This window comes from Pelodiscus sinensis, chromosome 10 (assembly GCF_052426305.1).
Source record: "Pelodiscus sinensis isolate ZL-2025 chromosome 10, ASM5242630v1, whole genome shotgun sequence".
Lineage (NCBI taxonomy): Eukaryota > Metazoa > Chordata > Testudines > Trionychidae > Pelodiscus > Pelodiscus sinensis.
Window position 1 is genome coordinate 7,549,748 of NC_143061.1, and position 67,375 is coordinate 7,617,122.

General features: G+C 60.6%; 1 protein-coding gene and 3 non-coding genes across 17 annotated transcripts; all 4 read left to right on the top strand.

Annotated features, from left to right (window-relative positions):
• Nucleotides 1–6,752: 6,752 nt before the first annotated feature.
• EIF4G1 (eukaryotic translation initiation factor 4 gamma 1) lies at nt 6,753–50,740 on the top strand. Of its 14 annotated transcripts, none has more exons than XM_075938086.2 (35): nt 6,776–6,907; nt 14,451–14,511; nt 17,789–17,897; nt 18,209–18,295; nt 18,818–18,850; nt 20,673–20,693; nt 21,934–22,107; nt 22,659–22,758; nt 26,510–26,622; nt 28,974–29,066; nt 29,787–29,853; nt 34,178–35,059; nt 35,354–35,442; nt 35,771–35,966; nt 36,791–36,945; nt 39,548–39,667; nt 39,930–40,103; nt 40,258–40,455; nt 40,711–40,857; nt 40,960–41,196; nt 41,570–41,674; nt 42,149–42,305; nt 42,668–42,768; nt 43,391–43,493; nt 43,608–43,710; nt 44,215–44,459; nt 45,271–45,386; nt 47,057–47,229; nt 47,425–47,550; nt 47,637–47,718; nt 48,149–48,247; nt 48,406–48,540; nt 48,683–48,764; nt 49,493–49,633; nt 49,856–50,740. In XM_075938086.2, exons 3-35 carry the CDS (start codon nt 17,823–17,825, stop codon nt 50,035–50,037), a joined length of 4,911 nt encoding a protein of 1,636 aa, XP_075794201.2. In that variant the 5' UTR covers nt 6,776–6,907; nt 14,451–14,511; nt 17,789–17,822; the 3' UTR covers nt 50,038–50,740. The 14 variants fall into 14 exon arrangements, with proteins under 14 accessions (XP_075794202.2, XP_075794201.2, XP_075794206.2 ...); XM_075938091.2 differs by having other exon boundaries at nt 36,791–36,924; XM_075938093.2 differs by having other exon boundaries at nt 35,771–35,945; nt 36,791–36,924.
• On the top strand, nt 35,524–35,600 carry LOC112543933 (small nucleolar RNA SNORD66). The gene has a single exon (XR_003087226.1). It is a non-coding gene; the product is annotated as a small nucleolar RNA SNORD66 (small nucleolar RNA).
• Nucleotides 36,015–36,091, top strand: LOC112543939 (small nucleolar RNA SNORD66). Its single transcript, XR_003087232.1, has one exon. It is a non-coding gene; the product is annotated as a small nucleolar RNA SNORD66 (small nucleolar RNA).
• On the top strand, nt 39,708–39,783 carry LOC112543938 (small nucleolar RNA SNORD66). Its single transcript, XR_003087231.2, has one exon. It is a non-coding gene; the product is annotated as a small nucleolar RNA SNORD66 (small nucleolar RNA).
• Nucleotides 50,741–67,375: the final 16,635 nt, after the last annotated feature.

Genomic DNA, 67,375 nt, shown 5'->3' on the forward strand with positions numbered 1-67,375 from the left:
AGAGGCCTGTGATATCTCTAGCTATGCCCAGTGTAAGAGGCAGTGAGCAACAGCTGTTGTGCTTCACGGCCCAGCAGCTGCCCCCTTTCCCATCAAGACAAACTCAGAGGGGAAGGGGGATTACGCCCTGGGCCAGCTCGCTGAGGGGCGTGTGGATTCTCCCCTGCCTGGAGCCTTTGCTGGGAGAGCTGGTCCCTTTCCGCCCTGCTGTGGTGCAGGGGTCAGAGGGACAGAGGAGAGCGCCGGGGCCCCGGGTTAATTCTAGGTCATGCTATGCGCAGGATGATGGACTCCCCCAGTGCACACAGACACCCTCCTCAGAGTCACTTTGAGAGGCGATGGATTGGGAAGGTGAGAGCAAGGTGCTGACCTGGGGGAGAGGTTGAGGGTCAGGCTCTGACTCTCCTGGCCAGCTGCTTGCTGGCCCTGTGGGCTGGGCAGGAATGGGGCGGGGCACTGGGTGCCCATGGGGCTGTTGCTGCCTGACAGTGCTGGAGGGGCGGGGGCCCAGGGCTGGCTTGTGGTTTTCCTTCCCCTTTCCTTTAGGAGCACACAGCTGGGCTGCTCTCAGCTGATCCTAGCAAGATGCACCATGCTTCTGTCTAAAGATGGCCTGAGATGAATGGGGGTGGGCTTGCAGGTGGTGGAAGTGGGGGCTACTCTGCCCCTTGCTGGAGCCCTGGGGCAGAGGGAGGTTCAAGGACCGTGCCTGGGCCATACTTCTCCCTGGCTGCGTTCGCAACACTTCCCCCACACAGGAGCAGTGACTGGAGACCCAGGAGCTCCCTGGTCGGCTTCCCTCAGCTGCACTGGAAGTCAGAGCTCTGCCACCAGCCCAACTTCCAGGCTCCTGCTCAGGGCCCTGGGGGAGATGCTCAGCTCCGGGGGAACATGCTCCTTCCAACTTGGTCTTGTTACTTGGGCAGGTGGCAGCATGATCCCTGCTCAGGCATGGTGGGGGCGCCCCTGCTCCGGGCCCCAGTTTCTGCTGGATCAGCCATGCAGCTGCTGTGCCCTTGGCCAAGCCTCACTGTCCCAGCTGTGACAGCCAGAAACTGCCCCTTATTTTCACAGAGTACCTGGGCAAGGGTGAAGGTCAGCAGAGGCCAGCAGAGTCCTCGCTGCTCCTTTCCTGGGTGGTGGTAGGCTTCAGCCAGAGGTGGGTCTCGTGCTGGCGACTGCCACCCTCCAGAAGTTCTGCCCAGGGCCTGTACCAGCGCTGGTGCCTCTTGCTGGCAGGGTGAAGTGCAAATGGGGTGCAGCTCTTGGCCCCCCAGCAACTTGCCACTGTGCCTCGTGCTGAGCAATTGGCTGGGCCATGCCAACTTACCCTGCCCAGAACTCTGCCTGTGGGTTTCCCTCTTCCTCATGCAGGTTCTGCTCAAGAGCAGCATCATCCTTTGGTTACTCCCCAACCTCGGCACATCAGCCCCTTTCCTCCTCAGCTGCTTGTCTCTGGGTGGGGTCACTACAGCCTTGTACCCTACTTCCTTCCCCTGCAGGATTCCCCTCTGGCCCCACAGCCAGTTACCTTGCCAAGAGGCCGATCCTGATACAGGGTTTTCACATTAGCTTTCCTATGAACTCTGAAACCAGTCTGCTCAGCCCCTTCACTAGCTGTGTGTGCTAGAACACGGGTTGATTGATTCGCCCTCTTCCCCTCCCCTTCCCCGTGGCTGGGCCGCTACCAACACAGCAGGAGTGGTGCCGAGCTCTGTGTTTTATCTCGTTTCCGGAGCAGCAGCCTCCAATCCAGCTCCAGGCACTCTGGCCCTGCTGCCTCACCCCTGCAGGTGGCTCAGTTCCTTGCTCCTGGAACCTGGCTAACTGGCTCAGCCTGTGCCAGGGTGGCTGCTTTGGTACAATTTTGCTCAGTCATGCTGTTTGAGCCGTGTAGCCAGCCAATCTCCTGGCTCTCAGTATCAGCTGCTCTGGACATGGTCACTTGTTGAACTCAGCTGCTGCTCTGATGTGTAATCCCTGCTTGATTTAACTCGGGCAAATCAGTCTCATATCAGCCCTGTCCCCACCCTGTTTGCTATCCTAGCTGAAGGGCTCCTGGACTCCCTGCATTCCTCTGCTCTTTTGTTCCCCAAACCAGTTCAGTGGCATGTTAAAGAAAGGTGAAAATCCAGCTAATTCCAGAAAGCTGGACATCAACTTGCATCCCGAAGCCACAGAACGAGCAATTCTGTAGTTTGTCAGAACCTCCCCCGTCCCTCCCCACTCATTGCTCTGAGCTCAGATTGCGAGTGCCCTGGATATGGGGGTTTGGGTCTTTTGTCTGTACAGCCGCTCCCCGAGTTGCGAACGGTCGAGTTACGACCGTTTGCACCTATGACCAAAGCTTCCATGGAGCGGTCCCCAAGTTACGAACGCGACCTGTGCTTATGAACAGCATGGTCGCGTGTAACTCAATGGGGTCCGAGTTACGAACGGATCGAGTTATGACCAAGTGTTTGGTTCGTAACTCGGAGAGGGGCTGTACTGCAATGCAGCCATTAGTTGCTATGTAGCTAAGATGGGTAAATTGATACAGTTGGCCAATTACACTGGGGCTGTGTCTAGACTGGCCAGTTTTTCCAGAAAATCAGCTGCATTTCCAGAAAAACTTGCCAGCTGTCTACACTGGCCGCTTGAATTTCCGCAAAAGCACTGACTTCCTACTGTAAGAAACCAGTGCTTCTTGCGGAAATACTATGCTACTCCCGTTCAGGCAAAAGTCCCTTTTACGCAAAGCTTTTGTGCAAAAGGGCCAGTGTAGACAGCTCAGATTTGTTTTCTGCAAAAAAGCCCCCGATCGCGAAAATGGCAATAGGGGCTTTTTTGCAGAAAAGCGCGTCTAGATTGGCATGGACGCTTTTCCACAAAAAGTGCTTTTGCAGAAAAGCGTCTCTGCCAATCTAGACGCTCTGTTCCGAAAATGCTTTTAATGGAAAACTTTTCCATTAAAAGCATTTCCAGAAAATCATGCCAATCTAGAAACAGCCTGGGTGCGCACCACTCTCCCTTTCTCCCCCAAGATGTTTCAATTCACAAATCACTGTCCCTCTTGGCACCAAGACCCTCTTTTCAGATGGGCGCATATGCCCCTCACCCATTGTAAACGCCTCTGAGCATGTATCTGCTTTGAATCTTTTTGTTCAGTATTTGTACAGCACCGAGCCCTGGCACCTGACTAGTGGTTTTAGGCACTACAGCAGGGCTACTCAACACACAGCCCATTTGTTTGTGGCCCACAGGGTAGTTTGGATTTACATGGGGCTCAACATGCAGCCCGCAAGTGGGAGCCAAATCAAAAAAGTGGTCAATATAATGGTCTTCTGTTGATATGTGTTTTAGTAGTAAAATTCCTGGACTGTCATTGCTCACTGAAAGGGCTGTCATATGGGTGGAAATCAGGTGAATATTGCATTTTATTAATATCAGCAGCACTGACTTAAAGGAGGCCTGTGTGTTGTGTAGTCTTGCCTTAATCTTTGTATTCATGCCTGTCAGTATGAAAGAAGCTATTTGCATATATTTGGATGTATATGCAACCACACTTAAGTTGCAACCCTCGGCATATGCTGTGAGTATCATTGTGGCCCCCGGGGCTTCCAAAGTTGAGTAGTCCTGCACTATAGTAACCAGAAAGGCCAAATGGACTTCTGGAGTCTGGAGCTTACACTCCTTATCAGCTGCCAGATTCCAGTATGCAATACACTAATGTGACCTGAAGGGGGCCTTTGTATGCTGGGACAAGTTAGTTCCGCATTGCATGCTGGTATTGGTAGTTTCTGTGTCCACCCCTCCATGTTACAGAGGCATGGTGGCTGCCATCTGCTTTATTTTAGGCAGCTTAGGCATTGAACAATTGCCAGGGTAGGGCCCCTCCCCCAACTTAGAAAAGTTCAGACAGGAGCTAAACTGCCCTGTGAAGTGATGTGGCTAGAGCAGAAGACTGGGAGTCAGGACTCTTGTGTTCTATTCAGAGATGACTATGGGAAATTTCCTTCAAGGCTTTCTGGGTTTCCTCCTCTGCTAAAAGGGGCTGGTAACAGCGTCATCAGAAGGTGTGTGAGAGGCTCTGGCAATCTGATTCGAACTAGAATTTGGCTGCATCCTGCTCTCCTTTTCCATCCCTTGCTTGCTCTCTGCCACCCCCTCTCCTATTCTGTCCCGAAGCCTATATTTCAAGCCTTCACATGTTTGCTAAGGAGTAGGCATGAAATGAGTCACTGCCCAATATTAAGGATGCAAATGGGTCAGGCCCCACCCACTCTCCATCATGGCTGTTCTTTCCCTCCTCCTTACCTCACATCAGTGTGATCAGTGGTACTTAAGTGAGAAGGAAGGCTATGGATTGGCTATGGACCAAGGTGGGTCTTGGCTCCTCCCTTCCACATGGTGAATCCTTGTAGGTAGAAGAAGCTGAAGCAGCTACATAAGTAGCTTCCTAATGTTACTTTTCCATATGAGCAACTGTAAATACCATCATGACTTTATGGAATCATGAAGTAAATGGGAGGTGACCAGGACTGGTAAAGAGGTAACTTAGCATGATTGTGAGGAAAGGTGTCCCCCCCCCCCATGACAATGTTTAGCAACCCCTGATCTAATGCACATAAAATCTCTTCCCCCATGTATTGATCTGTGATTACCTTTCCCTAACCTGAGGAAGAGCTCAGCGGAGCTCCAAAGCTTGTGTCTTTCGTCAACAGAAGTTGCTCTAATAAAAGCTACGCCACCCACCTTGGTTTTTGTTCTCAACTTTGCCAGCTGTTTGATGTAGGCACCTGTGAGCATGGCAATAAATACAGCTCTGTGCCCCCTTTGCCCAGTGCCACTGTGCGCATGCAGATGCCTATGTATGTGGAGGGTGTCAGGCTTGGAGAGATGTGTATGTGGGAAGATGAGGGCAGAGGGTACCAGCTTTTGGGCGGGTGGAATGTTTATGTGGTGAAAGGGCACAGTACCAGACATGGATGGATGGAGGTGTGTTTTGGAGCTTGGTGGTAGGCAGCATCAAACTGGGGAATGTGTTTAGGTCAGAGGTGGGAGCAGAATACCATGCTTAGGGTGTGCATGTGTGTGTATGTGGGGGAAGCATCAGACTCCGGAGTAGCAAAGTATTAGGCCATTGGGTGCATGGGAGGCAGGGAGTGCTAAGCTTAGAGAAAGAGGTGTGGGGAGGGGAGTAGGTGTAAGGACTTTGGAAATGCTAAACCTAGAAGGAAGAGTGTGTGTGGGGGGAACAGGTGCTAAGCCAAAGTGGAGGTGTGTGTGGGGGGGACAGGTGCTCAGCCTAGGGGGAAGAGTGTGTGGTGGATGGGTGCTAAGCTGGGGGTGAGGAGTGGGAGGGATAGGCACTAAGCCCAGGGGGAGGTGTGTGGGGGCCGTTGCCGAGCCTGGTGGCAAGCGGATCAGTGATAGGCACTAAACTTGGGGGGAGGAGTGGGAGGGACAGGCACTAACCCTAGGGAGAGATGGGTAAGGGACAGGTGCTAAGCCTAGGAGGAGGTGTGTGTGTGTTGGGGGGCAGGGGCTAAGCTGAGGGAAAGGTGCTAAGCCTAGGAGGAGGTGTGTGTGTGTTGGGGGGCAGGGGCTAAGCTGAGGCAGAGGTGCTAAGCCTAGGAGGAGGTGTGTGTGTGTTGGGGGGCAGGGGCTAAGCTGAGGCAGAGGTGCTAAGCCTAGGAGGAGGTGTGTGTGTGTTGGGGGGCAGGGGCTAAGCTGAGGGAGAGGTGCTAAGCCTAGGAGGAGGGGTGTGTGTGTTGGGGGGCAGGGGCTAAGCTGAGGGAGAGGTGCTAAGCCTAGGAGGAGGCATGGGGGGGGGGCAGGCACTAAGCCCAGGGAGAGGTGTGTGGGGGGACAATCACTAAGCCTAGGGGGAGGTGTGTGTGTGTTGGGGGGCAGGGGCTAAGCTGAGGCAGAGGTGCTAAGCCTAGGAGGAGGTGTGTGTGTGTTGGGGGGCAGGGGCTAAGCTGAGGGAGAGGTGCTAAGCCTAGGAGGAGGTGTGTGTGTGTTGGGGGGCAGGGGCTAAGCTGAGGGAGAGGTGCTAAGCCTAGGAGGAGGGGTGTGTGTGTTGGGGGGCAGGGGCTAAGCTGAGGGAGAGGTGCTAAGCCTAGGAGGAGGCATGGGGGGGGGGCAGGCACTAAGCCCAGGGAGAGGTGTGTGGGGGGACAATCACTAAGCCCAGGGAGGTGTGTGTGTGTTGGGGGGCAGGGGCTAAGCTGAGGCAGAGGTGCTAAGCCTAGGAGGAGGCATGGGGGGGCAGGCACTAAGCCTAGGGGGAGGTGTGTGGGGGCAGTTGCTGAGCCTGGTGGCAAGCGGGTCAGTGACAGGCACTAAAGCCGGGGGGAGGGGCAGGACTAAGTGGGGGGGCAGTTGCTGAGCCTGGGGGTCGGCGGGTGCAGGACCCGGGGACAGAGCCCAGGGGCGGGGGAGGGGGTCTGGGTGGGGGCCCAGGGCGGGGGACGCCGAGCCCCAGCGAGGAGCGTGTGGGGGAGGCGACAAGCCGCGGCAGGCCGCTGGGTGCGGGGAGCCTGGGGCACCCCTGCCTCCCACGCCTGACACGCGCTCGTCACATGTGCGCGCGAAGGTAGGAACCGGAAGTGCGTCGGCTCACGTGAACGCCCCACTAGCCCAAGCGCAGTGGCTGCCGGCAGGCCCCATGACAAAGGTTCTGCTGAGGCCGGGCGTCACATGACTGAAATGCCGGGCTCTCCGGAAGAGGCGGGCTGCAGGTCACATGACACGGGCCCCGCAGCGGGCGGGGAGGGGCGCAGCACGGCCTCAGCCGGCCCCGCCCCCTCCTCCGCCCCGTGACCGGCCTGGCCCCGCCCCTCCCCGCGGAGCGGCTCCGGAAATGGTCGTGCTGGGCTGCGCTGCGGCTGCGTCGGGCCGCTCGGACTGAAGGAGACTGAAGGTAACGGGGGCCGGGGCGGGCCGGCCGGGCGGCGCCGCCTCCCTCCGCCATGCCGGGGCGGGGGGGGCCGAGCAATCCGCCGCCATCCACCCCCGGGGGAGCCCGGCCCCGCCGCCCCGCGACGTCCGCCCCGGCCCCGCGCCCGCCCGGCCCATGTGCGCCGGCCCGGCCACCACGTGGGGAGGGGGCTCGCTGCCCGGCCCGGCCACATGGAGCCCGCGCGCGGCTCGGGGGGCCCGGCCTTGGCCGCCCCCCTCCCCCCAGGGCGGGCCTAGGGCTCGGCCTGGAAGGGCAGAGACCGGGATCTGGCTCCTTCCGCCCCGGCCCCGTGGGGCTGATCCGCCCCCCCCCCCCGCAGCCTGGGGGGCCTGCCCCCCTCGGATCGTCTCTTCCCCGCACCGGTTCCCTGGGGCTCCCCGCACCGCCCACACGCACATGCACAGGCCTGGCTCTCCCTGCCCGCCCCGAATCCCCGCTGTCGGGGGGGGGGGTCCCCCCTCTCCCCGCCCCCAGGTGCCACACGGCCCCTCGGCCGCCTCGCTTCCCCGCCCGCCCGGAACACTTGCCCCTGGGAGAGGCCTCTTGTCTATAGGCCCTCCCCATTATGGTGTCTGTAGGGGCTTATTAGCCCCTCCCCCCAGCGCCAGGGCTGGAGTGCATCCATTTCCTTCCCAAATTCCTGCGGGCTATAGGCCCCGACGGCCCGTATGGCATGCCACGTCTGTCTCCCCTGCGCCCGGTGCGCACAGGCTCCCTCGCGCCGAATGCCTGGCGCCTCTGCGCTATAGGGGCCTGAGCGCCCCCCCTTAAATATCCGGCGTCTATAGGGGCCTGAGTGGGCCTCCCGAGCCCCCTCCCCCGCGGTATGTACGGCTGGCCCCGCCCCTAATGCCTTTATCCTGCTCTTAGCGGCCGCCCCCACGTGCTCTCGGCTCCCCCTCCCGTCCCTAGGCCCAGCCCCGGCCTCTTCCGAGCCGGCGTCTAGGCCCGGCCCCCACGTGTCCCCGCCGCCCGGCTTCCATCGGGCCCGGGCAGGCTGTGCGGCGCCGGCTCCCGCCCGCCCCGGGCTCCCTCCCCGCCGCTCCGTAGCGCGGGGGCGCCGGCTCCCGCCCGGGCCTCTCTCGAGAAGCGATGGCCGCCGCCGGGAGTGACACGTGTCCTTGGCAGAGGCCGCCGCCGGGCCTTGGGAGCGGCGGGCCGACAGGAGCCTTGCCACGGCTCCGTGTGCTGCGGGGGGAGCCGCTGGCCGGCTCCAGCCCGGGCAGGGGACGGCTCCTGGTGGACAGTCCGGGGGGGTGCGCGCTGCCCCCTCCTCAGGAATTTCCTCGCGTGGGGGGTAGGATCCTCAAGTCTGCCTGTTCTATAGGGGCGAGGCAGAGTCTGGGGTCCGTCGGCCCTGGTGGTGACTGGTGAGATGCCCCAGAACTGATATGCCTTTGCTGGGTGCGCTGTGCCCCATGGGCGCTCATGGTCCATGGCAGGACCCTAAAGCCAATGGAGTGTAGCGGGGGGGGGGGGGTGTCTAAAGCTGAGCCCCCGGTGGGGACATTTACCCTTCTCCTATTTGTTTTGTTCCATAAACTGGCTTGTTAGATGTTTTCCTAGGCGCAGGTCTCCCCTGCCTCAAAGCAGCAAGAAAAAACAGGATTTTTTTCTGCCCCTTTTTCCAAATTTTGGGTTCTGCTGGGGTGTGCATGTCCTCCAGGGAACAAAAAATGGTGGGGGGCGGGGGGAGGGGAAGTAATCAGCTGCCTAGCTGGAATTCGTGAGTGGGGCATGTTCTTTGGTCTCCTGCAGCTCTGCATGCAGGATAGTGTGAGCTCATTTATTCTGTGACTCTTGAGAGCTGTTTTGTACCTGTCACCCAGCCCTTGAAAATGGCATTGAGGGCTCCCTATTTATCCTCCTGGTCAAAAGGCAAAGTTGACAAATTGCGTCACTACCCTTCAGTTTCTTGGCCTCTGAAAAGGGGCCAGGATCCTTGGAGGGGACACAGGGTTGGTGTGTCCTGCCCACGGGCTGAGCTCTAGCCCCCGTTAGCACCTGTGCAGCCCTGAACCGCTTACTGGGTTTCAATAACAGTTCCTTTACTGCCAGACTGGAATCTGTTTTCCCCTCCTGCAGCTGGTCTAGCTCTGGGGGACTTCCAGGACACACAAGCACAAGAAGAAAGTTGGCACCTAAAGTGGTCACCTTTGACTCTGCCTACACCCAAGGGGCAGTGCTGTGGAGTGGGGAGGGACCATTGTTCCAGGGGCCTGTTCCTAACTAGCTGAGCATGGCTCAGAGTTGCAGAACAGACAGCAGAGAAGAGCCAGGATGAACTGTGCCCACACCCCCTTCTCTAGAACATCCTCCTCGCTTCCCGTCCCTGTGAAACATCCCTCTAAGGCAGCGAATGCCCTTCCTCCTCCGTTTCTGTGGGCCAATTGGCACAGCAATGGCAGGGATATGCCGCCTGCAGAAGCAGCTCGGGCACCATCCACAGTGCCAGGAACAGAGGCAGGAGCACATGTCGGTTCCTCTTTCCTCCGGTACCAACAGAAGCTCCTGGTTCCTGCTTGGGGAGCAGAGAGAGACACTGAGTTCATGCTAATTTGGCTCTGCTGCTCTAGAGAGCAGAGGCAGGACCAAGGTGCTGCCATCCTCCTCTCTGGAAGTCTTTTTGGGATGCGGGTAGGGTTCCTATGCCAGTTGCTAGTATGGAATAAGCAGAGGAAAGGTTATTTCCAAAAGTTTCCCAGGGGAATTTGTGCTGGGCAGAATGGTTTGCCCAGTGTACAAATCACAACCTCTCTTCAAAAGTGCTATGGGCCTCAGTTATTTCTGCTCAAAGTCAGCAGTCTAAGCACCATGCTAGGATGTTGGGTTCAGCACCCCGGTGCCCCCTCACTCCTGTTCTTCCTTGGTGGTCTCCAGCCAGGCTTCCCTCTGCTTGCTGTGGAATCTGATGCAATCTCAGCCCCTGTTGTCTCAGTTAATACTCTGCCTCTTCTATTATTTCAGACATTGGGGTCATATATTAGCCACTTCAAACAGCTGGGCTGTAAACTGGCAGGCAAGCTGTTTGCCCAGATATAAATTGCATATTGGGCGGTTGTTACAAAGAAGGTGAACGCCTTCCCTCTCATCCAAGCTGCAGCGGAGCTAGTTTCAGGTGAACCGAGCAGACAGTTATAACTACCTAAGGAGCCGGATGTTTTTCTGCTTCCCCTTAGGAAGTGAGCGTCAGGCTAAGCGAGCTCCAGCTATTGATCCCAGGCAGGAGGTTGCTTTCTGAAATGTCTGGCTGAGCTTGCTTGGGTCAGGGGAGGGGATTGGTTTGTGAAGAGCTGCTGGAGGGTTGGCACTGTGTGGAAGGGAGAAATCAGTGAGATGGCGCATGACAGAGCAGGGAGCAAAGGGTGCTGTGCTGCCATCTCAAGATTGGAGCCGGCGGTAGGGTGGGCTTTGAGACTGGATTGGCTTAGCAGGGGAAGCGAATCGCAGTTTGCAGGAAATGAGCCTGGTGAATGCACACAGCAACCGGGAAACTATTGACCGGGTGGTCCAGATTAGGGATGCAATAGTGTAGTCGATTAACAATAACCTATCAGCTTTAGCTTATCAGTTATAGACTACACACTTCTCCCGCCCCGCCCCCCCAATAAATTTTTTAACCAGCAGCCCAGCTCAGTTCTGGCTTGTGATGGGTCCGGGACCTCCCCTGCTGCGGCTCTGTATTTAAAGTGTATTAGGAGCTGGGCAGGCAGGTAGCCTGGCTTAAGTTCTGGCTCACACCAGGTCTGGGAGCTCAGACCCCCTCCCCCAGACGGGGGCTGCTGCCACCCCACATTCTACAGTAAAATTCCAATAGTCTGGCATCCAATAGTCCGGCACTCCTGATAGTCCGGCATCAAAATGGCAAGAGCATAGTGAGTGAGCTTCGGCAAAAAATGAGTCACAAGGTAACAGTGGCAGCAGCTGAACTGAGCAAAAAGGGTAAAAAAGACTTAAAAAACCTAAAACATCACAGTATACTGTATACAATATGTACAATAAAAAGGGTTAAGAACACTTTATATACAGTATATAATGTATACAGTATATATATAACCAACTTATAGTACCTCCTGATAGTCCGGCATATCTGATAATCCGGCACCACCTAAATCCCATAGGTTCCGGATTATCGGAAGTCTGCTGTACCTCTTTATCAGAGGCAGCAGCACAGGGCCACAGGAAGCTGGTCTGCGAGGGGAGCTGGGGTTTTTAACTAGCTCCCCTCACAGACCAGCTCCCGCCTGGCACCCTGCGCTGCTGCCTCTGTTACAGAGGCAGCAGCGCAGAGTGGCAGGGGGGCTCCTTGGGAGTGGGATCAGCACGTTGGTTGCTGGCCCCACCCCCGGGGCTATAGAATAATCAACTCACAGAAGAATTCATGAGGTTATTCGATTATTCAATTAACCGATAGTCAACATCCCTAGTCCAAATGCCTTGAGAGCCCCTGGTCGTGCTAGGCATTCCCCTGGCCAAGACAGGCATGTGGCTGCTGCAGCCTTGCTCCTCTCCCCTCTCCCCAAGCCACTCGAGAGCAGGCACAAGAACACAGCGATGTCCAGGGCTCTGTCTAGACTGCATCCCTTTTCCGTAAAAGGGATGCAAATTACACACACCGCAATTGCAAATGAAGCGGGGATTTAAATCCCCCCCACTTCATTTGCATAAACATGGCTGCCGCTTTTTTCCGGCTTGGAGCTTTGCTGGAAAAAAGCTCCAGTCTAGATGGGGATTTTTTGGAAAATAAAGCCTTTCCCGAAAGATCCCTTATTCCTCTTAAAATAAGGAATAAGGGATCTTTCGGAAAAGGCTTTATTTTCTGAAAGATCTGCGTCTAAACTGCCGCTTTTTTCCGGCAAAGCTCCGAGCTGGAAAAAAGCGGCAGCCATGTTTATGCAAATGAAGTGGGGGGATTTAAATCCCCGCTTCATTTGCAATTGCGATGTGTGTAATTTGCATCCCTTTTACGGAAAAGGGATGCAGTCTAGACACAGCCCCCGACCCTGCCTCTCTTTCCTCTGGGTAGTGTGACTGGCGCGCTTTAAAGTTGTTTTAGCGCCTGGCTTAAATCTCAAAGCTGCAGAGGGGTGGGAAATTGCTGTATAGGGGAGAACTTCTCCCGGTTCCTGAGCCGGTGAGTCGGAACCCGGGGGCCCCCTAATCAGCAAAGTTTTGAAGATGTGGCTGCCCTGGGCTCCTGCTAGCTTGTAAATATTTTGCTATCTAGTGCTCTGCCCAGCGGGGCCCTGATCCCACTAGAAACATGGGAGGGTTCGTTGTACTTTAGTGCCTTGATGCTGCCACCTTCCTTACTGCTGGGCCTAGCTCTGCCCAGGTAATTGTGTTGGGGAGCTGTGGCTGGGATGTGGACAGGCAGGGTCAACGGGGCTGTGTCATTAGGGCTGTGTCAGCCTGAAGCTGGCGTGGCCTGTTGTGGGCTGCATGTCACAGGCAAATAGGACGCTGTCCTTGCCCAGGGAAGCTTGTCTTGTAATAAAATTAAGGGCTGACAAGCAGTCCCACACCCCAGGGTGGGGGAGGAGAGCTTGGCCGGCCGGTGGATGCCTGGCTTCGCTTACCCCAGGGTGGGTTTTGAATGTCTGAATTGATGAGGGGTGATGCTTGTGCTCCTCACCGGAAGAGCTGGGGACCTGGCTGCTTGAGCTGGTCTCTTCCTTGGCTGCCTCTTGGTTCAGACTCCGCAGTGCCCTTCACCTGCCCCTTTGGATGGGGCTTAACCTGCCAGGTCGAGGCGATCTCAGCCCAAGGCACAGGGCTTGTCTTTGGAGTCGCTGGGGATAAGCTGGCCGCAGTAGGGCTCCTGGCTCTTGTGGGCTGGTAGCTGGCGGTGTGTGTTGGGTGGCCAGCCTTGTCCTGCTGAGCTGATGGGAGACCTGGAGTGGCTGAAGCTTTGGTGTGTGCATGAAAACCTGCTGGGGAGGAGGCGCCTGGGTGAAGTTCTGGTGTCAGCTGCCTAGAGACCCCTGTGCTGCTCTGAGCCTGCCAGCTGCCGCCTGAAGCTTGCGCAGTTCTAGGCGGGAGGGGTTCCCAAGTGCAGAGCTGTGGGCATCCTTCCCCTACAGCCCTGGGTTGCAGTAGGGACGGAGGCCTTCAGGCTGGAGAAGCAGGGACTGCCGGGAACAGCCACTGGCTGGTGCAGTGAGCTGCACCTGGGCAAGGAGGGTGGCTTCTGGCCTCGGGCATGGTCCTCCACTGATCGTGGGCTTTTGGGGTCCCAGGCGCCTCCCTGCTGCGGGGAGGTGAGGCGAGGGTGCCCCACGTTCCATAAATACCCAAGCCGGGGCTTAAAGGGCCTTGCCCCCAGGTCTGCAGGGGAGGCAGGTTTGGTCTGGAGGCCTGAGCCCGGGGGGGGGGGGGGGGGGGGGAAGGGGGGAGGAGAGCCATCCAGGCTTTCTGTCTAGTCCTGTTTCCCAGAGGCAGGGGAAGGACTTGGCTATGGAAGGGTTAACTGTCCCTGCTTCTGCAGGGAGGGGCCTGCACCGAGGGAGGGGCCCATTTAGTGGTTTCTTATCTCCCCCTCCGCCCCCCAAATGACTCCTCTTGGGTGTTGGCAGCTGGCAGATCTCTGCAGGCTGCCGGCAAGGCAAGCTAGACTCTGCCCTCGGAGGGCCCTGTGCCCACTCCCCTGGAGTAGCTTCCTGGTGGCCTGCTCCCAGCGTGCGGGTGGGGGTGGGCTCCCCAGAGCCATGTGGCATGGTAGGTGCCGGCCCTGCTCTTGCACCGGAGCTCTCCAACTGCATTGGGCCAGCTCCTCCCCATGTGCTGTGCCCCTCCCCCACTCCGGCTCTCCCCCCCCCCCCCCCTCAGCTGCCTGTCTCCCTGGTGGAGGTGGGGCCATTGTTTCCTGCCCCGCTGTGCCGGCCTCCCTCCTGGCTGCAGTTCACAGCCCCCCCTCCCCGTGTCACCTGCCCATTCATTCCGGGGCTGCCTCCCAGCCCCCCGCCTGGGGGAGGAGGGTGATGCAGCCGCCTGCTGACCCTCCCTCTCCTCTCGGGGTGGGGGTGTTGGGGTGCCTGGCTGGCCAGAGCGTGCTCGGGGCGGGGGGGGGAGCTGGGGAAATCGCACGGCGCCTGTCTGCCTCCAGCCGGCGTGAGCGCCGTTGGCACAGGTGGGTGTCTGGCTGCGTTGCAGGGCTGGGGGAGAGGCAGGGCAGGGAACGCCTGGCGTGGGGATCGTGCGCAGCGGGAGTGACTCATGCCTGGAGACGGATTTCTCTGACTGGTTTGGGCAGTGCTGAGGCCGCATGGCTCTGCCTGTGGGTGGGGTTTCGGGTGCTCCCTGGCTCCTCAGTCTCTCTCTCCCTGTCTCTGCACTGCAGCAGACTCTGCGATCTGACACGGGCGTCTCGTGGCACTCATGTTCCCCTGCTGCCCTGCCTGGGGGCGGGGGGCTGGCCCCTGCCTTGCCCATGTTTGGCTCGCCCGGCCCTCCCCACCGCACGCGGGCAGGTCTGCAGGCTGATTTTCCTCTCTCTCTCTTCAAGTCAGTTGGATGAAAGGTCTCTGCAGACCCGTTCAGCCTGCCCAGGATTTTCCCGGGCGGGGGTGAGTACCCTTCTGTGTGTGCGTGTGTGTGTCTGTGTTTGGGGGGGGACTGGGGTCCCTGCATGGTGCTGTCATGATCGCTGGCCGTGTGCATGCCAGGCTGGCTGGGTAGGCTGTTCTGAGCGACTGGTCTCTGTGGGGAGTGGCCGGGGCGCTGTCTGGGGCCAGCATGGATCAAAGGCCTGTGAGACCTGGGCTCCCCCATTCGGGAGTGGGGGGGGGGGTCACAGCACAGTCAGGAACCTCTAAATCTCTCCCCCTTTTCTTAGTCGCTTGTGCTGTCCCAAAATATGACGGTTTCCCCAAGCTTGGACCCGGGAAGGGCTGAGAGCCGGGGTGTGCACTCTAGGCACCGTGCCAGGGGCGAGGGGCAGAGAGCCATGCCCTGGGCACTAGACTGGCTTCTCCTGCCCTGGAGAGGTGGAGATGGGGAGTTAGTGATTGCTGGGAGGTCCATCCACTGCCCCCTTTCCTGAGGCCTCGGGTACGACTGTTGCTATGTCATGTTCTCCAGGCCTCCGTCCAGGTTAGGGCTGGGAGCAGCTGAGTTCTGGGCACATTCAGGGCTGCAGTCCCGGTGGGAGGCAGCCTCTGAAATGCCAGCTGTTGGTGGCAGGTGCTACCTGTGCTGGGGAGAGGGGGGATTGGACCTCGCCCCGCATGCCACTGGGCTGAGATGGCACTGCTGTGTGCAGTGACCTCCCCTGGCCCGCAGTGGGCACCCGTGCCCCTCAGAAATTGTGTGAAGATTCCCAAACCCGGCCACCCCTGGCCTGCTCTGCACCTGCCCTTCCCCAGTGGGGGAGTTGGCCTGGTGCAGGTTCTGTCGCGTGGGGTGCCTGGTGTACCCCTTCAGAATGGGCAGAGCCAGCCTTTGGGGATCTCACCCCCCTGCATCTGGCTATGCAGGCCCCTGCTTTGCCTGGCTCTGCTGCTGATTCCTGGCAGAAGCTGGGCTCTTCCTGGCCCCACTGCCCAGCAGTGGCAGCAAGGACCTGGGCAGCCCCAGCGGTCAGAGCTGAGAGCAGTGAGGAAGGGTGCAGGAAACAGTGGGGCCCACAGCTCGTGCCCCCTCCCCCCCGTGAGCCAGGGTGCTGTGGGATCCTGCTCCTGGGGGGGCTGGCCGTGGTTCCCTGGGGCGCTTGCAAAGGGTCTGGCTGTGGTGCAGCTTGGCTGCAGGGAGATGGCCCACCCATATCTGCATTGGTTATGCCTCCCCCATGGTTGGAATGCTGACTGGCCTGAGCGTCGGGTTACAGAGCCGGGCTGTTTGTTTGGCTGGGGAGGGTTCCCTGGCCAGGCCAGGCCAGCCCAGCCGCCTGCTGCCTCTGTCTGGGCACCTCGGTGGGGTGGTGCTGTGCTCCCCTGGGGATTTCCTCAGAAAAGGAGGCTGCTGTTGGGTAGCCTGGACCTTTCCACAGTAACCCTGGGGGGAAGGGAAGCAGCCAGGCAGCTCTCTGGGGTGAGGCCTGTCGGCATCAGAGGTGGGTCAGGGCTGGCCCTGCTGCTCACCAGATCCAGGCAGCCTGGGGCGGTGGGGGGAGAACATGGCAGGGAATCCCCCCAGCAGACCCCTCTCTGGTGGCCCCATGTGAGTGAGAGCAGCCCTTGGTTGGGGTGCCAGTCCTGGCCTTGCCCAGCACAGGGCCTGCACGCTGGCTGTGGGGCCACTCCCAGCAGGGATCACTGTGGGGCTGTGATGCTGCCTTGCTTTGGGAACCCAGTTCCCAGTGCGGCCTCCTTCCTCTTAGGAACACGTTTGTCTGGCTTGTGGGGGCAGGAAGTGAGCTGAGCCGGGGGCCTGGCCTGCCCCACAGAGCCCTGCAAATCTGCAGATAGCCACGTGTAATTTTCGCAAATATTGGAGCAGATTCAGGTGCTCCAAAAAGGGCTCCACATGGGTGCTTGTCCTGCTCCGCTGTGCCTGGCGCTTGCGGGCTTATCCCACTCCCGGGGAGGAGTGCCTGGGGGGCAGAAAGGGGCGAGCCTCCCTAGGGCGATACCCCCCTCCCCCACCGCTTGCTGCTGTGGAGGTGTGAGTGCCCATCCGAGGCAGGGAGCGGATTGTGGAGTGGATGCACGCTTCCAGTGGATCGGATGCAGAGCCACGTTTTTACATGGCGCAGGGCTCTGCCTGTAGCGTCGATGTGCCTAGGCAGGGCCCTGTGGCCAGGTTCTTCGTGCTTGGGGCTCCTGACTGGCGGAGGCCAGCAGTCTCTGGAAGGGAGAGGGTTGGGATGCTGTGTCCTCAAGTGAAGCTACCACCCCCACGCCCTTTGAACGTCTGGGGGAAGTGGCCCAGGCTTAGCCCTTGGGCTGTGATATGGTGAGGCCCCTGCAGCGCTTGGCCTGCCTCGCATGTGAGCCGGGTGTTTGTTCACCCAGGTGTGCAGGGGAGGAATCTTCCCCCGGCTCCCAAGGACCTTAAAGCATGCCGGAGTTCTCAGTTTCCCCTCCTGTAACCACTGATCGTGGCTGGGCCCATTGGGTTCCAGGACACGGTTGGGCTCCCACTGCCTTGGGGCCTCTCTGGACTCCCCAGGAACCATCTTTACTGACTCCACTTGGGCGAGATCTTTGCTTTGTGGCTCTTCCGACCACCTGAAACGTTTGGCTGTTTGGGGGAGCGGGGGCTGCAGGAGATACAGGCTGCTCTGAGAGATGACCTCCCCCACCCCCGCAGGGCGCTAATCTCAGTGCCCAGGGCGAGGGATTTCTTCCCAGGCCACCCAGGAGCTTACTGCTAGAGGAAGGCCAAGCTTGCATGCCGTACTGTGGGTGGGGTGCTGCCGTGACAGCTGGGGAGGCAGCGGAGCATCAAAGGAGCAGGGGAAAGGTTGGGGGGGGGGAGGTTTGGTCCTGCTGGCCTAGGAATGGTCCTTAGGCTGGGCCCCTGGATTCTAGACCACGGCCCACTGAGCACTCCTGCAGGCGTGGCGAGCAGGGCCTCAGGCTGTGCCTGGCTCTGACTGAGAGCTGTCCCCTGCAGCGGCCGGTGCTCTGCCTGGGTTCAAGAGTTCTGGCTGGTTGGAGTCAGGCTGGCTGGCCAGCTTGCCTTGGTGCCCTGGCGCACAGCCCCTGGGGCCAGTCCAGGGCCGCCTGCTTGCGCTGCAGGCTTGCATGGACCCAGGCTGCAAACTCCTCCGCCAGCCCCTGCCGGAGCCGCCTCGGCTGAGGCCTCGCTTTCGCCTTTGGGGGACTCAGCTCCTCCGTGCCCTGCTCGCCCTGACTCCTCGCCTCTCCACTGAGCGTGGGCCCTCTGCTTCTCTGTCCGCAGATAGCCAGGGGATCCTTATGCAGCACCACATGAAATGAACAAAGCTCCACAGCCCACAGGAGGAGCCCCGACAGGCCCGCACCCTGCCCCTTCTCCTGGACTTCCACAGGTAGGGCCCCTCTGCAGCTCCCTGGCCTGTCTGAGGTGTCACTGAGTGCAGTGTGTCCCCGGAGAGCCCTTTGGACGCCTACTCCCACCCTCCCAGCCATGCTGCCCTCCGCGGAGGCCTGAGGTGAGACGCCTGGGGCACGCTCGGTCCCCCATTGGACCAGTCTGGGCCCACAGCGTCTGCGGTGCCGGGCGCTTTGCAGTGCAGTGAGTGGCCCAGCAAGGGGAGCACGGTGCACAGCCCCCGGGGTGAGGTTTTGGGGAGCCTCCGTAGCTGCCCGGCCAACCGGCTCCTTCCTTGACTCTTCGCAGTCGGCGTTTCCCCCTGGCCAGACGGCACCTGTGGTTTTTAACCCGTCGCAAGCTACACAAATGAATACGCCTTCCCAGCCTCGACAGGTAAGGGGGCCCAGGGGCGGGGCCGCTGCCTTCCCTCAGCCGGGGCAGCTGCTGCGCTTCTCTGGGGTGTTGGCCAGGCTGCGCTTGGGTTCTTGGAGCTGCTGCCGAGCAGGTTTTGTGGTGCTGACCCGGCCCCTGCTCTGAGTCAGGCAGGGTGCCGGGCAGAGGGAGGGCACTGGGCAGCCCAGACTCTCCTGAGCTGGACTCAGGACCCGTTGTGTGTGCGTGTGTGTGTGTGTGTGTGTGCGCGCGCGCGTGGAGGAAGAGGGGCTGGCTGAACGGATGCTGTCTGCTGAGAGTGGGAAGGTGGGACCACTGCAGGGGAGCCGTGAGGGGCTGGATGGATCTCCGTCTGTCCCCTCACTCTGGCCTGCGTCTCTTTCCTCGGGGCCTTGGGGAGGGGCACGCGGTGCGGTGCAGCGCCGCAGTGCGCGCCCCCCGTCCCATTGGCCTCACAGTCTTGTCTGAACCTGAAGTGACCTTGCTTCTTCTTTCCTCTCCCCTGGCTCTTTCCTGTCTTAGTTTCCAGCAGGGCCTCGTGCTTTACACCAGCAGGTACTAACCAGCCCCCCCCCCCCGCCCCCCGCATGCCGTACGGACCCTGGGGGTGCAGCCACATGGTGTTTGTATGGACGCTGCAAGGAAATGGCAGGGCTGGAGCAGTGGGGAGGGTGTGGACGGCTGCACCGAGCACTGGGGATGGCTGCTTGGGGTTCATGCGAGGCACAGGAAGGCTTGGCAGAGTCTCACGTGGTTCCCTGTGGCCCAGGGCCCCCGCCATGTCCTCAGACCTGCAATGGCCCCACCCTGGGGAGAACAGGTGACTGGAGAGAGAGCGGGTCCCAAGGGCTGGTTGAAACGCCTCAAACTCTGAGAGCACAAGCTAGGAGCCCCGTGCTGGGGCTCTGCAGGGCCGGTCAGCTGGAGGGGAGGCAGGGGCTTGGCGGGGCTGCTGTTGCGAACAGCTCCGTGTGCTGGGAATCTCTGCTGGCCGCCTGGTAGCCCCGTGGGGGAAGCGTCCTTGGCTAGGAGGCCATGGGAGTTTCACTGCAGCGTCTGTACCTTGGTGTGACTCCTGCATGAAGCTTGCAGCATGTGGCTGCTTCTCTGCTACCAGCCTCCACCCACTGAGCCCCACAAAGCTGCTTCTGTCCTGCCCTCGTTCTTGGAGGGAGCGGTCCCCTGGCAGCGCTGGGAGATGACGCCGTGCCACGCTGCCCTCTGAGCCGTCACCCTGTCCTGTAGTAAAATGGCTCCCACCCTGGCCAGCGAGAGGCAGGCTCGGCTGCAGTGTGAGGTGGGCTCGTCCCTGCTCTGCAGCAGAGGCAGGTTATTGGTAACTACAGTCCCTCCCTTACCGGTCACCTCCCTCTGCACCCCCGGCTGTGACGTGGACTCCACACCTGGTCTGAAGTACTGGGCTGCGTGGGGTGTGTTCACAGGGGAAACACTCTGCAGTGGGGCCGAATGTTCCTGTGGGGCAGGGAGGAACTGGGGTGACCGCAGCCCCCTTAGGCTGGTGGGGGCCATGCATCCAGGTCGTCTCTGGATGTATGGAGTTGGCTGCTCACCTCCAAAGCCGGGCTCCATGTTGGCGTTTCCTTCGCACCAGCATTGCGTGGCCGGATGCAGGCCGGGGAGGGGATGTATGTGCCGGTTTGGGTCCCTTGATCCGACCTGGCTGGCCTAGAGAGCAGGGAGGTCGTTTGCTGGCTGGCCTAGAGAGCAGGGAGGACTCCAGCAGTGGAGTCTGGGGGGGGCCTGAAGGCCGGGGCGGCTCATCGAGATGGAGAGCGGCGTAGAGTCTGAGGGGAGCTCTAGCTTGTGGGATGGCTCCCTGAAGCTCAGGCCTGTCCCAGCTTGGCTGGTGTCAGCAGCCCCCTCCACACTGGGGCTGTGCCAGGATTCTCCTGCTGTGTCCGGAGGCGCCGGGGAGGCATGTTCTGCCCCTGAACGGGGTCTCAGAATCTCGAGGGTGGGCAGGGGCAAGTGAGGGACTGCTCTGGCCTCTGTGTCCAGCTCCTGCACATGAGGAGCGGTTAGGCCCCTGAGCCTTCTGCTAGCCCGGTGGACCATGGCCCTGGAGGGGTCGCCTGGCGCCAGGGCTGCCTTCTGCACATTGGGCTCCAAAGCCCACGAGTCACGCTTGCTTTGCTGCTCTCTTGCCTGGCCTGCCCCTCTGACTTTCCCTTCCACCTGGGCCGCTCTTGTGTCAAAAGTTCTTTGGCTTCGGACTTGAGCTCCGGCTCCCCCCGCAGCAGCGTTTGCCTCTGGCCCGGCGCTGGCCTGTCCCCGGAACCTGGGACCTTGTGAGGCTGTGGGGTAATTCCTGTCTCTTTTCTCTTCCTTCTCCCCTTGTGTGTGTGCTCGCTAACAGGGAGGATTCAGGTCTCTTCAGGTAACGCTTTTTCTTTACCCCTGCTCAGGCGGCGCTCTCCGCTGTGGAGCGGGAGCCCGGGCACATGGTGGTGGTGTGCGTGTGTATGTGAACACTGCTCCTGTCTGCCATGCTTCACTCTGCTGGGGCCGTTGCTGGCTGCCACTCTGGGTAGCGCGGGACTCCAGGATGGATCGGCATTGGGATGCAGTAACTTCCCTCCCAAGCCCGGGGGCGTCTGATGTTGCATGGGGGGCAGGGGTGTCTGGGAAAGGCCCGGGGCTGCCCTCACTTAAAATGAGACCCCCCCCCCAAAAAAAAGGAAGCTGGGAGGTTGGATTTGCCTGGTGCACCCCAGGATCCCCCACAGCAGCTGGTTAATGAGCAGGTCCCCCACTTGTAGGTGGTGTGGCCCAATAAACGTATGCGGCACAAGTCCACACAACCCCAGCTAGTTGCTCAGCTCCACCTGTAAATGGGCCGCAGTGGCTAATGTGGAGAGCAAGCCGTAGAGACTACATGTCCCAGAATTCAGTGCCCCATCGCAGTCCCTGCTGCCTGGAGGCATTGCATGCCAGGGCCCGTAGTCTCCGCAGGCCACAGCATCTCTGTGGAGAGTGCTGCCATCCGCTCTGTTAGGCTTACAGCCTTTGGCCAGGTGGAGCTTGGGCCTTGTGCTTAAGGTGACTAGGGAGAGGCAGATTGCCCCACTTCCTGGGGGGGGGGGGGGGTTCCCAGGTGCCTTCTGGGAGTTGTAGTTTTCCACAGCTGTGAGAGGGATGATGGGAATCTTTGCTAGGGGAAGGGGGTAGGGCTGAGTCCACCACCACCGGAGACAATGGAGCTGAGCCAACCTGTGGGACTTGCCCGCCTTGGCTCCTGCAGTCCCGGGGCAGATTATGGCCATCTTGTGATGGGCACAGACGACAGCTACGTCTTCATTGGCCCCGCCGCCCCATGGTAGCTGATGTGTGCTGCCACTGGGGCACCTCGTAGCACCTAGGCCCCGTGTGGGGATGCCAGGCCCCTGCGGCTGGTTCCTTGCACCCCCTGCACTGAACTGCCTCTCCCATTCCCGCGGGGGGTGGAAAGTTAGCGCTCTGCTTTTGGGCCCAGCTCTGGGGTCATGGTAGCTGCTGTCTCGCCCTCTGGATGGGGGATGCAGAGAGATGGGAAGCAGCTGCCTCCATGGGGCGTGGAGCTGGGCAGTCCTGGCACCCTGCTGGGACTAACCAGGTGCCACTGTCCTTCTCTCCCAAAGCATTTCTACCAGAGCAGGGCCCAGCCTCCGACAAGTGCTTCCCGGGTGCAGAGTAACACGCCGGCCCGGCCCGGCCCGCCTGCTCATGTCTATCCAGCTGCTTCCCAGGTGATGATGATCCCCTCCCAGATTTCCTACCCTGCTTCGCAAGGAGCCTATTACATCCCAGGACAGGTGAGGGCTGCACCCGGGCACCGGGTTCCTTGGGTTTCTGCTCCCTGCCGCATGGGGCTCAAGCTGGCTTGACATGAGGGTGCCATGAGGCCACCAGACCCTCTTAGGAGTGGGAGGGAAGGCTCTAGGGCGCCCTTTGTGAAGTCCTATGGACCTGCCCCTCTCTCTCTGCTGCCCTGTGCAGGGGGCCCACCTCATGCCCTCTGGGAGCCGGTCGTGCTGCTGTTGAGCTGGAAAGGTTGATGCTCAGTGGCACCGTGTGTCACCTCTGCTCCCGGAAGCCACGGGGGCCAGGTGCGGTGGCGTGTCCTGCTCATTGATGGCCTGGCAAGGACTTTTGACCCCCTGCTCACCTGAACCAGGCCTCGTGGGGCCGGCAGCCTGGTACCAGGGCTCACCTGCTCCTCACCGCCCTGCTTGCCACTCTCACCCACGCTCTGAAGCCTGCCCTCTCTGAGCCTTGCTGGGAGAGCCCCCTCACATCTCTGGGGCCTGAAGATGTGCACGCCCGGGCCTGGCGGGCAGTAACCCGTGTGTTCTCTGCCCCCCAGGGTCGCTCCACGTATGTTGTTCCAACTCAGCAGTACCCTGTTCAGCCGGGCGCCCCCAGCTTTTACCCCGGAGCCAGCCCCACGGAATTCGGCCCCTACGGTAAGAGTGCCTGGAGATGCCGGTCCGCTTCCATTCTGTCTGGGGTAGGAGTTCAGGGGGTGCACATCCCTGGTGAGAGCAGACACAGCGTACGATGGCTCCGCTGTGCCCTATGCAGCTCTGCTGACACCCCTCAGGCCTGACCTGCGGATTCTTGCTACTCCAGCCCCCTGTGCCCCACACAGCTCTGCTGATGCCCTGCAGTCCCAGCATGCAGACCCTCTGCTGTTCCAGCCCGAGGCTTCCAGAGCCCCCTGCCACCCCAGCTCTGGCCTCCCTACAGCCCCTGTGTCAGGCTGCGGATTCGGCTGTGCGTGTGTGTTGTGCCTCAGACGTGTGTCCAGTGGGAAGGGTGGGGGGCTGAGTCTAGACTTCCACCCCGACACCCTTCCCGTAGCACCCTGGCGTTGGGAGACGTTCATCCCTTTCCTCCTCTCCGCGCAGGGCTCTGCCAAAGGAGAAGGGGGAGCAGTGGGGTTCTGCCAGAGGGCAGGGGAGTTGTGAGCGGGGGGCTGACATGAGGGGGCAGAACGTTGAGGCCGGGCCACCCCGTGGGGGCCCCCTGTCCTCCCGCCCCCCAGCAAGGGCAGCTTAATGTTTAACTGTCCCCGCAGAGGCTGGGCAGACTTTAGCCCCGGCCTGCCCTGCCCTTTGGTTGCTGCGGAAGCACCGAAAGGATCCGTTGTGTTCGGCAGCCGCCCTGGCATCCGCTGTTCCCTAAATAAACACAGGGCCCTGTCCCCGGAGCATGGCCAGGCTTGGGGTTTGGGGGGGGAGGGGGGGCGAAAGGGGGCTCCCCTGGGGGCGCCTCCGGCCCCCTTGCCTGGAGTGGTGTGTTTGTGCAGCCGCCGCCCCTCCCCCGCACTGCGCTCACATGGCCAGCAGGGCTGTGACTATATTTAGTCTGGATCCATCCCGGGCGGCTCTGCAGACGCAGCAGTTGTGAGCCGCTGGGGCCTCCGTCCCGTCCCCTCCCCGGCAGCCGCCGCCTTCGGACACGGCACCAAAATGGGCTCCCCCCGAAGGCAGGTAGGTGCGGCCCTTGCCCCGCTCCCCGCCTGGGATCCAGCCTCTTGGGGAGAGCCGGATGCGGAGGCGGGCTGGGCTGGGCGCCTCGACCCTCCAGGCCATGTCCTGTCCGCAGACGGGGGGCGGGGTATCCAGTAGGCCCTGACATCTCCAGACCACATGCTTCTGCGAGGCAGCCGCTAGTCAGCAATGGCATCTGCAGCCTGTGCATGAGTAATGGCAGGCTGGCTGGGCTGCTGCAGCTAGTGCCTGGCCGGGGCCCTTGGTCTTACAGGGCAGGTGACTCATCTCCCTCGAGCAGCAGGCGGGTGGGCGCGGCAGCTTCCAGCCTGTCGAAAGGGAGCCGTGGGTCAGGAGCGGGGCTGCAGGTGTTGGCGCCCACGTGTGGGTCGGGGCTGCATCCTTCTGCCCCCCAAGGCACGGGGACTCCGGAGTCGCAGGAAATGTCCCTCCTGGGAGGCTGCTGGCTGCATGTGCCCGAGGAGGGACCTGGCACTGGCTTCTCCTTGGCAAGGCATCGGGCAGGGATCCCTCTTGGTGCTCCACCAGCCATCGAGAACCTGGCTACCAATACTGTGGGAGGCTGAGCTGGGAGGGGCAGGAGCAAAATGGGGTGTGGAAACTACACTTCCCAGCATCCTCTCTGGCGATTGTACTTCTCCCTCCATGTTGTTCTGAGCCCCCGGCATTGCTTTGGCTTGTGGGCTCTGACGATGGCAGTGAGGGGGGGCAGGGAGGTCTGACTCCTGGGCAGCTTGGCTGCCAGACAGCGAGGCTGGGGGAAAGCATCAAGCGGCTGCCTTGAACCTGCTGCTTCAGTCTGTTGCCAGGAGCTTTGGATGGGAGGGGCTCTCGTTCCCTTGCTGAGGCTCTGCGGTCGCATGCTGGGGGGCTCTGTCCCTGGGGAAGGGCAGCCGGGTGGCTCATCACAGGACCAGGAGTCAGGAGTTCTGGGCTCTATTCCCAGCACTGCCACTGACTCACAGTGTGACCTTGGGCAAGTCACTTCCCCCATCTCTGTCTTCCCCATGTGAACGCAGGTCACTGAGTCCTAGCAAGGGCCATGTGTCCCTAGGAGGGGTGGGGGAGGAGGCAGAACTTTGCTGGGTTATTCCCTGGCCAGCCAGCTTGGGCCCCCTGATGCTTGGTCTGCCCTGTGGCTGCTTCCTGGCTTGAGCAGCAAGTGCCCCATTGGGGTGTTTATATGGGCAGGAGGATGGAATGTCTTCTTCCTCCCCCCCCCCCCCCCCCCCCCGGTGGGGAGATCTGGAGCCCCCCCCGTGTTCCCTGCTAGTACTGCGGCCCATGGGCTAAGGGTGTGAGGGGCCCAGCAAAGTGCTGACCTGGGATGAGGCCAGGCTCCCACCTGTTACTGTCTCTTCCTCCCTGTGCTGGCATCCATCTCATGGTTGCCCGCCCTGCTGAGGGCATGCGGGGGGAGGGGATCTGTCTGGTCCGTCTTTCGGGAAGGCTGGCTGAGGCCAGGGACTGATGTGCTGCCTCCTTGGGCACCCTCCTGTGCCCAGGTCGGGACCTTACCCATGGGCCTGGCTGCCTGCTGGTGATCTGGGCAGAGATGCAGCCTCTTCGGGCGCCAGCTCTGACTTGGGCTGCTTGGTGTCCGCCTATGAGGCATCTCGGCCCATGCTGCTGGCTCCCTGCCCTGCCTCGCGGTCCCTGGGGCTTGTAGTTGCCCTGTTTTCCTCTGGTTTGGCTGAGTTCCCAGTATCTGCAGTTGGGGATCATGGCACCTTGGGGTAGCCAGGGAGCTGGGGAACCCCAGGCATGTTGAGACGTCCTGGGAGGGCGGGCTGGTGCTGTGGTCAGGCTGAGAGGAGCCGGGACGCTGGTTGGTCTAGCAGCTCCACCTCGCCAGGCATTCGGGGCGAAGGCCTGGGGTGGGAGCAGAGGGAGCTGGCTGTTCTGCTTTGTGCTTTTCCACGGAGCTGGGGCAGGGGCAGTCTGGTGCGAGGGAGATAAGGCCTGGCAGCCGCTGCAGAGCTGGGACACCAAGACGGCAGCTGCGGAGGAGACACCTGAATCCCAGGGCTCTCTGGGGTCGTCCCGGCTCCGGGTGGGGAATGGACCTCACCCAGGCGCGCCCTCCGCTGCCCAGTGGGTTGGTTTGGAAGAGGACTGGCTTGGGCTGTCCTGTAGCATGACGTTGCTGGGCCTGGAGCAGGGATTTCTCTCTGGCCTGCTTCTCCTAGCTGTGGCAAGCTAAGTCCTGCCTGCCAGTGGGATGGTTTCCCTGGCCTTGCCGTGGGGCTGGCTCGCTGGACGGGGGGCAGCTCCTGGTGTGGAGTGGGCGGCTCGGGTCCCCGCGGCCTCCCCGAGAAGGGGTTCTCATGAAAGCGGGTTGCACCTGTTCTTCGGGTTTGGGACGTGCCTGGTGAGGGCTGCATGAGGATCCCGCCCCACTGAGCAGCCTGTGGGCCTCCTGAGCGCATGAGCGCAGCCGCTCCTTGGGTGGAGCTCTGGCCCCCAGCAGCCCTGGGTGGCACTGGGCAAGGAAGGGGGCTGGGCTGGGGGGTGTCTCCTGGGCTGGGGCTGCCTGGCAAAGCTCCCATGAATTGAGGCGTTTCTTAGGGATCTTCACTTGCCCGGGGGCCCACAGGCCTCTGGCACGGTGCCTGGTGGGTCGTGCAGGCTGCTGCCCAGTGCCCTGGTGCCGTGAGGAGGGGGCCGGCCAGCTCTACTCACTCTCTCTCTCCTCTCCCAGCCGGTGCCTATTACCCTGCTCAGGGGGTGCAGCAGTTCCCAGCTGGAGTCCCCACTGCCCAGGTCATGATGAACCAGCAGCCGCCCATCCCGACAAAGCGAGAGCGCAAGACGGTAAGGGGGGTGGGGGTGGGGGTGCTCCCCACACTGGTGACTCCCTGTCGCCAGCTGCAAAGCCTGGCGTGTATGGGGTGCCTGATGATGGCCCCAAGCTGCTCCCCCCGCCCCGACTGAATGTGCGGGGAGTGAGGAGCTGGAATCCCAGCTCTGTGGGAGACTCGGGCCGCCAAGGGAAGCCCAACGGCTTGGCCAGACCTCGCATGCCTGCCCTTAGGCGCAGCAAGCAGGGAGCAGGTGGGGCTGCGTTGCCCCTGTGGGTGGGGCGGGGCAGCTCTTCAGTGCTTTTTCCCGGCGTGACTGTGTTCAGGGGATGGGGGGAGCACATGGCGGGGGCTGGATGGTGTGTGCAGAGTCAGGCCCGACCTTCCCCGTCCTCCCTGGTAGGGAGAACATGCTGAGTCACGGCTGCTGGGGGGGACTGCAGTTGCCAGCCGGTGCCTGCCTGCCTGCCTGCCTGCCTGCCGGAGCTGCAGCAGCGCTGTTGCTCAGAGGCTTGGCACAGGATCTATTTATAGCATGAAGCCGTCCTCTGTGAGTGCTGCAGCTTGGGTCTGCCAGGACCACTTCCCGGGGGTGGGGGCGTATCCCCCTAGGCTCCACCCTGGCTGCAGGGGGCTGGTATTTCAAACCCTGTGCCACCTCCTTTCTCCTGGCCCTTGTGGGGGCAGCTGAACCCCTGTGCTCCTGTGGAGGGGAGATACGAGGGAGCCCGCTTCGTAGGGACCCTCCTCTGACCAGCCCGTGGACCTTGATGCTGTGGTAGCAGCAGACCATGTTGGCCACCTGGAAGTCAGCCCCTGATATGGGGCCATAATTCCCACTGCTGGGCTGGGGGGTGCCAAGGGCTCTGGTGTGGGGGTGTCGGATGCGTTGTGGGGACTGGGCCTTTCCTGGTTTTGGAGCTAGGGCGGGGTGTCCCATTTTCTGCCCTGCCCAGAGGGGCACGGCAGAGACAGCAGATCCAAGCCTACTCTGCCCGCGGAGGCTGGTAGGTGGGGGCAGCTTAGAGCGTGGTGCATGCTGTGCTGGGGGGGCCATGCCAGCACTATTCTGTTCCTCTGGGAGTGTGGGGGAGCCCTTGGCGTTGGGCTGCCATGTGACTTGGAGCGTGACCACCCCAGGCAGCGGTGGGGGGGTTCTCAGGGGGTCGCATACAAGGTGGCAACTCCTAAAGCCTGGCTTGTCTTGCTCACCCCTTCCCAGGTTCCTTGCAGGCTGGTTCTCCCCCCCCACCCCCAGCCTGCCCTGGGCAGGGGCATTGGAGCGTTCAGCCAATGGGGAGTGCTCAGGTCCCTGAGCATTGTGACACCCCCTTGTCTCGTGGTCAGAATGACAGGACTGTCCCACTGCCCAGCGAGGGGAGGGGGGCAAGGGACTGTCCCACTGCCCAGCGAGGGGAGGGGGGCAAGGGACTGTCCCACTGCCCAGCGAGGGGAGGGGGGCAAGGGACTGTCCCACTGCCCAGCGTGGGGAGGGGGGCAAGGGACTGTCCCAGTGCCCTGCTGGTGGCAGGGGAAGGTGCTTGGGCTGTCACATTGGAGATGCCTGGACCCTCGCCCCCCCAGTGGGGGGAGCTGCCTGGCTCTCTGGGGTGGGGCTTGCTATGGTGGCTGGTCTCGTGCCCAGCCCGCCAGGTGGGCTGCTCTGCCATTGGCTGCCAGACAGAGCCTCTGTGACCTCACAGGCTGCTGCGAAGGGCCTTCCTCCCCCTGCGCTGGGCCTGGCTGCTCCCCCTCCAGCGGCCGAAGTCCCATCCTGGCTGCTCTGGGGCAGGAGGAGCCGTTTCCTCCTGGCCTAGCCTCTGCGGGAGGGGGGAGGCGGGGAATGTGCCGAGCAAGCGGGAGCGACATGGCAGCTGGCTGCGGCGCCGCTGGCTCCCTGCCATGGGCTGTGTGAGGTCCCAGCCGCGCACGTGTTGGAGCAGGGTGAGTGCTGTGCTCCACGTGGCTACGGCAGCCCACCGGAAGCTAAACAGACCTCCCCTTCCTGCCTGGCCCGACTCGCTCCCCGCCCGGCTGTCGGGGGTCGGGGCTTTGCAGAGGGGGTTGCTGCCTGGCTCTGTTTGCCTGGGAGTCCAAGTAGGCAACTCGACATCTGTGCCAGAGCCGCTCCCCCACAGGCCTCCGCCTGGCTGTGCTGTACAGGCAGGGGTGCCAGGGCAAGGTCGCAGGGCATCTTGGAATGATGTGAGCTGTGCCCTGCTGCCAGCCTCTGCCTTGCTGTGGGAAGCGCATGCCCCTCCCTTCACCCTGCCAGTGCCGGGGGGGGGAGGGGTAGAGTGTGTGCCCCTCCCCCCCCCCCCCCCCCCCCCCACACTAACTGCTGCTCTGCCTCTTACATGGCAGATCCGGATACGAGATCCAAACCAGGGCGGCAAAGACATCACCGAGGAAATCATGTCTGGTGCAAGGACCTCCTCCACTCCTACCCCACCTCAGGTAAGGGGCCCCTCCCGAGCCCCCCGCAAGCGACAGGGCCGCATGTTCCTTCTCCAAGGAGGGAGGGGTGGCTGGCAGTGTTCCCTCTATTTCTACTCCCGAGCGGAATGAGTGTTACGTGCACGAGTATGGAGGTGACATGCGACACGTCACCTTCGTGTTGGTGCGCACAACGTTCATGTGGCGCGGTGGGGCCAAGTGGTTCTGTGTGTGATGTGGGGGGGAGTGTTCAGGCTTGAGGCAGAGTTGGGTTGCAGGCATCGGAGGACTCCAGCTGGCACTGCAGGCTCTGGGGCAGAGGTTGGGGTGCAGGATGTGAGGGGCAGCTCCAGCACGTGGCATGGAGGGTGCTCTTGGCCTGCGTGGGGGAGGGGGGCCTCCCTGGCTGCCTCCTGGACACCTGCGTGGTGCTAAATAGGCATCTGCACAGCTCCCAGGGAACATAGGTGGCTGCGAATTGAAGGGCTCGTTTACACTTTCAGCTCAGCCCTGGTGTAGCTTCTCTCTCCGACGCAGACGCTCTGCCTCCCTGGTGGGTGGTAGCTGTGTCGACGGGAGAAACTCCCTGCCCACTTGGCGCTGTCCGGCCAGGGGGCTAAGTCCAGGTAACTTCGTGGCTCGGGGGCGTGGAAAATCCACAGGCAGCGACAGAGTGATGGGAGCGGGGGAGTTTGAGAGGGAAGGCTGCCCATTAACCCTTCCCACGCTTCTCTTCCGCAGACTGGAAGCGGTTTGGAGCCACAGGCCAACGGCGAGACGCCCCACGTAGCGGTTATTGTCCGGCCAGGTGTGTCTCCGGGGTGGGGGCGAGGCACCGGGTGGGGACAGCCCCAGGGGTGCTCATTCCTAGAGAATCGGCTGCCGGGGCCTGCGTGTGACCTGGGGGAGGCACAGGAGGGAGGCAGCTGCAGGGCTGGGATGGCTGCCCCCTGCTTGCGGCCTGTTGCCTTCTCCCTCGCTGCGACTCGACGGCGCTGTGTTGGGGTGAGGGTAGGAGACGCTCTTCGAGCTCCTTGATGGAGGGTTCCTGTTATGGAATCTGTAGCGCCCAGACAGCAGTGGGGGGGAGGGGGGGAGAGAGGGTTCCTGTCTTGGAATCTGTACCCTCCTTGGGGTTTCTGCCAGTTGGGGTTAGACTCATCCAAGCTCAGCACGTCCCGCGTGCTCCAGCCAGTGTGGCTGACAGCCGTCGTGGGCCCCGGGAGCAGGTGCGAGAGGCAGCTTGTGCTCTTGGGGGGGGGGGGGGGTCAATGAGCCCTCAACTGCATGGAGTGGTGCTTCAGCAGCAATTCAGAGGGGCCCGGGGCTCTATTCCAGGGCCGCTGTCTCCTCCCCACCGTCAGCAGGCCTGGCTCCAGGGTCAGCCTCTCCAGCTCTGTGGCTCGTCTCTAAACTTCCCCCAGGGCTGGGTATCCCTAGAGTGGTGTGTAGAGTGCCCAGGCCCTCCCAGCTCCCGGAACGGGACTCTGTGTGCGGCTCCAACTGGCATCAGCCCTCTTCTTCCTGTTGGCGTCTAGTTGGAAGCCGGGTCTCCCCCAGCTTTTCTTTCTCCCTGGCCGCAGGGCTTGGTTTCATGTTGTTCGCCCTAAGAGTTCAGCTGTGACTTCCTGAGCTGTCTCTCCGCTGCTGTCGGCCTGTTTCTGATCACGCGGCCGGGCCTCCTAGCTCAGGCTCAGCGCGGCTCCGTACCTGGAGAGTCCTTTGTAGCCAGTTCCCGTCCCTGCGGCCGCGCACGGGAAAGCTGCTCTAATTTGGCAAGAGGTGCTGAGTGTTGAATGGTTCCCTAAAGCCGAGTGTTTAGCTTGCAGCCTGCTGTATCCCTCCAAAGCCAGCGCTTGGCTGCTTGGGCCTGCCTGGATCCATGTGAACCCTGAGGCTGCTTGCAGCTCCTGCTGCCATTCGTGTGACGTTCAGACCTATGCGCTAGAACCGCGTTTCCCAATTGTATTTGACCACAGAACCCTTTTCAGCTTGAAAGAGTTTCAAGGAATTCCTAGGGTTGCCAGGGTAAAAAAATTTTGGGGGGGGGAGCGGGGGAAGAGACCCTCCGTGCCCTGCTGCAAAAAGGCTCTGTCTCTTCAAGAGGGGGTGGGGGGAGTGCCGAGTTCTCACAGAACCACGGGGTTCCACGGAGCACCAATTGGGAAACGCTGTGCTAGAAGCATCTGGTCCGTGGTCAGGGTGCCCCTTCCCGTACTGGGAAGCCAATAAGCCTCGATTTCACTGAGCCGTCTAAATCCACCCCAGACCGTTCCCCCATCCTGCTCCCTTGTCCCGCCCCGCCTCCGGCTTATCAATTTGTCTGTCAGGGTCTCTCGGGCTGGGGGTCGGGTCACCAAAACATTTCAAAGGGCTGCGTGGCAGCTCCTATCCATGGGGCTGGCAAGGCCTACAGAAGCCAGATTTGAGTGCGGGGCCCTGCAAGCCCAGGAGCCGTCAGAGGGCGGTGCCAAACCTGAGCAGTGCTCCCACCCGGAGGCAGAGCCAAGCCCAGCTCCGCAGCATAGGAGCTGCCGCAGTGGGGTGAGGACAGGGCAGGATCTGACTGAAACCAGGGTGCAGCAACTGGGTCAGCTGCCCAAGGCGCCACGCCCTGGGTGTGGCTTGGGCTGGCAGCTTGGCCAGGCCTGTATGGCGGGGCTCAGGGAGGGAGCACTCCCTCCACCCTGACTCACCTCCCTGGGCTGCTCAGGCTGTTTGGATTGGGGCGCAAAGACGCTGCTAAAACGCCTCGTTACAGCTCTGCCCAGCCCCCACCCCGACTATAACTGGGTCGTGACAAACCATAACCGTTTTCGAACAGGCCTGAGCCCAGAGGGGCTGGACACCGCTGGTCCAAGCCGCTGCCGTGGGGTTTCGCTGGCGGTCTGACTTGTGGGGTGCCATTGCCCAATAAATGAGCAAGGCAGATCCTTTCCCAGCAGACTGGTCTCTGCACGTTTGTCCGGTGCTGACGTTAGGCACGCCGGCCTGTTGCTGGAGCCTGTTTAGAAATCAGGCTACCTTCTAGTGATCTGGTACCGAGGCAGATTTCAGTGGTAGGTTAAATCGTAGTCAGTAGTTCTGCAATTGTATCTTTGCGTTCCTTCAGGTCGCCTGGGTGAATCCCGTCTGGTCCCGGTGGCTCATGAACTAAACTGTAATCAGTCTGTTTGCAAACCAGGGCTTTACGTGTCACCCACATCAGAGCTCTTCTTTTGGGGCCTTTCCCCATCCCCTCTGCAGCAAAGACTGAGGCAGAGAATTCATTTCGCTTCTCTGTAACGATGGGCTCTTCCCCGAGTGCTCAGTTAATGCATCTGGTGCCCCTGACTGGCAGAGAGGGGACAATTGGCCAAGCAGCTGGGAATATCCCACACACATGAACATGATTGGTCGAGGGAAAGTCAATAGAGCTTTTGTCCAATCCCTCGTCATTCCGTTGAGGGGTCAATAGGCGCGTGGACACGGGTGATCCAGTTGGCACATTGTACCTGGATTTTCAAGGCAAGGTCCCACACCGACGGCTCTTTAGGAAACAAGTGGTGAGATAAGAGGGCCCGTTCTCTCATGTGTCAGTAACTGGCTGAAAGATGGGAAACAAACGGTAGAAATAAATGGTCCTTTTTTACCATGGAGACACGTGAAACACATTTGGGTGACCCCCTCCGATCTGTACCAGGGCTAGGGCTGGTCAGCGCTTTCATTCGTGATTTGGAAACAGGAAGTGGCCAACGTTGAAGACTTTCTAGATAGTTTTATCCAAAACTGACTGGAAGGAGTTAAAGGATCGCACCAAGCTGGGTGACTGGACACCAACATGGCAGATGAAATTCAATGTTCAGTGCAAACTAATGCATGTTGAAAAATAATCCCAGCTTTACATAGGCCCACCACAGTAATGTTTCACTTTAAAAAGGGGAACTGCGGCCGTTCTCTTCATGTTACTGTTCAAAAAGGGATCTTGCTGTCCCCGTAGATAGTTCTTTGAAAACTACTGCATGGTGCACAGCAGGGCGCAAAATAGGAATTATTAGGAAAGGAATAGAAAATAAGACAGAAAAATACAATAATGCTTCTATATAAATCCATGGAGCGTTCACCTCTTGAAAGCTGTATCCAGAGGATATAGTGGAGGAGCAACAATGACTGGCCGTCTGGAACAACTTCCATCCAAGGAGAGACTAAAAAGAATTAAGCAGCATAGAAAAAAGATGACTATGGGGGGGATAAAACAGAGGTCTCAGATCTCATGAATGGGGTGAGACCGTGAATAGGGAAGCGTTATTTACCCTTTCACGTACTACAGAAGTGTCACCTGGTACAATTGATAGGCAGTGGGCTTAATGCAGACAAGAGAAAATATTACTTTTCAGTATATACCGTTAATCTGTGGAACTCCTTGCCATGGGATGTAGTAATGGCCAAAAGTATTGCACTAGTTACAAAGACTAGAGGATAGGTTTGTCTGTGGCTATTCACTAGGATGGTCAGAGTAGCAGCCTCATGCTCTGGGTGACTCTGAACCCTAGTCATCAGAAGTATGTGAGGAAAATGAATGTGTCAGCCTGTAATGGCTCTGTGCTGTGCACTCCTCAGAAGCTGTGGGGCAGGCGACCGTTGCAGGCAGATTGCAGGGCATAGCGGCCCATGGTCTGACCTGGTGTGGCAGCTCTTGTGCGCTGACCTGGCACTGAATTCCTGTTTTGTGATTCCCAGCTCCACTCCCGAGCCCGGTCGGTGCTGCAGCCCCGTGTCTGCGGGTGTGTTGGTTAGCAGCTCCGCCGCTTGATGCCTGGTCTCCCTTATGTGCTGCAACCTCCTGGCTCCTGTTTGGGCAGGACCCTCCTTCGCCTTCATAGACATTTGCTCTCTGCTCTTCCAGCCCCTCCTCCTCGCTGCTGCGTCCTCCCATCTCTTCCTGCACCTCCCCCTGGCTGCCTCACCCAGTCATGCTCCCTTGGCTTCCTCTGTGACCCTGAGCCCTTCCCTCCTCTTGGCAGCCAGCTGGCATCCACTAGCCCCCCGGCCCACCTTCCCCCTCTCTCCTGGGATCCTTTGGCCCGTGTGCCCCCCCTCCCTGGAATCGGCCTGGAGAGGCACCGCTAACGCCCCGTCTCCTTTCTTGGCAGATGACCGGCCAAAGCCTGTCCCGGTTGTAAGTAAACCTGCCTCCTTAGAGCCAAGTAAATCAGCATCCCCATCTCCCCCGCCTCCCCTGATCGCCGAGGTGGAGCCCGTGCTGCTGGCCGACGTGACGCTGGTGCCGATGGAGAGCCCAGTGCAAGTGGACACTAAAACGGAGCTGCCTGAGGCTCCTGCAGACACACACGAACCTCTTAGAGACACCACTACAGTGCCAGGGGGCATGGAGCAGCCCGAGGAACCCCCTGCCTTGGACACAGAGCCCCAGGAGGAGGCAGCTGCCAGCCCTGTCCTGGCACCCCCGGCCCAGCCATTGCTGATAGAGACACAGGAGGAGGAGGAGGAGGAGGAGGTGCCAGTGGAGATGGTGCCAATGGAGCTGGCACCCCCCGAGGATGCGCCCCTGGAGGAGGAGCTGCCAGCCAAGCCTGCTGCCTCCCCCAGCCCCCCACCCCCCCTGGAAGAGGCCTCCAGCGAGGCTGCTGTTGACTCCAACGGAGTCTTGGAGGAAACGCCGGAGCCGGTGGCCGAGCCGCCCACGTGCCAGCCAGAGCCGGACATGGAGTCTCCCATTGCCCAGCCCGAGGAGCTGGTACTGCCCAACGGGCTGGAGGTGCCTGGCCAGCAGGAGGCTAACGAAGCAGAGGAGCAGCCGGAGTCGGATGTCAGCCCCATCTCGGAGCCCGAGGAGGTTAAGGCAGAGGAGCTGGCTGTCCCAGCCTCGCCCCCTGCGGAGGAGGAGGAGGAGGAGCCGGAGCCGGAGCCGGAGCTGGAGGAAGAGGAGGAGTGCGAAGAGCCCCTGGAGGCACAGGAGCAGATTTCCCAGTGTGAGGCGCCTCTATCCCAGAGCTCAGAGGCGGTCACTCAAGGTGGGGAGCTGGGGCAGGGTGCCCTGGGCTAAGGAGACGGCTGTGGGAGCAGGAAGCAAGGTCCTGTCTAGGGCCCGCTGCCTTCTGGCGGGTAGTGCTGGTGGGGACACGGTGCCTCACGGTGCGTGGGGTCCCTTGCGGCGCCTCGGGGAGCCAGCCAGCGTGGGGTGGGCCCGGGCCAGGGCTCCGGCATAGCAAGAGAATCTCCCTGCAGTGCAGGGGGAGGGGCTCAGGATGGCGGGGGGGTGGCCGGGGCAGGTGTGGGGGTCTCAGTTGCTCACCTCTTCCCTCCAGTAGCTGTGTCGGTGCCAAAGAAAAAGCGGAAAATGAAGGAGTTCAACAAGAAGGAAGCCGTGGGCGACCTGCTGGATGCCTTTAAGGAGGTGGGTGCGTGGCCCTCTGGGACGGTGTGGGCGCTGCGTCTCTCCTTCCCCCCTCACCCCCCCCCCCCCCCAAACTGCTGCCTCGCGTGATGAGCTCTTGTTAGTGCCATCGTGTCTGGGCCACTGATGCACCGTGATGGGACTGAGGATCTGATCTGCAGCAGGGAGTCCGGGTTCTGGGGCCGCCCCCAGCAGGGCCAGTGGGGTGCCTAGTGCCCCCTCTCGCTGGGAGCTGTTTGCTATGGGATGCAGTCGCCTGAATGTGGCTCCAGGGTCTGGGGAGGCTCAGGCTGGGTTCTCCCTCACGTCGTCTCCCTTTTGTTGGCAGTCTCAGAGCAGCGATGGTGCCGCCGAGGTGGAGAACAAGCCCCCAGCCCCTGAGTCCAAGGCGCCTGCCCCCGCCTGCCCCCAGGAGGAGACAGAGGAGACCTGGGAGGAGAAGGAGGACAAGCTGGATCCGGACAAGGTCAAGGCGGCGGATCAGAAGTACCAGTACAAGGAAGGTGAGCCTTCCTTCAGCCAAAGTAGGTGTCCTGCTTACTGCTTCCTCCTTGCGCTCGGGTCGGCCCGGCCTCCTGTGATGACATCCGCTCTGAGCCATCGTGTCTGGGCCACTGACGCTCTGTGATGGGACTGAGGATCTGAGCAGGCGGGGGCCCACTGGTGGGGGGCTGGGAGCGCGCGCCGGCTGCCTCTCTGCGTTTCGCTGCTCTTGGCTTTCACTTCCCCGGGGTCGCTGTCCCGGTGCACCGGCTTCTGCGGAGACTCGACCGCAGCCGGGCCCACTCGCACCCAGCGCGCACTGGAACGGGGAGGGCAGGGGGCAGATCCTTCGCCTCCCACTAGCCCAGGGGGCACTGGAGGGCAGCAGCCCCAGGCCTCAACTGCTGGGCTGGACCCTGCGGGGGGACGCAGCCCTTCGCGTCCGGGAGGGGTGTTAGCAGCGTGCCAGGAGCTGAAGGGCTTGCAACTGCCTTTGCCTTTTGCTCGCTGCAGCTCCCAGCATGCTCTGGGGCCTGCCTGCACGCTTTGCCTGCTGGCTGCCCTGCTGTGGAGCCTCCCGCCGGGCTGTGGGCATGCCGGGTCTGCGTCTGCCAGTGTGGGCTGCCTGCGCGTGACCTCCCACCTTGCACGAGGGTGGTGGGCAGAGGCTGGCGGTGTCCTCCTCCCCCCTGCAGGGAGCGCCTGGGGCCGGTATCGCTCACTGCCTGTGGTGTGGGGCTGCACTTCTCCGCCTGCCCTGCCGTGCCACTTCCCTGCTCCTTCTTCCCGCCTTGCGATGCCCCCCTGGTGTGGGTTGTGGCTGGTGGGGGCACGTTTCAGGGCGCTCTCCTTTCCTCCGCCCCAGAACAATGGAAGCCACTGAACCCCGAGGAGAAGAAGCAATACGACCGGGAGTTCCTGCTGGGCTTCCAGTTCATCTTCGCCAGCATGCAGAAACCCGAGGGGCTGCCCCAGATCAGCGATGTGGTGCTGGACAAGGTCAGTGCCACCACCAGACTGGTGAGGACCTACAGGCATTGGCTTCTTCCGCGGGTGTTTGCGTGTTACCAAATGGGCAAAGGCGGCTGACAGCACTTCCTTCTGTGCTTGGTCGCTGTGGGCTTTGCTATGGCCAGAACATGAGACCCAAGTAGTCCGGGATGGGGATGGGCACTTGGCATGGGACAGGTACCCCTGAGCCAGCTGTGGCCAAGGAGCTGCTCTGGAGTCATCCGGTGCATGCCTTGCCCTTGGGCAGCTGGAAGTTGTAGTGCCCTGTCTGGAGCGGACAGCCTGTTGCTGACCCTGTCTGGGGCGTTGTATAGAGCACAGCAGCTCTTCAGCTGAGCCATGCCAGAGGTGCTCTCCCTCAGTGTTGCCCTGTCCGTGTCTTCTCTCCTTGCTGTGGGAGACACTTGGCGTTTCTCAGCGCGAACGTGCATTGAGGAACAAGCCCAGTTATCCATATATCACGACGGGGAATAAACTAGTTACCAGAAAGAGAGAGAGATCTTGGAGTCATTGTGGAGAGTTCTCTGAAAACATCCAGCCGTGAAAAACGTGAACAGACGGTTGGGAATCGCGAAGAAAGGAATTGAGAATAAGACAGAAAATACCAGACTGCCTCTGTATAAATCCAGGGTATGCTCACATCTGGAATGCTGTGTACAGATGTGGTGGCCTCATTTTGGAGTTGGAAAAGGTTCAGAAAAGGCCAACAGAAAGGATTGGGGGTAAACAGTGAGGTGGCAAATTTTGCAGACGATACTAAACTGCTCGAGGTAGTTAAGACCAAAGCAGACTGTGAAGAACTTCAAAAAGATCTCACTAAAGTAAGTGATTGGGCAACAAAATGGCAAATGAAATTTAATGTGCAGGGCTTGTCAAATGGCGAAAGCTGCTCGCCAGCCCCACACTGCGCATGCGCAAGAGCCATATTGCACACGCACACGCCGCCGGTAAACAGGGCACGCGGCTGAGATCTCGCCACGGGCGAGTAGATTCTATAGTTTGTCGAGCCCTGTTAATGTGGATAAATGTAAAGTAACGCACGTTGGGAAAAATAATCCCAACTAGACATATAATATGATAGGGGCTAATTTAGCTACAACTAATCAAGAAAGAGATCTTGGAGTCATCGTGGATAGTTCTCTGAAGACGTCCACTCAGTGTGCAGCAGCAGTCAAAAAAGCAAACAGGATGTTAGGAATCATTAAAAAAGGGATAGAAAATAAGACGGAGAATATCTTATTGCCCTTCTATAAATCCGTGGTTGCTCACATCTGGAATACTGAGTACAGATGTGGTCTCCTCATCTCAAAAAATATTATACTGACATTAGAAAAGGTTCAGAGAAATGATTAGGGGTTTGGAACGGGTCCCATATGAGGAGAGATTAAAGAGACTGGGACTTTTCAGCCTGGAAAAGAGGAGACTAAGGAGGGATATGATAGAGGTCTATAAAATCATGAGGGGTGTGGAGAAAGTGAATAAGGAAAAGTTATTTTCTTGTTCCCATAATATAAGAACTAGGGGCCACCAAATGCAATTAATGGGTAGCAGGTTTAAAACAAATAAAAGGAAGTTCTTCTTCACACAGTGCATAGCCAATCTGTGGAACTCCTTGCCTAAGGAGGTTGTGAAGGCTAGGACTATAACAGGGGTTAAAAGAGAACTGGATAAATTCATGGAGGTTAAGTCCATTAATGGCAATTAGCCAGGATGGGTAAGTAATGGTGTCCCTAGCCTCTGTCTGTCAGAGGGTGGAGATGGATTGCAGGAGAGAGATCGCTGGATCATTACCTGTTCGATTCGCTCTCTCTGGGGCGCCTGGCAGTGGCCACTGTCGGCAGACAGGATACTGGGCTGGATGGACCTTTGGTCTGACCCAGTACGGCCGTTCTTATGGGTCTGGAACAGCTGCCATATGACAGATGAATAAGACTGGGACTTTTCAGCTTGGAAAAGGCAACTAAGGGGGGATATGATAGAGGTTTATAAAATCATGACTGGTGTGGAAAAATAAATAAGGAAAATGTTTTTTACTCCTAACACAAGAACTAGGGGTCACCAAATGAAATTAATAGGTAGCAGGTTTAAAACAAACAAAAGGAAACATTTCTTCACATGATACACAGTTAATCTGTGGAACTCCTTGCTAGAGGATGTTGTGAAGGTCAAGAAAATAGAGTTCAATGAAGAGTTAAATAAATTCATGGAAGATAGGTCCATCAGTGGCTATTAGCCGGGATGAGCAGGGATAATGTCCCTAGCCTGTTTATCAGAGGTTGGGAATGGGTGATGGAATGGATCACTTGATAATTCCCTGTTCTGTTCACTCCTGGGGCACCTGGCATGGGCCGCTGCCAGCAGACAGGACGCTGGGCTAGACGGCCCTTTGGTCTGTCTCTTATGGGAGTGTGATCCAGCGGTTTCCAGTTCCCTGGCTGGGCGCACCAGCAAGCTGTGTGGCCTGAGCCATTTGGGTGCATGAGCAGATGTCAGACCCCAGCCCTGTGACCCTTCTCCATGGGGTATACTAAGGGTGTTGCTAGTGGGGTCTGACCCTTCCTTCAGCCCCCAGTTGGGATCCTCAGTGGGTTTGCCCCCTTTTCCCTTGCAGGTGAATAAAACGCCGCTGCGACCGCTGGACCCCATCCGCCTGAGCGGGATGAACTGCGGCCCCGACTTCACCCCTTCCTTTGCCAACCTGGGCCGTCCATCCATGGGCAACCGGGGCCCGGTAAGTGCTTCCACGGGGCACCAGCCTCCGCCCTGCTCGCCTGCATGATGATCTCTTGTTTGTGCCATCGTGTCTGGGCCACTGAAGCTCCGTGATGGAACTGAGGATCTGAGCAGGCCCAGGAGTTTGTGCCGGGGCCGTTAGCCCAACTGGCTCGTTCTTCCCTGGGAGGTGGTCCAGCCGGGAGGCCCCAGGTCTGCCTGAGAGCGGCCCATGGGGAGTGGGAAGGAAAGCCCTGATGTCTCCCCTTCCTCCTCCTCAGCCTGCAGGCCTGGGGCCCCGCCGCTCGCAGCAGAGCCAGAGGAAAGAGCCCCGGAAGATCATCGCCACAGTCTCCCTGAACGAGGACATCAAACTCAACAAGGCCGAGAAGGCCTGGAAGCCCACCAGCAAGCGGGCTGCCGAGGAGGAGGATCCCGACAACATCAAGACGCAGGTAGGGAGGTGCTTGTGCGGCGCCACCTGGCTGGGCTTTGCGCCAGGTGGCCCGTGGCGAGCATCTGGGCCACCGTGCCCCATGGGGGAGCAAGGCAGCCGCTGGGGACGGGTATTGTCGGGTGTGTCTGACTGTATCTGCGACGTCCCTGCAGGACCTGTTCCGGCGCGTGCGCAGCATCCTGAACAAGCTGACGCCGCAGATGTTCCAGCAGCTGATGAAGCAGGTCACGGAGCTGTCCATCGACACCGAGGAACGGCTCAAGGGCGTCATTGACCTCATCTTCGAGAAGGCCATCTCTGAGCCAAACTTCTCCGTTGCCTACGCCAACATGTGCCGTTGCCTTATGGGGGTGAGTGCCCTGAGGGCTCAGCTCCTCCGAGGCCTTGGCACCGTCCCGCCACAGAGATCAAAGCTTCTTAGTGCTTTTGTGGAGCAGGGACCCGCGTCTTCCAGGTGGGGACACTGAGGCACCAGAGCTGGGGATGGAACCCAGGAGTCCTGGCCCTGCTGGTTCGGACAGAGCTGGCAGCTGTCCCCGTGTTGGCTGAGGATGCCGGGCTGGTTGGTCACCCACCCTCATCTCTGCTCCTGTCCCTCCCTGCAGCTGAAAGTCCCCACGACTGACAAGCCGGCGGTGACCGTGAACTTCCGCAAGCTGCTGCTGAACCGCTGCCAGAAGGAGTTTGAGAAGGACAAGGACGACGACGAGATCTTTGAGAAGAAGCAGAAGGAGATGGATGACGTGGCCACGGTGAGTGGCCTGTTCCCGGGGTGGGGGGCGAGCGCCGTCCCATTGGGAGGGGGGCCGGCGGGATTTGGCTCTCCTCTGTAAACCCCGCTCCTCTCCCCTCAGTCGGAGGAGAAGACTCGGCTGAAGGAGGAGCTGGACGATGCGCGGGACAAGGCCCGGCGGCGCTCCTTGGGCAACATCAAGTTCATCGGGGAGCTCTTCAAGCTGAAGATGCTGACGGAGGCCATCATGCACGACTGCGTGGTGAAGCTGCTCAAGAACCATGACGAGGAGTCGCTCGAATGCCTCTGCCGCCTGCTCACCACCATTGGCAAGGACCTGGACTTCGAGAAGGCCAAGGTACCTGTGGCCCAGCTTCCCTGCCCTGGGCCTGCTCGGGAGTGCCGGAGCAGCTTGGCACCGAAGGGCAACCCCATTGCAGGCAGGGTGCAGGTGCTGCCTATGGGAGGGGTCAGGAGAGGGTTCGGGAGCTTGTGTGGGGCTGCTGAGGGGTGGGCAGTGGGAGTGGCAGAGGGGTCTGTGAACAATGGGGCCTCTCCAGCCTGAATGGCTCCCCACTTCCCCTGGGTGCTCTCCACGACTCCCCAGGTGGTGGGCTGGTGTGGGGCGCTGCGCTCGCAGCCCGGGGGGGTGAGCTGTGGGGCCTGGCACGCAGCAGCCAGGCGTGGGGAGAGCGTGGTGGTGACGGACGATGCTGTCTCCCCTCCCACAGCCCAGGATGGATCAGTATTTCAACCAGATGGAGAAGATCATTAAGGAGAAGAAAACCTCGTCTCGAATTCGCTTCATGCTGCAGGATGTGATTGACCTCAGGCGGGTAAGGTGCCAGCGTGGCCCCGGATAGGTGGGCATGACCCTACTGGGTAAGATACGTCTGTACCTGGGCAGGGGGGTGCCAGCCCCGCCACGATGTCCTCAGGATAGATGGGGGCTTGGCCTTGCTGGGTAAAGAACCTACCTCGCCCCTACTCCCAGATCCAGGGGTGACTCCCTTGCCCGTTAGAGACAGACATGACACTGCCGGGTAAGGGGTGTGCCCTGCCTCCTTCCTGATAGCTGAAGGCACGTCTGTACCGTGACCCCGTTGCTGGGGTCCTGTGTGGTGAGCGTAGCCCACTGGGTCGTAGCTGAGACTCCCTCCAACAGCTGTTTGGAGCCGTGTCTGTGTAGAGTGAGCCCCTGGTGGGATGCTGGAGAATTCCATACCAGCAACTTGCCCCATCAGGCCCTGCTGGGCCCTTCCCCCTCCTACAGCCACTGTAATCCCCGCTTCCCCCCATGCCCTTTGCAGAATAGCTGGGTGCCGCGGCGAGGGGACCTGGGCCCTAAAACCATCGACCAGATCCACAAGGAGGCGGAGATGGAGGAGCACCGGGAGCACATCAAAGTGCAGCAGCTCATGTCGAAGCAGGACAAGAGGAGAGGGCCTCCCGGCTCCTCGTCTGGAGGTGAGATCCTGGAGCAACTTGCTGTGGGCCCATGCGCCCGGCCGGGGGTACGGGCAGACTGGGCCGAATGCTGGGGCTTTGGGGCTTGTGAGCCTGCTGTCCCCAGGCCTGTGACATGTACAGGCCAGTTGGAAGGACTCTCCCCATGCCCACCAGAAGCTCGTGGTGGTGGCTGATAGTCCTCACGCCTGCTGGGGGGTGGGCCTGTATGCCTGGGAACTGTGAAGCCTAGTCCAAGAGGTGCCTGGCGAGCTGAAGGACTCTGGCTCTGCCCTGTGAGTGCTGGGGGAGGGTCTGTAGGGCTCCATGGTGCTGGAACTGGGGCAGGCACCTGCAGTGAGATCCTGTCTGTCCCCATGCAGGTGGGCGAGGGAGCCAGGTTGCCGATGACGGCTGGAACACCGTCCCAATCAGCAAGGGCAACCGGCCAATTGACACCAGCCGGATAACCAAGATCACAAAGGTGAGTGTGGTGAAGGGAGGATGTCCTGCGGACGGCAGCTCTCCGCAGCCACAGAGCCGAGCTCCCGTCTCGCGTTTCCTGTCAATGGCCCTAGTCCTTATGGTGGCAGAGCTTTGAAAACTGCCCGCGTGCAACCAGGGCAGATGTCGCAGCCAGGAGACGGTGACTCGCCCTGTTCATCCCAAGGGGGGGGGGGGGGAGTTAACTCTGAAACCTGACGGTGGCGCATTTGAATGCCAGCGTTCACTGTTTTGTTGGGGATCACCTTGGCAGGGAGCTCCAGCTCCCCCGCACCCTTTGGTGTCGGCTGCTTCCCCACGAGAGCTGAGTGCACGGTGCCAGGGATAAAGACTACAGCAGTGCCCAGTCTGGAGGCTTTGCTGCAGGATCTAGGGCCAGCTTGATTTGGGGCATGTGGGCTCCTGCCTGTGGGCACCAGCAGCTCCTGGGCATTATGACCCAGAAGGACCTGGGAGCCCGGCTCTGGGGGGATGCTGTTTGCAAGGCCTTTGCCCTTGTGCTGGCATGGACCCTCCCCAGCGTCTGCCAGCTCCCTTCCACGGGGGCAGGGCTAGACAGGAACCAACTCACGCCAGCTCCCTGTGGGTTTCTCTCCGTGCAGCCTGGATCGATTGACTCCAGTAATCAGCTCTTTGCACCTGGTGGGCGTCTGAGCTGGGGGAAGGGCAGCAGCGGAGGATCCGGTGCCAAGCCTGCCGAGTCAGGTACATGGGCAGTGCTTGCCAGCGCTGTGGCGGGAAAGGGGGGGCGCCCGGGCAGTCTGTCTCCGAGGGGCGCGCTGCGTGCACCGGGCTCTGACTCTTCTGCTCTGTGCCCAGCTGCTGACGCCAGCCGGCCGGCCACCAGCACCTTGAATCGCTTCTCGGCCCTGCAGCAGTCGACGCCTGCGGAGAGCCTGGATTCCCGGCGGGTGGTGCAGAGGTGAGTCGCGCCGGCCACGAGCCCTGTTGCGGCCTGGCGAGCGCGTGCTGGGGGACCTCCCGCGGTGCCCGGGCGTGGGGCGGCTGCATGGGCACCGGGGCAGCCCCTTGGTCCCTAACAGTGGGGGGAAGGAGCTTGCCCCAGCGCCAGCCGGTCGCAGGCGTGAGCGGTGTGGGGAGGTATTGCGGAAGCAGGGCACAGCCCCTAACCCTGTAGCTGCCCCTCGCTCAGCCGTGGGCTGGGGGTGTGGAGTGCTGCTCTCCGTACCAGGCCCTGGGTGATACAGCGTTTCAGGCAGTGCCACGAAAATCGGAGCAGCAGAGCCGGGGCGCTTCCAGCTGGCCCCCCCAATGACGCAGGTGCTGCTGAGGAGAAGGTGCTCACGCCTGCAGAGAAGGGGCAAGGCGTTAAGCCCCTGGAGAGCTGGGCGTGTGGGAGCCCAGAGGTGGCTTGGGGGGCACTCGTGTACTTGGGGGTGTTTCACCTACTCTGCCGCTCCCCCAGGGGCAGCTCCAGCCGGGATCGGTCGGAGAAGGCCGGAGAGCGAGGGGACCGCTTGGAAAGGGGAGACCGCTTGGAGCGCCCCGACAGGGGGGAGCGGGCAGACAGGAACAGGCCCCCCATCACCAAGAGGAGCTACAGCAAGGAGACCGAGGACAGGAGCCGGGAGCGCGAGAGGCAGGGTGCCCAGGAGGCTGTCCGGAAGGTGTCCAGCATGACGGAGGAGCGGGACCGGAGCAGGGAGCCAGGTGAGGAGTCGGCTGGGATGGGACAGGGGTTGGCAATCGCTTTTGATGGGGGTGGTGGGTGAGGAGGGCACTCCGAGATTTTGGGAAGCAGTGGAGGGTCCCACTCTTCCATGATATTGATGGAGGTGGAGGTTGGGTGCAGAAGGGAGCATGGGGTCTGGGAGGGAGTTTGGACGAAGGAGGCGGTTGTGGCTTGGGGCACTGGACTGGGATGTAGGGGTTTGGGTTGTGACGAAGGGCAGGGGGGGGTTGTGACCTGGAGCGAGGGAGTGGGGTGTTGGATCTGGGTGTAGGAGGGGAGCAGAGGGTTTGGGTATGGAGAGTAGGGAGGCAGAGGGTAGTGGGAGAGAGGGGCTGGGTTGCCAGAGGCAGGCTTTGGCGGGGAGACTTACATGGGTGAACCCCTGCCAGCAGCCCGGGATGTTTCCCAGGCAGCTTCTGTGCTTGCCCCAGCCAGGCTGCAAGGGGAAGGGGGCTCAGCCCAGTGCCTGTGTGGATAACTACGAGCCGAGCCGGAGGGGAGAGGGCATGGTGCTTCGTGGATGCCTGTCGTTCAAACAGGCAGCTCCCATTGGCCGGATTGTGTTGGGGGGCGGGGCAGTGCCTGAAGTTCCCGAAGTTCCCCCACCCCAGCTGAGTTTTGAAAAGCAGCCGCCTTTCTCGGCAGCGTGTGGGTGGCCGAGGAAGCGAGGAGCCTGCCAGGGGCTCCCCGCTGCGTCTGCAGGCCCGGATGCGGTGGCTTGGCAGGCTGGGTCCAGCCCGAGGGCCGTATTTTGCCCAGGCCTGTGATAGGATCCTTCCCTCCCCACAGTGAAGCGAGAGCCACCGCCCCCTGCTGCCCCGCCCAAGCCAGCGCTGTCGGAGGAAGAGCTGGAGAAGAAATCCAAGGCCATCATTGAAGAGTACCTGCATATCAACGACATGAAGGTGAGACTGGGGCGGGGGAGGCAGGGGCAGCCCGGGCCCTGTGCCCCTGTCATGCCAGCTGCAGAATTACAAGTGACCAGGATCCTTCCTCTGACAATTGGGGTGGATGGGGCGGGGCAGGGCTGGAGCCATCAGCCCTTTGCTGGGGTCCAGCTGAGCTGAGCCAGGCTCCCCAGGCGCTGCAGTGTGCATGAGACAGACACTGGCCGTGCTGAGCCCCCTTTCTCCTGCAGGAGGCGCTGTGGGGTGGGTGGGTGGGAGGGGCCAGGGCCATGCTGAGCCCCCTTTCCCCTTCAGGAGGCGTTGCGGGGTGGGTGGGAGGGGCCAGGGCCGTGCTGAGTCCCCTTTCCCCTGCAGGAGGCGTTGCGGGGTGGGTGGGAGGGGCCAGGGCCATGCTGAGCCCCCTTTCCCCTTCAGGAGGCGCTGTGGGGTGGGTGGGAGGGGCCAGGGCTGTGCTGAGCCCCCTTTCCTGTGCAGGAGGTGCTGCAGGGTGGGTGGGTGGGTGGGAGGGGCCAGGGCCGTGCGGAGCCCCCTTTCCCCTGCAGGAGGCGCTGCGGGGTGGGTGGGAGGGGCCAGGGCTGTGCTGAGCCCCCTTCCCCTGCAGGAGGTGCTGCGGGGTGGGTGGGTGGGAGGGGCCAGGGCTGTGCTGAGCCCCCTTCCCCTGCAGGAGGTGCTGCGGGGTGGGTGGGTGGGTGGGAGGGGCCAGGGCCGTGCTGAGCCCCCTTCCCCTGCAGGAGGTGCTGCGGGGTGGGTGGGTGGGAGGGGCCAGGGCCGTGCTGAGCCCCCTTTCCCCTGCAGGAGGCGCTGCGGGGTGGGTGGGAGGGGCCAGGGCCATGTGGAGCCCCCTTTCCCCTGCAGGAGGCGCTGCGGGGTGGGTGGGTGGGTGGGAGGGGCCAGGGCCGTGCTGAGCCCCCTTTCCCCTGCAGGAGGCGCTGCGGGGTGGGTGGGTGGGAGGGGCCAGGGCCGTGCTGAGCCCCCTTTCCCCTGCAGGAGGCGCTGCGGGGTGGGTGGGAGGGGCCAGGGCCGTGCTGAGCCCCCTTTCCCCTGCAGGAGGCGCTGCGGGGTTGGTGGGAGGGGCCAGGGCCATGTGGAGCCCCCTTTCCCCTGCAGGAGGCGCTGCGGGGTGGGTGGGAGGGGCCAGGGCCGTGCTGAGCCCCCTTTCCCCTGCAGGAGGCGCTGCGGGGTGGGTGGGAGGGGCCAGGGCCGTGCTGAGCCCCCTTTCCCCTGCAGGAGGCGCTGCGGGGTGGGTGGGAGGGGCCAGGGCCATGTGGAGCCCCCTTTCCCCTGCAGGAGGCGCTGCGGGGTGGGTGGGAGGGGCCAGGGCCGTGCTGAGCCCCCTTTCCCCTGCAGGAGGCGCTGCGGGGTGGGTGGGAGGGGCCAGGGCCGTGCTGAGCCCCCTTTCCCCTGCAGGAGGCGCTGCGGGGTGGGTGGGTGGGTGGGAGGGGCCAGGGCTGTGCTGAGCCCCCTTTCCCCTGCAGGAGGCGCTGTGGGGTGGGTGGGTGGGAGGGGCCAGGGCCGTGCGGAGCCCCCTTTCCCCTGCAGGAGGCGCTGCAGGGTGGGTGGGAGGGGCCAGGGCCGTGCTGAGCCCCCTTTCCCCTGCAGGAGGCGCTGCGGGGTGGGTGGGTGGGTGGGAGGGGCCAGGGCCGTGCTGAGCCCCCTTTCCCCTGCAGGAGGCGCTGCAGTGCGTGCAGGAGCTGAGCTGCCCCTCCCAGCTCTACGTCTTCGTGCGGAACGGCATTGAGTCGACCCTGGAGAGGAGCATGATCGCCCGCGAACACATGGGGCTGCTGCTGTACCAGATGGTGAAGGCAGGCTCCCTCTCCAAGGAGCAGTACTACAAAGGGTAAGGAGGCCCCTGCGGTCCAGCGGGGGGCTAAGCCCGGCCATGCCTGGGACCTGGCGAGGGGAAGGGGCTTGGAGCTCTGTCCTTCCTAGGGCGAGGCCTGGGGGTGGGATTTGCTCCCCTGTGGGTGGCCTGTCTGCAGACACCCCAGCTGCCAGCCCTAGGCTCTGACCCGCTGCCCTCTGCTGCCCTCAGGGTGCACGAGATCCTGGAGATCGCGGAGGACATGGAGATCGACATCCCGCACATCTGGCTCTACCTGGCTGAGCTGATCACCCCCATCCTGCGGGAGGGGGGCATCGCCATGGAGGAGCTGTTCAGGTGAGCCACTCGCCTGGCGGGCCCTGCTCCCTGGGGCGCGGCTGGCTGCCCGAGGAGGAGCTGACCCGTGTCTTTGTGCCCTGCAGAGAGATTGCCAAGCCCCTGGTGCCCATTGGCAAGGCCAGCACCCTCCTGCTGGAGATCCTGGGGCTGCTGTGCAAGGGAATGGTAAGTGATGCCCCCGCACCGCTCCCTGCCTGACCCTGCCAACGGGGGCCTCGAGCGGGGAGGGCTGGGGTCACTCGTGGGCTGGTGGCGTGGCCCCCACTCGCCCTCCCTGTCCGGCTCTGGGGCATGGCCTTGATTCCCCTCAGCCCCGGCCCTCCAGCTCCCGGCCCCTGCTCTGCCGCTGCAGGGATTTGGGCTTGGAGGAAGCCCGGCTGGGTGAGCGAGGGCAGGCTCTGAGCCTGGCCCAGCCGCGCAGCCCCGATCCGTGCCGTGCGGGGAGGCGCTTGCTGCTGTGGTTGCAGGAGGAGCTGAGGGTCTGTGGGCGCCCCCTCCAGCCAGCCCTGGCTTGCCCTGCCCCCCCGCGTGAGTCTGCCTGGGAAGCCTGACAACAGGAGAGCCCCCCCCCCCCCCCTTTCCCTGCCCCTTGCAGAGCCACAAGAAGGCAGGGACGCTGTGGAGAGAGGGAGGCCTGAGCTGGAAGGAGTTCCTGCCCGAGGACCAGGATGTGAACAAGTTTGTCACGGAGCAGGTGAGCGGGGCTGGAGCCTCTCCAGGACTGGGGGAGGGGAGGTGCTCAGGGCAGGGGCTCTGGCGGCCTGGAGGCAGCTGCGACTGGAGCTCTGGGTGCTGGAGGACCCCGCAGGGCGCAGCTCCCTCCTTCCCCTCACTGGCTTCTCCTGCCCTCAGAAAGTGGAGTACACTATGGGGGACAGCTCGGACATGCCCAGCCGCAAGGAGCTGACGGCCGAGGAGCTGTGCAAGCAGATGGAGAAGCTGCTGAAAGAGAACTCTAACAACCAAAGAATATACGACTGGATCGAGGTGAGGGCGCTGCCTCCCCGGTAGGGGGTGCTGGAAGGGGCGGGACATGAGGGGGCCCCCAGGTCAGGAGGGAGGCAGCAGGAGCATTGGCTGGAGCTACCTCTGGCCCGGGGACCGCTCTGATGTGCTCTCCCCCCACCAGGCCAACCTGAGCGAGCAGCAGGTCTCCTCCACCGTCTTCGTCAGAGCCCTGATGACGTCCGTGTGCCATTCGGCCATTGTCTGTGAGTAGGAAGGGGGCTTGTCCTGCCGGGGCGGCTTCCCCTCGGGTGACCTCAACCAGCCCGAGTCCTGGGATGGGAGGGGTTGATGCAGTGGGGATCCCATTCCTCGGCCCTTTAGTCCTTTGCATCCCTAAAACCCACAGTACGGGAATGGATTACCCGCTAAGCAAATGCTTATTGGACAGTCGACTGGTCGCTTCCTCTATCAAAGAGGCAGCAAGGCGGGGACAAGGAGGGGGCACTTCAAAGCAGCAGCATTGTGTGGCGCTTGGGGCATGACCCCGGGTTCCTCGCGGCATTGCTGCTTTAAAACACTGCCTGCAGCCCGGGGCCAGCTGAGGGGTCCTCAGGCATCAAGTGGCGTTTCTACGGGGCAGCGCTGTATGGAGCCTGGGGACTCCCCTGCTGTCCCTCAGCTCTGTGCGGCACCTGATGCCAGGCTCCCCGTGGCGTTTCAAAGGGGCAGGGCCGCACGGAGCCCAGGGCCAGCGGGGGAGTCCCCAGCTAACTCCGGGCTCCGTGGGGCGCGTTTGCCTTTGAAGTGTAGCAACAGCCCTCGGCTAATGGAACAGTCCATGCCAAGTGCATCGACTCAATTAGTTACACTAGGGATGTTAAATTGCAAGTGTTTCCCACCTGCTGTGCCCTGGGCTAGGGCAGGATCTGGGGCCCTTGGCCAGTCTGTGGCTGCCCCCCCACCTCTCTCACTCGCTCTCCTTCCCCCGCAGTCGAGAACCCTTACCGGGTGGACACAGCAGTGATCAAAAGCCGGGCCAAGCTGCTGCAGAAGTACGTGAACGAGGAGCAGAAGGAGCTGCAGGCGCTGTACGCCTTACAGGCCCTCGTGGTGAAGCTGGATCAGCCGCCAAGTGAGTGTCCGGCTGGCCAGGGCCCCAGCCGCTGGCTCCCAGAGGGCTGGTGACTCCCGGGAGGTGGGAGGGAGGGGCGTGATGGGGGAAGTCACAGCTCCTCCATTCCAGGCCTCGTCCCACTGATGGTCACGTGCTGGGGCTGTGGCTTGTGCGCAGCGGGGGTGGCCGGGGGGTTATTCCCATGTCCCTCTGATCCCCCCTCTCTCGCCCTCCCCGCAGACCTCCTCCGAATGTTCTTTGATGCCTTGTACGACGAGGATGTCATCAAGGAGGAAGCCTTCTACAAGTGGGAGTCGAGCAAGGACCCGGCCGAGCAGCAGGGCAAGGGGGTGGCCCTCAAGTCAGTGACAGCCTTCTTCACCTGGCTGCGAGAAGCGGAGGACGAGTCGGACAACAACTGAGGAGCACGGGGCCAGGGCCCCGCTGGCCTCTCTGAGGTCTGGACTCGGTTGCATAGAGGCCGCGGGGAGCTGCCCTGCCTCCTGGACTCCCTCCTTTTCCTTTTGTTTTGTTTTCGAGGCCTGTATTGGTTTGTGTCTGATGATAATAAATTGATGCTGAAGGAGGCAGGCATGCTGTCGGGGCTCTGCCCAGCCCCAGCGCAGGGACCCGGATTCATGGCAGTGACGGGGCCAAACTCTGCAGGGTGCAAAGCACCAGAAACTCATGTCTGTTGGGGGCTGTCTCCTCCCCCCATTTATTGCTGAAATATAGAGAGATTATATATATATAAACTTATTACCTTTGGTTTGGGGACAGGACTTTGCTCTCCCGCTCTCCCGTCCCCGGATCACAGCCTGCTCCACAAACCTGCCGGATGGTTTTTTATTTTCAAAAAAATCATTTCAGCCCCCTCCCCCCAAATCTCCCATCTCTGAGATCGGCTTGGGAGCTGCTGGGGCCGTTCCGGGCCAGGGTCCCAGCCCCTCTGTGCCAGGCGAGCCTCCCCTGGGGCCGGCTCTACAGCTCCTTCCCCCCCACGTTTAAGGCCACAATTGTGCGAGCTAGCGAGCGGTGGCTTCATCTGCATCCCCTGTATTTATAGAGCGCCAGATGTTAACGAGCCGCACGCGTAATTATTAAAACAAGGATTCAATTACCGGTCACGTGAATTTGTAAATAATTTTTTTTTGCTTTTCTTTATGGAGTATTTAATTGAAGATTTAAAGGCATCTTTTCACCTTAAACTGGAAATAAAAGAACATTGCTAAAAAACGCCGCGTGTGCCGCTCTCGGATCCTGGCCTGTCTGCGAGGACTCCCTGGCCGGGTCTGCTGCCCCGGCCCTGCAGCACTGCCCTGAGAGTGGCTCCAGGCTCGGCGCCTCTGGGCCAGCTAGGAAGTGGGCGCGTGAGAGTGCCCGGAGCTGGTGCTGCCAGAAAGCCCTGGAGGGGGTGAAGGCTGCGGTGTGGCTCATCACCATCGCTCTGGGCTGGCTTGAGGATCCCAAGCTGTCACCAGCGCCGCAGAAGTCGAAGGAGAAGCCCTCGCCGGTCCCCTCTGGAGGGAGATCCAGGAATCTGAACACGGCCCGGAAGTCCAGCGAAGATCAAGAGCTGCAGGGCAGGTGCCGCCTGCGGGGAGCCTGGGTCCCCAAAGGACTGACCCTTGGTTTTACTGTGGGGCAGGGAGGTGGCAGGAGGGACGGGAGGGAATACAGTCCAGAAGGCCTGCGTGTTTGGGAGAGTCAGCCGCACCAGCCCTGGGGAGGGGCTACATCGACTGGGCTCCTGCCCTCCAAGCTGCAGGGCCCCTGTGGGTGAGGGTGGGGCAGAGCCGAGGTGGATGGATTGTTAGACCCCTAGTGTAAGGCCCAGAGAGCTAATTTGCATGTCTAGTCTGACCTGGTGATAGCAGGTGTTAAATGTCTCCTCTTCCCCCCCCCCCCCCCCCAACCTCGGTATTGAACCCAGGGCTTTGGCTGGCTGCAGCCCCCCCTCCATTGCCTGGGGAGGTAGCGAGAGACGACCCCCCCCCCCCTTGCCCATGGTGCCATACTCCTCTCCTGAATTGGGTGTGGCTTGTAGCCTCTGGGCCTGGCTCTGCTGCCCCCTGAGGCCTCTGTGGTGTATTGCAGGGGGGAGGGGGCACTGAGCTGGGGGGCTGCACCTTGGCATGGCTGGGCAAAGGCCCCTCAGTGGCTTTTTGGGAGCCCCATGGAGTAGCCCCAAGGACAGGCAGGGTGAGATTGCTCTGCCTCTTCCCTGTTCACCCTGGCTGGGCGCTTGCTGCCAGGGGGTGGGGGCTTGCTGCCAAGGGGGTGGGGAGACCCTACGGGTACCAGCGCCCATCGGGGCCTGGGCCGGGACGCTGGCGGGCTCAGGGAACAGAGAACATGACCTGCCTGGGAGAGAGCAAGTCCCTGGGTTTCGTTGTCTGGTGTGAAATGAGCTATGGAGGCCGGTCCCTGGCCAGCAGGTGGCTGGCATGGCTGTCCCTCATCTCATGTTGGCTGCAGAGCCATAACTGCCCACTCTGGGGTAGGGGAGCAGCATGGGGGCAGGTATGGAGCCTGCCTGGGTGCAGGGTGCCATGTGCAGGGAAACTGGAAAAGGGGGAGGGGGCATTTTTGGCTGCTGCTTTGAACTGGGATTGGTTTGTATTAGCCCTGGAGGAGCTGCTTAGTGTCTCAGTGGAGGGCTGGGGTGGGGGCTGAGCCAGGCAGCAGGCTGACGGGCCTGGGTGTGATAGTCTGGCACCTTTGCAGCCTGAGACGGACATGCCAGCCAGGCAGCTCTACTTCCCAGCAAAGGCAGGCCTGGTGCCCACACGAGTGGTGCCAGCTCCCAAGAGCAGGACTGGGCCCTTGGGGAGGGGGCAGACCCTTCCGCACAGTTGGGGTGGGTGTCCTTACCTCCTAGTGCGGTGGTGTCCTCACTATCTGCTAGGGCTTCCTCTGCTAGGGGGACATAGCTCCTGGGGTCCCTGCTGTGTTCTGCTGGGGATTGGAGTGGAGCCCAGCGCTCTCCCATCCTCCCTGTGTCCCTCGGACCCCTTCCCCCAGTGCCTGCCCTGAGTGGGGCTCTGGTGTCAGGCTGCAGGGGAGAGCCAGGGCAGGGCTGGCCTGGGGTGAAGGATTGTGCCACGCCGGCAGTAATACCTGGGAGCCCAGGCTGTGGCCGAGGCCCTACAGGGCTGGTCCTTGCACACGTGTCACATGTTGGGGAAGTCTGCCTGGTTGTGTGGCATGTAGCGTGTGCTGGACCATCCGTGTTACGAGGGTGAGCATGGGCTGCCTTTGCCATGCTGCCTGTCCCAGCCCTACCTGCACGGCGGCAGTGTGCTGCTCTGGGCACGTGGCCATCAGCGTGACAGCTGTGCCCCCGTGTTGCACGTGGGGGGGAGGCTGCTTGCTCTGAGCCCCTCTTCCAGCTCACCAGTGCTGTTAGCCTGGGTGCAGCGGGGGCTCGGGCGCCACTCGTCCCGGGGGGCGAGCCTGGCAGGGCTGTGGGATGGGATACCTGCCATGAGTCGCTCTGGGCAGCGGGGAGGGCTCCCTTTGCAGGGCGTAAGGCAGGGAGGCTGGCTGCAGCGGCTGGGACCGGCTCGTGGGCCGAGGCTGGGGTAGCATTCGGGGCACTGGCTGCAAGTGTGCCACAGGAGGGGAGAAATGATTTGGAGCCCTTGTCCAAATTCTCATGCAGTCTCCCCCTTCCCCTTCCCTCAGTGACCGGCAGAGGGGTGAAAGATGCTGCTTTTATGAGCCCCAGACAAGCTGGGTGGCTGCAGCAGGATCCAGCATGGGCTAAGGGGAGCTCTGAGCCTGGGTGGGGCTGCAGCCCAGCATCTGCAGCCAGCGAGCATCCCGCAAGAAGCAGGTGTCATAAAGAGGAACAAGCTGCCTTCCCCCACCCCTGTGCGCCTGGCAGCAGGGTCTCTGCTCCAGCGCCCCCTCTGGCCGGGACTCAGGGCGTGCCCACAGCAGGGCCCTGCCCGGGGACGGGTTGGGGCACCTGGGTGAAGGATTTCCCAGGGAAGCCAAGGCGGGGCTGTTGCTTTCCGGTGCCCGACCTACTGACCTGGTCCCCTGGGCCGGTGCCTCTTTGGGGTGCGTCAGGCCCCATCCTGCTGCAGAGGGAGAGGTCAGAGGTGTTCCCACCCGTGCTGCTGGGCAGAGTGTTGACAGGGCTGCCTTGTGCTCCGGGCAAGGGCAGTGAGGACGAGGTGGCTGCAGGATGCCTCCTGTCCCTCGTTAGCAGGAGCTGTAGGGCCCCCCCCATCCTCTTTTCCAGTTGGCTGTCTGCCCCCCCTTCCACAGCTCCCCTGTACCCCGTCCCTGGCTGCTGGAGGTGCTTCATCCCAGCTGCCCCACCTCTTGGCAGGCTCCAGTTCGAACCTTTTGGAGGGGGTAGGGCAAATACTCAGTCTATACTATCCCCTGCCCCCCAAGAGGCAGGGCTGCTGGGCTTGGCAGGGAGCTGGCCCCCAGGGTGTGGCGCCCCTCCCCCCCAGTGCTCCTATGCATCTGTCCTGTTCCGGGTTTCGATGCCCAAGCAGCCCGTATGGCTCTCGGCTGTCCCAGAGGAGTTCCTGAGCCCGTGCCCAGCCTAAAGCAATCAGCTCTGCCCAGCCTGCACCATGCTGGGGCTGGAGCAAAGGAGCCTCGGAGGCAGCGCGATGCCATGGGCGCTGGAAACAGCCTCCCCGCTGCTGCTGGCCCCGACCGTCCGTGCCGGCCTGGGAGCTGCCAGCCTGGACGCCGGGCGTGGTGTGGCTGGGCCTGAGGGTTGGCCCCTACCTGGTCCGATCCTGCTCCGCCCCTCCTCTCCCACCCCGCTTTTTTAAAGAGCCTGCCCCAGGCCGTCTCTTGCTGGAGCAGCGCTCCGAGGCGCAGCCCCCTCACGGTCACGCTGGCCTACAGCCCCCAAGGGGGCGGCCATGGGGCACCGTGTCCCAGCGTAGGCGCTGTAAGAGCTGGGGCTCTTCCCTGCCCCAGCCCGAGTGCTGAACGGCACCACCGGCTGAGCCCTGCTTAGAGCTGCTGAGGCTGGGTCCTGGCGGAGGGGGGAGGTGTGGGCCTTGCAGCCAGCCTGGCGGTGGGGGGCTGTGCTCCAGAGAGGGCAAGGGCCCTCTTCCCTGGGGCAGGTGGCATCAGCTGCGGCTGCATGTCGCTCGCAGACCAAGGGAGCGGGCGAGGGGCCTAAGGGGATTCTGCAACCCCCTGTAGAGTGGCCCCCCCAATTGCCAAGGCGACATGGGGCCCTTCCCTCGGTGGCTACAGGCCCGTTCCCTAAGATGCACCAGGCGCTTGAGCAGCGGAGGGCGTGGGGGGCAGGGAAGGCCTCTCCTGTGGGGGTTGGAACTCGGGGGTCTGGCATGGCCGTGCGGCGTGGGGCCCGGTGCTATGGAGGAGGGGCGAAGTGACGGGGTGGTGGAATATGCTCCAGGCTGGGGCCCTTTCAAATCAACAGGTGGCTGGGCGAGGAGAGCTATGGGGCGGCGCGCACCGTGGGTCCTGCCCTGCCTGGCTGCACCTCCCCTGCTGCCCGCTGGGGGGAGCCGGGCGCCAGGCCACAGCTCTCCTCCATTCCCTGGCCCAGCGGCTCAGAGCCGGGAAAGGGGGTCAAGGAGGGGCCGGGGGTAATGGCTTTCCTGCAGCCCTGGGGGCTGACACCCAGGGAGGGCTGTGAGCATGCAGACGGCTGTGGAGAGCCTAGGCCAGCTGGGAAGCACAGGGCCTGAGTCCGCCCCCCGGGCTGTTTCTCCCGGAGCGGACTCCAGCGGGATGTCACAGTCGCTGGCTGGGACCGGGACCTGTCCGCCTGCAGGGAGAGAGATTCGTGTCACGGGTCACTCCTGGGAGGAGCATGGGCCCCGTGGTGCCTGGCTTCTCAGCTTCACCGTGACCCCTTGCGGACCCCAACGGTACAGCCCCCCCTTCGGAGGGAGGGCTAAGCCCAAACTCCACTGTTCTGGGTGCAAGGAGAAGGGGCCGCAGCCCGGAAGCCCGGCTGCCCCAGGCTGGGGGGGGGGGGGGCTGCAAGCCAAGCCCTGCTGCCCTCGGTGGGGAGACGAGGGGGCTGCAGCCCTAATGGAGCTTGGCCTTCAGCTTCAGCCCTGGCTCCCGCAAGTGTAATGGCGGCTCAGGCAACCCCATTAAAATGGGGTCGTGACCCACTTTGGGTCTCAACCAGACCCACAGCTTGAGAACTGCTGCTCTAGAGCATTCTGCTGCAGGCCTGAGGGAAAAGGTGGAGACGGATAAAGGAGCCCGTAGCAAAGTGCTGATCTGGGCCATGGAATGGGGCCGGGGGGAGGTGTCTGTCTGGGCCGTGGAATGGGGCCTGGTGGGGCCTGTTTGGGCCATGGAATGGGGCCTGGAGGGGGGAGGTGCCTATCTGGGCCGTGGCATGGGGCCTGGAGGGGGGAGGTGCCGATTTGGGACGTGGCATGAGGCCGGGGGGGAGGGGTGCGCCTATCTGGGCTGTGGCATGGGGTCTGGGGGGGGGTGCCTATCTGGGCCGTGGCATGGGGCCTGGAGGGGAGAGGTGCCTATTTGGGATGTGGCAAGGGGGGGGGTGCCTATCTGGGCCGTGGCATGGGGCCTGGAGGGGAGAGGTGCCTATTTGGGATGTGGCAAGGGGGGGGGTGCCTATCTGGGCCGTGGCATGGGGCCTGGAGGGGAGAGGTGCCTATCTGGGCCGTGGCATGGGGCCTGGAGGGGAGAGGTGCCTATTTGGGATGTGGCAAGGGGGGGGGTGCCTATCTGGGCCGTGGCATGGGGCCTGGAGGGGAGAGGTGCCTATTTGGGATGTGGCAAGGGGGGGGGTGCCTATCTGGGCCGTGGCATGGGGCCTGGAGGGGAGAGGTGCCTATTTGGGATGTGGCAAGGGGGGGGGTGCCTATCTGGGCCGTGGCATGGGGCCTGGAGGGGAGAGGTGCCTATTTGGGATGGGGCATGGGGCCTGGAGGGGGGGTGCCTATCTGGGCCGTGGCATGGGGCCTGGGTGCTTTAAACAGGAGTCTGCGAAGGTGGAGGCTAGTAAGAATTAGCCCTGTCCCCTGATCAGGAAACAGGCCCAGGACTTTGCTGAGGTGGCCAGGGCTTAGGGGAGCTTGGTCCCTCACTGTGGCTGCACCCCTGAGCTGTGCTCTAAGGAAGAGCCAGACACAGAATGGATGCAACAGAGCCAGTGGCTCTCCTGTGAACTGAAAGGAGGAGCCCTCCGAAGAGACTTGGCCTGCAAGCGCAGACCTCCGGTTGGGATCTCGCAGACACAGCTGTGAGCTGGGCTACGACAGGCGGGGGAGCTGGCTGGAGGTGTGTTGGAGCAAGAGATCAGGAGTGTCTGGCTGTTGTGTGGGCACCTAAGCCTTTCAGCCACCCCGCTATGGGCACCACTGCTCCGGGTGTGCTCAGTGAAAGGCTGCGGGGCTGAGAGCTGGCACCACGAGATTGAGGTGGGTGAAGTGTGGTAAGGGGTGTGCAAACAGGGTGGTAGGTGGGGGGGATTGGGCAGGGGCGAGGCTGTGACAGGACCCTGGAGCCAAGGGAAGCAGGCATGTCCCTGCCCTGGCCTGGTTACTCTGACACTCACTGTGGCTGGCTCTGCTGTTTGCTGACCTCACTACTGGGCTGGGGCCAGCCAGCCGGGCAGTAATTAGCTGGGGAGCTCTTCCCAGCTTACTGGCTGAGCCGGCTCAGCTGGAGCACTGGGAGATTAACAAATTGAAATATTAGGCTGCACAAAGTGCCCAGTAGGATTAAAGGGAACTTTCTCCACGGAGACACAGGGCCCAGCGGGCGCTGGCCAGAGCCTGGCAAGCCACGCATCCTGCCCCACGGAGCACCCTGTGATGGCAGTGCCATGGGGAGCTGGGGGCAGGACCAGCCAGCCAATCGTACTGAGAGTCAAACTGCCACAGCCCCTTTGCCCTTCTCAGAGGGAGTCGCCACACCCTGGCGCTCAGCCACCTGCCTGCAGGTGCTGGGCTTGTGACCGTCTCCTTGTGGCTTCCTGGAGGCTGTTTTGGGGGCTGGGCTACATCTGGGCCAGGCAGCTGCAGAGCCAAGAGCAGCCGCCCTCCCTGAAGCAGCACCAGCTCATAAGCTGCCACAGTCCCCGGTTCCCACCTAGGGCCGACGTGCCAGGACTCCCAGCGGGGTCTGGTGGGCACGGGGGCAGGGAGAGGTTGGCCTCGGGTGCCGCAATGTGGTCTTCAACCACCAGATGGCGACGGAGGCTCACAGCTCCTGGCAGGGGGCGCTGGATGTGGAGAGGCGGGTATTTAATCGAGTAGTCGATACAAATTCTATTGACTAGTCCATAGGCAGCCAGGCTCAGTCCCAGCCCGTGCTGGGTGCAGGACCAAGAGCTTTGCCACTTAAAAGGAAGTAGGAGCCAGGCAGAGCCCATGGTGGGCTGGGACCTCCGGCGGCCAGGGGCTGCTGCTGTGACCCGGCTCCTGTCTGTGAGCGGTCCCCTCCCCACTGGGATCCCTTGCAGAAACCGGATGCTTTGCAGCAGCAGCCCCTGCCTCCCTCCCCTACTGCCTCTGAGAGGCAGCAGTGAGGGCGGGCAAGTGGTATCGCTGGAGGGAGCCAGCTTTTAAGCTGACTCCCCCTAGCGCTAGCTCCTGCTCCCCCCCTTGCTGCCTCTGATACAGGTTACTCTCTCAGACTAGCCAATAAGCATAGGCTGTTCTCTTACATCCCTACTTTGGACTCTAACTCTTGTCTCCCTGGGCACATGCTGCGTGGAGTCAGGGGCTGGTCTCGCTCTTACGTTTCCTTGGCTGCGAGGCTGGTGTTTGGCTGACCCCTAGCACGGTGCTGCGTGACAGCGATCCCGCCTGCTATATCCTGGTTCGGGGACTGGTTCCCACTTTCTCCTGCAGTGGAGGAGTGCCCTGCCCCAGAGCCCTGCTGTGGATCAGCACCGATCCTCCTGACCCAGACAGCAATGGAGCTGGCACTTCACTCAGGGGTATTGTTAGGGTGATAAGAGGTCATGGCTTCAAAGCAGGCTCCAGATGTCTCTCCCAGCAGCGCCTGGTCAGGATCAGGGCCCATTCCGAAGACTGTGCAATCTACAGAGGTGAATGCTGCACTGGGGGTGTGTGTGTGTGTGTGTGTGTGTGTGTGTGTGTGTGTGTGCTGCACTGGGGGGAAGTGTGTGTGTGTGTGTGTGTGTGTGTGTGTGAATGCTGCACTGGGGGGAAGTGTGTGTGTGTGTGTGTGTGTGTGTGTGAATGCTGCACTGGGGGGAAGTGTGTGTGTGTGTGTGTGTGTGTGTGTGTGTGTGAATGCTGCACTGGGGGGAAGTGTGTGTGTGTGTGTGTGTGTGTGTGTGTGTGTGAATGCTGCACTGGGGGGAAGTGTGTGTGTGTGTGTGTGTGTGTATGCTGCACTGGGGGGAAGTGTGTGTGTGTGTGTGTGTGTGTGTGTGTGAATGCTGCACTGGGGGGAAGTGTGTGTGTGTGTGTGTATGCTGCACTGGGGGGAAGTGTGTGTGTGTGTGTGTGTGTGTATGCTGCACTGGGGGGAAGTGTGTGTGTGTGTGTGTGTGTGTGTGTGTGTGTGAATGCTGCACTGGGGGGAAGTGTGTGTGTGTGTGTGTATGCTGCACTGGGGGGAAGTGTGTGTGTGTGTGTGTGTGTGTATGCTGCACTGGGGGGAAGTGTGTGTGTGTGTGTGTGTGTGTGTGTGTGAATGCTGCACTGGGGGGAAGTGTGTGTGTGTGTGTGTATGCTGCACTGGGGGGAAGTGTGTGTGTGTGTGTGTGTGTGTATGCTGCACTGGGGGGAAGTGTGTGTGTGTGTGTGTGTGTGTGTATGCTGCACTGGGGGGAAGTGTGTGTGTGTGTGTGTGTGTGTATGCTGCACTGGGGGGAAGTGTGTGTGTGTGTGTGTGTGTGTGTGTATGCTGCACTGGGGGGAAGTGTGTGTGTGTGTATGCTGCACTGGGGGGAAGTGTGTGTGTGTGTGTGTATGCTGCACTGGGGGGAAGTGTGTGTGTGTGTGTGTGTGTGTGTGTGTATGCTGCACTGGGGGGAAGTGTGTGTGTGTGTGTGTGTGTGTGTGTATGCTGCACTGGGGGGAAGTGTGTGTGTGTGTGTGTGTGTGTGTGTGTGTGTGTGTATGCTGCACTGGGGGGAAGTGTGTGTGTGTGTGTGTGTGTGTGTGTGTGTGTGTGAATGCTGCACTGGGGGGAAGTGTGTGTGTGTGTGTGTGAATGCTGCACTGGGGGGAAGTGTGTGTGTGTATGCTGCACTGGGGGGAAGTGTGTGTGTGTGTGTGTGTGTATGCTGCACTGGGGGGAAGTGTGTGTGTGTGTGTGTGTGTATATGCTGCACTGGGGGGAAGTGTGTGTGTGTGTGTGTGTGTGTGTGTGTATGCTGCACTGGGGGGAAGTGTGTGTGTGTGTGTGTGTGTGTGTGTGTGTATGCTGCATGCTGCACTGGGGGGAAGTGTGTGTGTGTGTGTGTGTGTGTGTGTGTGTGTGTGTGTGAATGCTGCACTGGGGGGAAGTGTGTGTGTGTGTGTGTGAATGCTGCACTGGGGGGAAGTGTGTGTGTGTGTGTGTGTGTGTATGCTGCACTGGGGGGAAGTGTGTGTGTGTGTGTGTGTGTATGCTGCACTGGGGGGCAGTGTGTGTGTGTGTGTGTGTGTGTGTGTGGGGGGCAGTGTGTGTGTGTGTGTGTGTGAATGCTGCACTGGGGGGAAGTGTGTGTGTGTGTGTGTGTGTGTGTGTGTGTGTGTGAATGCTGCACTGGGGGGAAGTGTGTGTGTGTGTGTGTGTGTGTGTTGGGGGGGAGGACGGTAGGGTCCAACCGGTAACTGTTTGCTGTAAGAATAAACATATGTGCCTATCTGTGGTCCGGCGGTGGCTGCCCGGCTGATTGCCTACAGGCATCGCAGCAGAGGAGGGTCTGGAATAGGGATGCAAAATCCTGATGAATCGGTTAACTGGTTAAACATTAGATCAACGTAACATTTAATCGGCTAAGTGGGATCCTGAGAGGGAGACTGCTCCACCCTGGGAGGCTCCTGCTCCCAGCCCTGCATGGGGCTGGCTGCTGGTTCTTGGCCCCCATGCTGGGGCAGCAAGAGGAGTTGGGGCTGGTTGCCAGCCTCTGGCCCCAGCCATGTGGGGCTGTCTGTTGGGGCTGCTCCTGGAGAACCAGTTAACCATTACCCAGCAGGGTAAAGGTGATGCTTCCTGGGATAACCAGTTACCTGTTCACCTCCGTAGGCTGGAGGGGGATGGGAAGGAGCGGAGGGCAGTGCCAGCAGCTTTGCAGGAATGAAGCAGATGCTGGTGGCAGGAGGCTGGTGTGGTTGGCAGAGCGGGGAGCAGGAGCACGAGGGAGGAGGAAAGCAGAGCTGTGAAGTGCCTTGGAGGACAGTGTGATGGGGAGCCAGGGAGGGGAGACATGGTCAGCGGGTGGGAAGGGGGCTGAGCAGCTGCATTTGGAATGGCTGGGAGCCAGGCAGCCGGCATCTGGACTGCGGGGGGTTACGGGATCGCACTAGATGAGCGTGTGGGCTCGGCGGGCGTGCAGACAGAAAGGCAGCGGGGGCCCTGCTGTGGAGGGGGGACATAGCGGGGCTTGGCCTAGGTGTGTGAAGCAAGGACAAGGTAGGAGTCAAAGCTGGCCCTCCAGATATGGGCCAAGGGGCTGGCGAGGCCGGTGAGCTGATCTGAGCCACTCAGCAGGAGACGGCAGAGACAGGCCGGGTGTGGGGCTTGCTGGTGGTTCCAAGATCCCCGAGTGAGGCTGTGAAGGCAGAAGGAAGGGGGCCAAGGAAGGAGCCCTGTGTACCCCCCTGCAGAGTAGGGGAGAGGGGGATGCTTCTTGCGGAGCAGTCTGAGCTAGGAGGGAGGGGGCAGGAGTGGGTGGCGTGGGACAGAACATCTGGTCACGTCACTGGGGCAGAAGGGGCCCTGAGTGCCGGCCAGGAAAAGGCCGCTGGGAGCTACCGTGGGGAGCTGACCGTGTGTCTGCTCCCCGGGAGAGCCAGTGCCTGGTATTAGGCTGCAGAGGGGGCGGCCCAGCCTGCAGCTTTGCTCAGGCAGCACATGGGCCTGACAGCCAGGAGCTGTTCCGCATCCTGACCCAACCCTCGTCTGCGCTGGACGAGTTGCCCCGGGCTGCATCCAGGGGAGCAGAACCGGTGCCGAACATGCTTCGGCTGCCAGTGCAGCCCGGACGAGCCCACGTTCGGTGCCAGCTCCGGTGCCGCCTCTGTGGGCCGTTGCGCCGTGCGCCGCTCCCTCTGGGGCGTGCAAAGGAGAGTGGTGTTGGTGCAGACACGCTTGGCGTGGTGGCCATGATCTGCCCCCTGCTCCGGATTCTGCTACCCTCATGCACTGCTCTGTGAGCTGCCCCGGTCACTTCAGAGGGGCACAGCGGGAGCCCGGCCCGTGGGAATGAACATGCTCCATCCCACCCTTGGCATCCACAGCAGTGCTAGCACGGATCCTGGTCCCTGTTCTCCCATTGGTCTTTTCTTCCATTGGTCTCTGACGGGAGAACCTGTGCCCTGTTTCCCAGCTGCAGTTTCTCATCTTCAATGGGACATTTTTTTGGGTGGGGGGTGGGAGGGGAGGAGGAGGAAACAGTGGACACTGTAGCTGTTTCCATTAGGGATGGGGGTGGGGAGGTCCTGCTGTGCAGAATTGGGTGTATCCGCAGGTTCACAGCCACGTCTCCCCTCCCCACAGGGCTCTTCCTGGCCTTGAGGGACTCTCGTGCTGTGCGGGCTCCTGTTCAGGCTGGCAGGGCGAGTCAGCAGAGCAACTCTGCATGTGCCTGGAGCCAGATGCTCTATCACAGTTTGTCTGACTAGGCGAGGGGACTGCACTTCCCCCAGGAAGGGCTTTCTTTACTAAAAGCACGTTGCTTGAACAATGGGGTTTTTGAGAGTGGAATTTATGCCAACCCGCTTTAAAACTCCTCTTTGTCTTGTGCTGTCTGTAGTCTCACTCACACACACACACACACACACACACACACACACACACCTTTTCAATCCACAACCACAGACACACACACACACACACACACCCCTTTTCAAACCATAACTACAGACAGATACACACACACACACACACACGACACAGACAGATAGACACACACACACACACCCCTTTTCAAACCACAACCACACACACACACCTTTTCAAACCACAACCACAGGCAGACACACACACACGACACAGACAGATACACACACACACATGACACACACCCCTTTTCAAACCACAGGCAGAAATGAACTTTGGAGAGAGGCCTCCCCTTCAGTCAGTCCTCAGAATTGCGTCCCTAAGACCAATGAGGGGCCTCTTTTGCCACCTGCTCCTCTTTGAGGGTGTGAATTGTCCTCTGTGGTTGTCCCTTCTTCAGCAGCTTCAGTGCCAATGTTGCCTCATGGGTCACCTACTCCAGCATCTCCTCCCTCTTCACCAGCTGAGCTCTGCTTCTCGACTCCTGCCTGCAGCACTCCAAGCTGCGTGGCCGACCCTTCCCTTTACCGCTGCACTCAGCACTGGCTCAGAGGTGCACTCGCCTGTTCTTGAACATCACACCTGGATCCTGTGCTGGGCTGCTGGGTCCTGGGGAGTTCCTCTGTCCCTCAGAAGGGTTAAGAAGATGGCAGAGAGAGCAGAACCATCATGCATATGATTGGGTGGCTCCTTCCGATGATACTCAGCTGCTCAAGATAGTTAAGACTAAAGCAGACTGTGAAGAGCTTCAAAAAGATCTCACCAAACTAAGTGATTGGGCAACAAAATGGCAAATGAAATGTAATGTTGATAAATGTAAAGTAATGCACATTGGGAAAAATAATCCCAACTATGCACACAATATGACGGGGACTACTTTAGCTACAGCTACTCGAGAGAGAGATCTGGGAGTCATGTTCTCTGAAAACATCCACTCAGTGTGCAGCAGCAGTCAAAAAAAGCAAATAGAATGTTAGGAATCATTAAAAAAGGGATAGAGAATAAGACAGAGAGTATCTTATTGCCTCTATATAAATCCATGATATGTCCACCTCTTGAGTACTGCGTACAGAGGCGGTCGCCTCACCTCAAAAAAGATATCTTGGCATTGGAAAAGGTTCCAAAAAGGGCAACAAAAATGATTAGGGGTTTGAAACAGATTTTATATGAAAAGAGACTAAGAAGACTTGGACTTTTCATCTTCGAACAGAGGAGACTAAGGGGGGATAAGATAGAGGTCTATAAAATCATGAGTGGTGTAGAAAAAGTGAGTGAGGAAAAGTTATTTACTTGTTTCCATAACATAAGAACATGGGGTCATCAAATGAAATGAATAGGTAGCAAGTTTAAAACAAACTTAAGGAAGTTGTTCTTCACAGAGTTGGCCTGTGGAACTCCTTGCCAAATGAGGTTGTAAAGACCAGGACTTCACCAGGGTTCAAGAAAGAACTAACTAAATTAATGGCGGTTAAGTCCATCAATGGCTATTAGCCAGGATGGGTAGGGGTGGTGTCCTAGCCTCTGTCTGAGGCTGGGAATGGGTGACAGGCGAGGGGTCACGTGATGATTCCCTGTTTTGTTCCCTCCCTCTGGGGCACCTGGCATTGGCCACTGTGGACAGACAGGACACGGGGCTGGATGGACCTTTGGTCTGACCCAGTCTGGCCGCTCTGATGTTCTCTAGCGCTTGTTACAGGACACAGTTTGTCATCTCCCTGGGCATTCTCCAAGCAGCTCTGGATGCGATACAGGGTGTGTGCCGTGGCTGGCCGTGGCCCCTGCCCTTAGCTATCTGGGTGAAATGGCGTTTTCAAGACTGTCATTAAAGGGAGGATCAATGTGGTAGTTCCAGTGGCTGAAGGAGGCTCCTGTCACCACAGAGACATGTGGGGAGGTCCTGGCCAAAATAGACCTCAGAAAGGTCTTATCCGAAGACGTGGATGTGAGCTCACCAGGGATGCTTTGGGGAGCCACAAATGTGGCTGGGGAGCCAGGCTTCTCTAGACAGTCAGTTAGGTTAGTGAGATGCCAGACAGATGAGGTAAAGCCAGAATCATTCTCATGTTTACACTGGCAGCTTCTTGCGCAAGAACTCTTTTGTGGAAGAGTTCTTGTGCAAAAACTCTTCCACAAGAGAGCATCTACACTGCCATGTGCTTTTTCACAAGAGATGTGCTTTTGCACAAGAGCATCCATGGCAGTGTGGACACTCTTGCGCAAGAAAGCTCTGATGGCCATTTTAACCATAGGGGCTTCTTGAGCAAGAAATTCATGTTGCCTGTCTACACTGGCCTCTTGTGGAAGAGCTCTTGCGCAAGAGGGCTTGTTCCTCGTGGGGAGCGGAATAACTCTGCCGGAAGAAGCCCTGTTTTCCAACGCTGTACTGTAAATTTACTTCTGGAAGAACGTTCATGCAGTGTAAACAGCCAGCAAGTTTTTGCGGAAGAACGGCTGTTCTTCCTAAAGAAGCTGCCAGTGTAGACATAGCCTTGGACTTTAGGATTTGCCACAAACCACATCCTCCGAGCCCCCCCTAAAAAGTTCTCTGCTGTTCTTTGGACTGGACTCTCCCTGCATTGCTCCAGCCATGTTCCAACCAGCAGGGGGCACAACTTCTTCATGCAGTCATTAATCCAGTGCTGCTATTTACCCATGCTGGTCCCAGCATCTCCGGAGAGCCATGGCGGGACTCCAGTTTTCTGGGAGATGGGTTTAGCCAAGAACCCAACTGAAGATGGCATTGATCGTGCCTGGCTTTTCTGCCCCAGTAGCTTCCTGGCCAAACCTCACATAAGACAAAGCCCCCAGAAAGATATTCAGGACACTTGCCTATGCAGAGGCCCTGGGAGACTCAAGGGTATTCCTGGGTGCTAAACTGGTGCTGCACAGTCCTGATGTCTCTAAGCAATTGATCCTATAGGCAGATGCCCTGGAGCCGGGGCCTGGAGTATCCCAGACTCTGGAGGGCAGCAGGGTCGAACATGCCAAATTTCCTTGGCGGAAAAATTGTTCCCTGCTAGCCACACTCCCCTTCTGTGAACATCAGAATGGCCACACTAGGCTGGACCAAAGTATCCTGCCTTCCAACAGGTGCTTCAGAGGGCATCACCAGAACAGGTACTCATCAAGTGATGGATCCCCCTGTGAAATGGGCAACACCAGCATCCCTGCACATTAGATAGCACCCGGTCCAGTGTCTTTCCTGATGCTGCGACCAATGTGCACGATACCACCAGTGTAATGCTGTGACTTTGTGCACCACCCTGGCAGCCCCCTTTGCAAGGTCCTGACCAGCTCTGTCCTTTGCTGGGCAATCACTCCCTGGCATTGTCTGCAGCAGGCACATAACACTGGTGAGGCCACATCGGGAGCATTGTGCCCAGTTCTGGGCCCCCCATTACAGAAAGGATGTGGACGCATTGGAGAAAGTCCTGCAAAGGGCAACAAAAATGATTCGGGGGCTGGAGCACATGACCTATGAGGAGGGGCTGAGGGATTTGGGCTTATTTAGTCTGCAGAAGAGATGATGGAGGGGGGATTTGATAGCAGCCTTTAACTACCTAAGGGGAGTTCTAAAGAGGATGGAGGGAGACTGTTCTCAGTGGTGACAGACTGAGGCGCAACGGTGTCAAGTTACAGTGGGAGAGGTCCAGGTTGGATAGTAGGAAAAACTGTTTCCCTAGGAGGGTGGTGAAGCACTGGGATGGGTTCCCTAGGGAGGGGTGGAATCTCCATCCCTAGAGGTGTTTAAGTCTCAGCTTGACAAAGCCCTGACTGGGACGGTTTAGTTGGGTTGGTCCTGCCTTGGGGAGGGGGCTGTACTCAATGACTCCTGGGGTCTCTTCCAGCCCGATGATTCTAATACATTTCTCCCCCCTGCTAACACCAGCTCTGCTCCCCTAGTGCTAGCAGCATCCAGAGCTCCAGGGAAGCTGGGCTACCCAGCAGAGGCTGATGTGATTAAGGGAACGCTGTAGCCAGCTGCTACCTGACATGTTCAGAGCCTCTTTATAGCAATTACGGTAATTCCCATCTTCAAGCACAGGACCCGTTTCCCTGTCGAGCTCCCTGTCTAGCAAACAAAGCTGGCCAGTGGCTAGCATGAGCCGACAGTTACTGTGTCCCTTGTGATAGCAAACCCTTTCTGTCCTGGTGATAAGATCGCCCCCTTAGGGCAAGGCAACTGCCCCCATTTTATATGAGCCCCAGAGGTTGTAGCCTGGGCTGTAATGAGCTCAGATTTGTGGAAGTCTGTAGTGACTGCTCTCCAGCTGATCGAACACAGATAGGGAGGCTGCTAGCTGACATCTCAAAGGAGGAGACACAGAGGCTGTCAGCTGGTGCGTGGCTCTGTGTCTCACCCTGTTGGCCTGGGCAAGGGCCAGCAGCTTACAGCCTTGATATGCGGCACTGGGCACATATGGTGCATTCCTTCTGGGTGCCAGAAGTCACCACCTTCCCCCCCACACACACACTGGGGTGCAATGGCCACATGTTTACTGACTGGGAGAGCCCTGCAGCTATTTGCTTTCTATCCATGGCTACCCACCGCCGGGGATGTCGGTGCGGCGATCCCGGGCTTGTTTTTGTGGATGCGGACACAACATTTTGTATCTGCATGGGGCTCTCCTGACTGGCCTGCTCTGTCTAGAAAGGGGAAACATCCTACCACTGCATCAGCTGTGTTTTCCCAAGCTGTATCGTCATAGTGTTGCCTGCTTGTATTGCCAACCTTTAGCCCTCTTGGTTTACGCTTTCCATCCTGTGCACAGTGCAATGAAACGAACAATG

Excerpts from the sequence above, each read along its gene's own strand:
- EIF4G1 (XM_075938087.2), top strand. The coding sequence starts at position 17,823 with ATGAACAAAGCTCCACAGCCCACAGGAGGAGCCCCGACAGGCCCGCAC. Across the intron at positions 18,851-20,672 it reads CTCGTGCTTTACACCAGCAG|GGAGGATTCAGGTCTCTTCA; the intron begins GTACTAACCAGC and ends GCTCGCTAACAG. Across the intron at positions 20,694-21,933 it reads GAGGATTCAGGTCTCTTCAG|CATTTCTACCAGAGCAGGGC; the intron begins GTAACGCTTTTT and ends TCTCTCCCAAAG.